We start from the raw sequence: 72089 nt of genomic DNA, 5'->3' as shown, positions 1-72089 counted from the left end.
TAAGAGTTAGTAAGAAATGGATCAAAAAATGATATCTTGATCAATTTGGGAAGGGAAGACCCTCAGGATTTCTGGCTAAAACAGAAACAATTGCTATTTGTACTCATTTTGAACCATAAAAACCCAAGCAATGACCAAATGAGACTTGAACTGGGACTTATTGTTGGTTAAGGATATATTTTTTAAACAATGTCTTAATGGGTTTCTACTTATTCAACAATTAAAAAAAAAGACAGAATATTCTTGGATAAATTCAAGTAACAGTGAAAAGGAAGGAAAACACATGAAATGTTTGCTGGAGAAAATGTTGCAGATGGTGTAGGGATAGTAGAAAAATAAAGTGATATCTTCAGTGAACCATCTCTGCTAGTCAAAAGAAGTTCAGCTTTACTGAGGCAAATAGGCAACAAGTAAATTTTGTTGACCATATAGAAGACATAAACTGCTCCATGCAGATTTACTAAAATTTGCTTAGCACTTTGGCAGCTAGGTGGCACAGTAGACAGAGTAATGGGGCTAGAATCAGGAAGACTCCACTTATAAGTTTAAATCTGACATCAGACACTTAAAAACTTCATGACTGTGGACAAATCATTTGAGCTTGTTGTTCATGTATAAAATGAACTGGAGAAAGAAGTAGCAAACCATTCCACTATCTTTACCAAGAAAACCCTAAATGGGATCACAGAGTTGGACAGGACTGAAACAACTGAAAAACTATAATAGTTTAAGAATGACAAATAATTTTTCATATATTATTTATTTTGATCATCACAAAAATCTCTGAAGTAGTTACTGTTATCATTCCTGTTTGAAATATTTTTTTTTTATTTTTTCCAAGTATGTGCAAAGACAGCTTCCAACATTCATAATTTGTTACAGATTTTTCTCCCTTTCTTTTCCTCCCTCCTCTCCTAGATAGTAAACAATTTGATATAGATTAAACATATGCAATTCTTCCAAACATATTTCTATGTTCATTGTGATGCATAAGAAAAATCAGATCAAAAGGGGAAAAAGCATAAGAAAGGAAAAAAAAAAAACAAGCAATCAACAGTAACAAGTCAAAGTACTATGCACTCATCCTTCTTCTGTCTGAATAGTTCTTTCTCTGCATGCAGATGGCACTTTCCATTATAAATCCATTGAAATTGCCTATTATACCTATTTTATAGATAAGGAAGCTCATAGTGAGGATGAATGTCATGGCCAAGCTTAAATAGCTGGGAAGCTTTTCAGTCAGTTTTTAAATTCAGGTTTTCCTGACTCTCCTGACACTACATCATACTGTATCCCATAAAGGAAGAAAATCTGATAGCAATTTGAAGGGTTATTTGGAGGAGATAAAAAGTAAAGATAGGAAGAGTTAATAGAAATCTTCAGAGCAAGGTAAACTGAAAGTAACCTATTCTACAGTGAAGGTACTAGGACAGATAATATGGAAATATGTTTTAGTGTGTTATAACTGATTACATGTATGGTGAGTAAATTGTAAGTGGAAGAAACTTAGATGCTAATGAAACCAATTGATAAATTTTGTTAATGAGAAATCTGAAACTAAATACATCAGGTCATAGAGATTCATGTCAAGAACTCCTAGGAAGCTAAAAACTTCAGTATTTGGGATGTTCCTTGTTTCCTAAGATTAATCAAGAGTGCATTTAAACTTGAAATTATGAGAAAACATGTGGTCCTGACACAATTACTGGGACATTGTCAACTTTAAATAAGATAGTCCCTAGAAACAAACAACATGCTTCAGAGAATTAGATCACAGAAAATAGAAACCAGGGTTGGTTACAGAACAATGTTTTTCATAGTAACATATGATTTTAAGATATATAAGCAAAATATCTTCTCTCATTAAATGCCTTTATTACATCATCAGCAACCCTGCCTCCTTATTTTCAATCACCACTAGCCCATTTATTGTGTTGGCCACAATACCCATACATGCCAATGACAGAATTTGAATGCAGGCTTTTTTTTTTTTTTTTTGACTCAAAACTCAGAACTCAAATCACTGCACCACTTACCATCCCAAGGGATGAAGAATAGGAAGGAAACAGTCAAAAATTACCAGGAGATTTTGATGATGGGAAATAGAGTAAATGGTGGTTCTGTCATTGACAGAAATAGTGACCTTAGAAGTATGATATGTCTAAGAGGAACGATGATAAATTTGGTTTTGGAATTTTAATTAAAAGTAGTCAGCAAAGGAGAGAAGTTTTGAATTCCTATCTTAATAATAATAATAACAATAATGATAATATATTGATGACAATATTTGTAGAAGATTTTGAGTTTTATGTTACCTTGTATATTAATTCATTTAATTTTCACAAAAGTTCTGTGAGGTAAGAAATATTATTGTTATTTTCATTTTATAGATAAAAAAATATTCAGACTGAGAGCAGTAAGGTTACTTATCCAAGAAATGTAGCCAGTAAGATTGTGAGATGGGATTTGAACTCATCTTCCCTATTCCAAGATCAATAGTTTATCTAATGTGTTATCTAGATTATAATTTCTTTTCCAAGCTTTGTATCATCCAGCACTTAGCAGGTAAACACAGTATCTACTTGGTGAATGAATGATCTGCCAACAGTTGTTTGAAGTGGAAGCTCAAAAGTGAGAACTAAGCTAGAAATGTTGATTAGAAAGTGGCATATTTGAATAAAGTAGATATCTTCATGGCACAATTCATAGAATGCTGAACTTGTATTCTGAAAGATCTGATTATCTCAAAATTTTCTAAGTGTGTAACTCTGGGAAAGCCATTTAATCTCTTTCAGCTAAATTTTGTTTTCTATAAATGGAGATTAAATATTACTAGAATTATTGAGGGGTTCAAATGAGAGAACATATAAGTCAATATGTGTCTATTACAGAAAGCTCTTTGTAAATATGTAAGTAAAGATTTTTTATTATAGTATTGATTTATGAATCATATTGGGATAGAAACATCAGAGCAACAGGTGAAAACCATGGGAGAAATTTTAAAAAATCAGAAAAAAGAAGTGAACAAATCATGTGTTGATTTACATTCAGTTTCCTTAATTCTTTTTCTGGATAAAGATGGTATTTTTTTGTCCAAAGTCTATTGGGATCTATATTGGATCACTGAAACACTAAGAAGAACCAAGTCATTCCTAGTTGATGATTGTACATTCTTGCTGTTATTGTGTATTCCTGCATGGTTCTGCTTGTTTCATTCTGCATCAGTTCATGTAAATCTTTCCAGGCCTTTGTAAAGTCAGCTTTTTCATTGATTTTTACTGCCTTTATGTACTACAACTTGTCCAACCATTTCCCAATTGATGGGCATCCATTACTTTTGCAATTCTTTACTATGACAACAAGAGCTGCTATAAACATTTTCTCACAAGATGGAGACAGTGTTGTAAAAATTGAGTGAAGGTCAGCTGGACCCCAGGGCCAGCTTTCTATTTCCAGGGATCAAATGATTTGTAAGGAAGGGACCTTTTCTTTGTGAGACTAAGCTGGGACCATCTTGTCATTGAAACATGAAACTCCCATATAAAGTAATTTAGTAATTCTAAAAATGTTGTTGGATTGAAAGTTTTTCCTCATTTATGACTCAGATGTGAGGTCATTTGTCCTGGCTAATCAGGGCAAAGATCCAGCCTATAGGGAGGATTAGCCTAGGCCCCTATAAGTCCTGTTTCTTTATTGGGCCTTGCCTCACCTTATCTCACTGCTTGTGGGGAGAGAGATGCCCTTTATCACAAAATCATAATACAATTCTTTTCTGCTTTTATTTTGAGAAATCTCCTTAATTTATTTGATTTATTTGAACCAGTGGGGTTTGTACCACACAGTTCTTTTCCCTGCTTTACGATTTTCTTGGTATAAAACCCAGAAATGGTACTGCTGAGTCAAAAGGTATGCATAGCTTAATAGCCCTTTGAGCATAGTTCCACATTGCTCTCCAAAATGGTTGGATTATTTCACAACTCCACCAACAATGCCCCAGTGCTCCAGTTTTCCCACATTCCCTCCAACATTTATCATTATTTTTTCCTGTCATCTTAGCCAGTCTGAGAAGTGTGAGGTGATACTCAGAGTTGTTTTAATTAAAAGTTTTTTTTAATACACATATTAAACACTTTTTTAAACTTTTGATTGCTATACAATGCTAACTATTATAATTACTGATCTGTCTTCTCTTTTGTTACAGCATGAATGGATGGAAGTGAAGTGGAAAATCAAACAGAAGTGAAATACTTTGTTCTTTTAGGACTCTCAGATGATCCTGAGTTAAAGCCTATCCTCTTTGTAGTATTCTTCTTCATCTACATGGCCACCATGATGGGCAATCTGGGCATGATAATACTGATCACAATAGATTCTAGACTTCACACCCCAATGTACTTCTTGCTCAGTAGCCTTTCCTTTGTGGATGCCTGCTACTCCTCTGCTGTCACTCCCAAGATGCTGGTGAACCTCTTGGCTGACAACAAGGTTATCTCTAAAAATGGCTGTGCTGCTCAGTTTTACTTTTTTGGATCATTTTTAGGTACTGAGTGTTTCCTCTTGGCTGTGATGGCATATGATCGCTATGTGGCCATCTGCTATCCACTTTTATATTCAGTCATCATGTCTGAAAAGGTTTGCTTTATGTTGGTAGCCACCACATTCCTTGCTGGCTTTGGGAATGCAGCTGTCCATACAGGGATGACTTTCAAGCTGTCTTTCTGTGCCTCTAATAAGATCAACCATTTCTACTGTGATACACCACCCCTCCTAAAACTCTCTTGTTCGGACACTCATATCAATGGAATTGTCATTATGGCTTTCTCAAGTTTCAATGTCATCAGTTGCGTGCTCATGGTACTCATCTCTTATCTCTTCATTCTTGTCACCATCTTGAGGATGCGATCTGCCGAGGGCAGGAGCAAAGCTTTTTCCACCTGTGCCTCCCACCTCACAGCTGTCACCATTTTCTTTGGGACTATTCTCTTCATGTACTTACGTCCCACCTCCAGTTATTCAATGCAACAAGACAAAGTAGTGTCTGTGTTTTACACAGTGATCATCCCAATGTTAAATCCTCTTATATACAGCTTAAAGAATAAGGATGTGAAAGATGCCTTGAAGAAGATCTTGAAAAGACACAGGACTTAAGTCATCTTCACCAATCTTTCAGTAATATACAAGAGGCTGCTATTCCCAATGAGTCCTCGTTTTCTTTATTTCTGTTTCATTCTTAGTAGATGAGGATAATTGTCCAGGTAGCAGGGCCCAATTTAGTTCTTACCATCCCTAGCACTGAGTAGCCTAAAGGAGTTATCTATCTAATTGTCTTACTTAAGAAGTAGGATTATCTTGCTTGTTGTAATCATTTTCTAACCCCTCCATAATTTACCCTCTCAATCAATCGATATGATCATACTACTTTCTCTTTCTATCCAAGTTCAGTATAAAAAAGATTAACAAAGAGAAGGTAATATAATCATATTGATTGATTTTAGAAACAAATTCTACGAGGAAGCAGGACTAAGCCAGAGTAAAACCATAAGAGTCACAACTATAGGTAACTCCTTTTGGTTGGTGTATGAAATACAAGCTATTTTTGTGAGGGCCTCCAGCAATCTTCCTCTTCATGATATTTGCTCTATGCCACTTAACAAGTTTTATTCTTTTTAGACTAGAAGCTTGATGCTTCTATGATATAATATCATGTATCAGGAAATTGGTGATCTCCTTCCTCTATAATTCTGTCTTTCAAAAATTTCTTCTTTAAGAAAAATTTCCTTAATCAATTCATCCAACTTTCCCCTTCTCCCCCAGAATAATACCATTCAGACAGAAGGATGTACACACTTACACACACACACACACACACACACACACAGTCAAAAATTAACTCCAACTAAGGTTATAATATAGAATAATTCATTTTACCATTATTCTTACAGTATGGATATCTAAGTACCATCATAAGAAAATTAAATTGATTCAGTATGTTTTCTTGGTTCTACTAATAATCAATTGATTTTGTCCTATAACTGCCCAAGTTATAGTTCTTTATCTCTGCACTTGGTTCAAAAATTCAGCTGACCTGAAATGAATTAAGTTTAAAAATCCAGTTCTCCTACTAACCATTGTTCTATTCTAGCCTCAGGAAAATCTGTTTTCCTTGAGGAATTCAGGGGAACACAAGGAATCTAGTCCAGTATCTATTCTTTCAGGTAGATGCAAACAATGAACATTTCTTGACCATAGGAGTTCATTTATTCCTCTGATTTTGTTTAAAAAAAACTTATCCCTCATGACTTCAGCTTCAAAAAGAAACTCCATGACATTTGTATGTTATTTTTTAAGACATACAAGATGATCTAGTGCATTTCCACAAGATATACTGGACTTCTTTGCCCATTTTTGACTAATTAAAAATGATTTTTTTCTCCTTTTTAGAAGCAAGGGAGTCTGCTATCTTTGGTCAATTACAAATAGCCTCAGGCTAAAGATAGGTCCTATAAATCAATCAAGCCATCCTCTAGGATGTAGATGGTTGTTGGCTCCACAAGAAAAGTGGTAATGTAACCACTCATTTTAGTCCTTGTCTTGTCTATTCTATAACCCATTGTATTTTTCCTCACCTACCCTTTTCTGTTCTGTGTTCTATGCTTATAAAAAGGAGCTGTGCCTCCTTATCAGGGTCTTTTGGTCGGCTTTGCTAATAGGGTCAAGTTCTGCTAATAAATAAAAGCTTGGAATTCTGTATCTGTTTGCCTTTATTAAACTATATCAAGAAAATGAGCACTTTTAAGATGAAAATAAAGCATTTTATAATGTCTTATTTTAGATTCTATTAAGTATTCAATGGAGGATTTATAATATTTTAACATAAGAAGAAACTTTGATTTTAGTCAGATGAAAAGAACATTAGATTTGAATTCTAGGGGTATGGGTTTTGATTTTTAACCATGTTATTTATTTTTAGTGTATCTTTAGTAAAATCACATCATTTCTCTGGATTGGCTTCTCTATCTGTAAAATGACAGAATTGGTCCTGATAATCTCTCTGACATGGCATATAGTTCTCAGGGGTATTATCTTATGTCATCTTCTCCATCCTCAAATTCAGCGCAACAATCTCAATATAAGTAATACGGAAGTAATGGTCCAGCCTATGCTGGAACACCTCTATCAATGAACAAAATAACCCATTATTATTCTGATCAAAGGATTCACCATTTATTGTGATTTCATTGAACTTCTTACCTATGTGTGGGAAGGGCTTATAGGAAATAAGAGTAAAAAGTCACTCTTACTAACTTGTTTTCTTGTGGCCTAGTATGTCTTTCACAGGGATTGCCCTCACTCTTCTATTTTCCAGATCATCTTCATGAGTTCATGCATAAGGACCTCTTATTATCATTCTTGATGACAGTTTTCTTCACCCAAAGAATTAGATATAAGGGCAAGGTAATTTTCTCCAAGCTAGAGACTTGGACTTCTTAAACTTATTCTATTTGTGAACCCTTTTGCCCCCCCCTCCCTAAATTTTATGTGACACTAGATATATTAAAATAGGTATAAAATAACTTACTTATAAAAAATCATAATTTACAACCTCCATGTTCAGTTATGAAACCCTATATGGGGTTGCAAACCATATTTTAAGAAAGTAGAACTTAAATAATAATCATTAGTATTCAATTAATACCTGAATCACAATGAAGGGATTTAAAGACATTATATTTAATCTACATATAGTATATATGAAACATATAAGTTAGAGTATTTGCATATATTATATTATACAAATGTTGCAAATATGCATACTATATAGCTATGTGCATTAGAACCCCAGAAGAAGCTGGAGAGACATGTACTGTAAGTATTATTATATTAGATATTTATCATTACATGCCTGATTTTGAAGGATTTATGAAGTGGGTCTCTACTTTATTGTCACACCTTAGCAAAGGTTAAGAAACCAGGTGACCAGAATCATATATTCATTTCATGAGATCACTGATTCAATTTAAAAAGATCTAAAGACCATTTGGTTCTTATCCTATGGAAAAGCTTGGAATCAAGAAGAGATCAATGTGACACTATTTCTATAGGGAAGGATTTAGTGGTGCCCTCAAAGCACTAGTGCATTCTACCTTCCCTTCTTCCTTAATTTCCCTAACCAACTAATAAAGTCACTGGAGAGACTACAACTCAGCATTAGCTATACATTTTAATTACCATTGATTAACACTTCAGATCACTGAAGCCAAGATTCTTCAGAGACCATGTCTCAAAGGACTAACAGCATCCTTATTAAGGTCCTTTTATTGTAGAAGGACCAGTAAGAGTGAATCCTACTCTTTAATCAATTCAGTGACCAGATCTCAGTGAACAGATCAACCTGTTATTCATACATTACATCTGGGACCCCCTGAACAGAAGATTCAGGTGCTGCCAAAGGAGATCCATGTGTTTATTTCATATTCCACAGATTTAGAGGTAATTGAAGGCTTTCTGGGCTCAATAGATCTTTTTTATGGACACACTAGGCAGGGGCAAATATTATTTGATTTTAATGCTACCAGAGCAAAAAGTTTCTCCATAGGAAACAGGAACGATTGTCTTGTCCAAGATGTATAAAGTAGAAATAAGAAGAAACCTTAAGTTAGCTTCATGAACTCAAATTGCTTAGGTAAAGCCTTAAAACATAAATGGAACTTAGACAAAAACTTTAGAGCATAGAACACACTAAATAATGTTAGAGCTGGAACCTTAAAACACACAACATAGAATGTTAGATTTGAAAGAGACATTAGGACATGGGCTATAGTGAATCAGAGAACTTAAAATAAAGGATGGTCAGAACTAGATGAAAGCTTAGAATTTATCTTCTCTCATTAAGCCTCTCCTATTATATTGTCCTTCCAATTGCCACTACCCCAATTGAAGACTTGGTTTCATATTCTACTTTTCTTCATCTCATAGCCCTTAATATAATCCTCCATTCTTTATTCCTCTATTTTTATATTTGATAAAGAGATGGCCTGTGCTTGCAAAGATCAATACATGTACTTTTATAATACTCCCTTCCATCTTTTAAAGCAGACCATATAACTATAATCTCTTTCCCTTTCATCTCTCATTGACTATTTTCCTGCTAGCTACAAGCACACACACACACACACACACACACACACACACACACACACACACACACACACACACATTTCTTGATCATCATTAAAACAAAACAAAATATTCTCCTTAGGTCCTACTAACTTAATGGCTATTCTCTTTTGTATTTCCTCCTTTTTTCAACCAAGCTCCTTTGAAGAAGTTGTCTAAACTTGGTGCATCCACACTCCTATCCTTCCACTTTCTTGTAAATCTTCTACAATCTGAATTTTGGCTTTTTCATTTAACTGAAAAACTAAAGCCAAATCTGATGATTTTTTTTTTTTTTTGCAATGCTTATCCTCTTCAACTTTCCTGTAGTAGTGTATGCTGCTGGACACTCTTTCCTTCTGGAAGCTTTTGTAACATTTTTTGTAACATTAGTTTCCCTTAATTCTTTTCCTATCTGACTGATATCCAGTCTTTTTTGTTGGTTTTTCATCCATGACATGAGTCTTCACTGCTCTGAGATCCCATGACTCTGTCTTTATTCTTCCTTCTTCATTTTCCCTTGCTTTATATTCTATTTCTTCATCTTCATTTCATATGGGCTCATCATCATTAGTGACATCCAGCTCTATATACACAATTCTATTCTCTCTCCTAATATCCAGTTTTGCATCAGCCAAAATTAATTGGAAATTTTGAAGTATATTTTTTATAAACATCTTTAATATTCCTTTCCCCAAAATTGCCTTTTCCAAAACTTTTTTTGTAGCCAAGGGCATCACTCTTCTTCCAGTGACTAGTTTCAAATCTTGGTATCATCCTTAACTCTCATTCTCCCTCACTTTATGCAGCTACTCACCAAATCCTTTAAATGTTATTTTTAAAAGATATTTTCTAAATACTCCCTTTTCTCTATCCACAAAATCACTTAGTTCAAATCTTCATTACTTTTCACTTGATTATTTTCTTTTATTGTTTTCCATGACACAAATATCTACTCTTTCCAATTATTTTTTCCAAAGATGCTAAACTGATTCTTCTAAAACACAATATTATATGTTACTCCTCTACTCAACAAACTCAGTAATTCCCTGTTACCTGAAGGACATTTATCATTTGAAGTCCTTTGCAATCTGGTTTCAACAGCCTTTCTATCCACATAACACTTTACTCCCCCTATATAATCTGTGTTTCAGGCAAACTGACCTAGATAATATTCCTTCTCCTATCACCATGGCTTTGCACTAGTTAATATTTCTCCTTCCCGCATGCATGGATATATTTTCTCTTCATCTTCATCTCTTGAAATTTCGAGCATCCATCAAGACCCATTTTTTTTTCTTTTTCTTTTTTTGCTGCAGTAATTGGGGTCAAGTGACTTGCCCAGGGTCACACAGCTAGGAAGTGTTAAATTCTGAGGCCAGTTTTGAACTTGGGAAGACCCATTTTTAATATCACCTTCTACATGTGATCTTGCCTGAGTTTTACTTCTATTTTATTCCCTACTAAGCTATTAATGTCTTTCACTCAAATCACTTTGTATTTCCTTGAATATATCTCTCTGTCTCTGTCTCTGCCTCTCTCTGTCTCTCCTCTTCCTTCTTTCTTAATTTTTTCCCTCTCTCACTTTCTTTTCTTTCTTTCTCTTTTTTCTCTTCCTCTTTTCTAAGCTTCCCATCTTTCTCTTCTTCCCTTTCTCATATATAACATAATTATACAAATACATGCACATATTCTAATTCTGACATGTGAAATTTGCTAATAACGATATTATGGACAAATAATTTAATATCTCTGAGCCTATAATATACATTGCCTGAATGTAGACTGTCTTACTTTTGTCTTTGAATCTTGAGTTCACAGCTCAATAACTGACACTTAAATGATTGATGTAGAAACAAGTTGTCTTTATGCTAAATCCAGTCCAGCATCCTACAAACTAGACCTCTTTCATAGCTGTGAACAAGGGCTTGAATCCTGGTGTGCTAATTCAAAGACCATTTCTCAATCCTCAATCTACACCACTCTGCCAAAAAATAACCAGTCAAAACAATGAGTCAGTGGAAAGAAATTGAATTAATTAATTAGTGTTATGTGAATCAAATAGCTTTTGAACACGTTTTTTGCTTCTATGTTCTCAGCTGGTCATTAGGGCATCATATGGATGTAGGATATATGTGAAAAAAAAACATAACTCTGAGAAGATGATGAAGAATATATAAAATTTGAAAGAGAGAGGTGGCATCTACACTGGTAATGTTAAGGGATATGGCTAGCTGTATCTGGATAAGTAGAATTCACCATTAATATGAGAAATGGTTCTCTTCATTGGACTAGTCACTGTTGGGAGGATTCATTCATTCAACAAATATTTATTAAATATAGATGGTGTGCATAGCACACTTCGCTATGTGTTAAGGATATAAAGTATTTCCTTATTTTCAGAGGCTTTCCATTTTTTCCATTTTTTTTTTTTTTAGAAAATCACACAATCGCCACAAAAGACATTACATTTATATAGAACTTCAGTATTTGTATTTGCAAAGTCTTTTACTTATATTTTGTTTACTGAACCTAATAAGGATTTTTTGAGATAAATGCTATTATTATCATTATTTAAAAGATAAAGAATTGAGACTAAGAGTTGAAAGAACTCACTCAAGAGCCACCAACAATACAGTTGTTGAACAAGACTTCTCTATTCATAAACATCAACAATTCTTTTCCTCCCTTACTTTTATTATTATTATTATTTTTACAAGATCTGGTATGCAAGGTCTTCTACAGTTTAGATCCAACTTTGTTTCCTCTCCACCTTCACAGACATTATTGTCTCTCATTTGGGTATTATAAATTTAAAACTGCAGGGACATTATAGCACATCCAATATAATCCCTTCATATACAGCTCATTTTTCATATGAGTCTCAGAATGGCTGGATGACTTGCCCAACTACATATTGCTTAGGTAGCAGAGGCCAGATTCAAATCCATGTTCTCGGACTCCAAATCTTGTGCTCTTTCCATTGATTAACCCACTCCACCAAAATATTTACTCATTGTATTTCTATCCATGAGATCTTCTTTTTCTGTCTTCAGTTGTTGAATTTGTATCCATCTTTTAAAAGTTGAATTTAACTGTGACTTTCTCCAGGAAGACCTTTTTCATCCCCTCTTTGATTGCTAAAAATCTTTGTAACTTGCTATCACCTAGCATTTTGTTATGTGTCCTTTTAATTGGATTTTTACAATATGGACCTGTGACTTCAGGATGTAGGGAACTTCTTAGGAAGAAACTCCCTACATTAATATAGACTTGATGGAGAATAGCTTCTAGGGAAAACAGCAGTAAGGAAGTTCCCCACACACACCTTAGATTTCTTCTGTTCTTACAATCTGTCATTGATTCTAAAGTCTTTTGGCTTTAGAATCAGTGTTCCCAAGGTCCTCCTGACTTTAGAGTATTATAGTTCTAACAGTCTGTCCATCAATGATTGTAAAAATCTTCTGGCCTAGATATATAATAATATAATATAATATTTCTTCCCTTGGACTTTAGGAAAGATATATTAGGGATCCTGTGGCCCTCTGATCTTAGAGTGCTATTGTTCTAACAATGTCTAACAATGATTCTAAAGTCTTCTGATCTTAGAATAGTCCTAGATCTGTGGGTCAGTGATAACCAGATTCTAATTCTTTGCTACAGCAAAAAAGAACTGCTACAAACATTTTTGCACATGTGTGTCCTTGACTTTCCTTTAAGATTTCCTTGGGATATAGACCAACAATGACATTGCTGGGTCAAAGGATATGCAATGTTTTATAGTTCTTTGGACATAGTTCCAAATAGCTCTCCAGAATGGTTGGATTATTTCACAATTCCACCAGTTCTACAGTAGTGTCCCAGTTTTCCCCTATCCTTTCCAACATTTATCATTATCTTTTCTTTCAGCTAATGTAAGAGGTGTGAAATGGTACTTCAGAGTTGTTTTAATTTGCATTTCTCTAATCAATAGTGATTTAGAGCATTTTTTTCAAATATCTATAGATGACTTTAATTTCATCATGTGAAAACTATCTGTTCATATCCTGTGACAATTTATCAATTGGGGAATGATTTTTATTCTTATAAATTTGACAGGTTTTAAATATATTTCAGAAATGATACCTTTACTAGAAACACTGGCTATAAATATTTTTCCCAGTTTTAATTTCTCTTTCAATCTTGTTCCTGTTGACTTTGTGCAAAATCTTTTTAATTTAATGTAATTAAAGTCGTCCATTTTGACTTTTATAATGTTCTCTAGTTTTTCTTTGATCATAAATTCCTCCCTTCTCCAAAATCTGGTAACTAAATTATCCCTTGTTTGACTTTGTTTATGGTATCATCCTTTATGCCCAAATCATGTATCCATTTTGACCTTATTTTGGTATGGGGTGTGAGATATAGTTCTATACTGAGTTTCTGACATATTATTTTCCAAGAAAAATTCCAAGCAATTTTTGTCAAATAGTGAGTGAGTGAGTTCTTATTACAAAAGCTGGAATTTGTGGGTTTATCAAATACTAGATTGCTATAAACGTTCATTATTGAATTCTATGTATCTAATCTATTCTGTTGATCCACCATTCCATTTCTTACCCAATACTAAATGGTTTTGATGATTGCTGCTCTATATTAAAGTTTTAGGTTTGGTACTGCTCCGCCACCATCCTTTGTATTTTTTTTCCATTAATTCCCTTTATATTTTTGAACTTTTCTTCTTCCAGATGTGTTTTGTTGTTATTTTTTCTAGCTCTGCAAAATAATTTTTTGGCAATTTGTTTGGTATGGCACTGAAAAAGTAGATAAAGTTAGGTAGAATTATTATGTTTATTATATTTGCTCAGCCTACCCTTGAGCAGATGATATTTTCCCAGTTGTTTAGATCTGACTTTAGTTGTGTGAGATTTGCTTTGTAATTCTGTTCATGATAGTTCTTGGTTTTGTCTTGGCAGTAGATCCCCAAGACTTTATTTTGTCTACAGTAATTTTAAGTGGAATTTCTCTTTCTGTCTCTTGCTGAAATGCAGATGATTTGTCTAGGTTTATTTTATATCTTGCAACTTTGCTAAAGCTGTGAATTGTTTCTAGTAGATTTCTGGATGATTGTGTAAGGTTATTATCAGATCATCTACAAAGAGTGATAGTTTTATTTCCTTAATGCCTATTCTAATTCCTTTAATTTATTTTTCTTTTCTTATTGCTAAAGCCAACATTTCTAGTACAATTTTGAATATTAAGGGAGATAATGGGCATCCTTTTTATCACCCCTGATTTTATTGGGAATAAGTCTGGTTTCTTTCCACTATGAATAATGCTTGCTGTAAGTTTTAGATAGATATTGTTTATTATTTTAACAAAGCTCCCTTTATCCTTATGCTCTAATGTTTTTAATAGAAATGGATGTCTGATTCCAAATAGATCAAATTAATATTAATTCCACTTAATACTATCTGAAACTGCTTTAAGAGCAATATATTTAGATTAAACCTTTAAAAAATACACATAAAAGCAAGTCATAAAATGTTGAAATTTTTATATATAATAGTGTCAACCATAGGAGTTATCTAATAATTTGCTTTTCTCTTTTGAGATTGGAATAAATGGATGCAATTATTATTTGTCCAGGGTGATTTAGAAGCCATATCTTGATTGGATGAGAAGGGATAGATTAGTTAATCTACAACCACAGGTTTCAATTGAAAAGAGATATTTGAGCTTTCGAGGCAAACCCCATATGTTTTATAGACAAGAGACTTATGCCACTAGAGCTGAAGATATTTGTCCTAAAATCACACCAATAGAAAATGATAGAATCAGAATTCAAACTCAAGTCCTGAAATTCTCAATTCAATAGTCATTTAATTCTCCATGCCATTTATTCTTCTCTGCTTGAATTATTTACATGTCTCATTTCTTTCTTTATTCAGTAGAAGACATCCCTCTTCTGAGGCAATGGTTTGGAGTAATCACAGCACAGTAACACACTTCATCCTCCTGGGATTCACTGACCATCCAGAGCTGCAAACCATCCTCTTTGGGGTCTTCTTCTTGATCTATGTAATCAGTGTAGTGGGAAACCTGGGGATGATTTTGTTGATTGGACTTGATTCACAGCTTCACACCCCAATGTATTTTTTTCTGGGGAACTTGTCCTTTGTTGATTTTTGTTACACCTCTGTCATTACACCCAACATGCTCATCAACTTCTGGGTGGAGAAGCCAGTCATTTCATGGAGTGGTTGTGCTACTCAATTTTTCTTTTTTGGTTCCTTTGCTGGCATTGAGGGGTTTCTTCTAGCTGTGATGGCATATGATCGCTATGTGGCAATCTGCATTCCACTACTATATACTACCACCATGTCCCATAGGTTCAATATCATACTGGTATCAGTCACTTATCTGGCAGGTTTTGTTAATGCAGCAATACACACAACCTTAACCTTTAAGTTGTCCTTCTGCCACTCTAATATCATCAATCATTTTTTCTGTGATACTCCACCCCTCTTGAAACTCTCCTGCTCGACACCCATGTGAATGAACTGGTCATTTTTGCTTTTGCCAGTTTTAATGAATTGAGCTGCCTCTTAACTATCCTTGTTTCTTACCTATATGTCATTGTTGCCATTATGAGGATACGTACAGCTGAAGGAAGATACAAAGCCTTCTCTACATGTGCCTCTCATCTATTGGCCGTCACCATCTTCTTTGGGACAATTCTTTTCATGTACCTGCGACCCAGCTCTAGCTATTCAATGGATCAAGATAAAGTGGTATCTGTGTTCTACACAGTAGTGATCCCCATGTTGAACCCCCTGATCTATAGTCTGAGGAACAAAGAAGTGAAAGCTTCCTTTAGGAAAGTCATCATTCAAAAAACTTCATTTTAATGTGACTTTAGAATAATTGTATCTTATAGTTGGAAAGGATGAAATATTGGAACCTAGAACTAAGACTTAAAATGCCAGAGTTGGAAAGGACATTTAACACACAATATCAAAGCTAAAATGGACATTAGAAATGAGAATTTAGAATGTGAGGGACAGCTAGGTTTTATAGTGGATTAAGTGTTGCACCTGAAGTCAGAAAGATCCAAACTTAAATCTTGCCTTAGAGCCTAACAAGCCTTGTGTTGGTGAACATGATTGCATAGCCTTTGTCAGGTTCAATTTCCTTATTTGTAAAATGGAGATAATAACCATGTCAGAATTATTATAAAAATAAATGAGAAAACATAGATAAAATGCTTTGCAAAACTGAAAGTACTATATAAATGGTAAGATTTTTAAATTATAGAACCAGAGGATTAGAGAACATAGAATATCAAATTTTAGATTTCCAAAATACTGTAGGATCTGCAGTAAACATTTTATATTGGAGGAAACTTTAGATTAAAAAGGAAGGAACTGAGCTTTGGAAAGAGTCATAGAACACAAATGGCAGAACAATGAGATAGAATTGAATGGGACTCAGTGGAAAAGAGATGGTTGGATTAGAAATCTCCTATCATTTTAACTGTGACATTTTATTTTTTGGTAATCTAATAAAGGGCTTCTTAAACATTTTCCCATTTGCAACCTCTTTTCACCTGAGAAATTTTTATATGATCCCAAGTCACATAATATAGATATACAAATCAAATATTTACTGATAATAAATCATAATTTATTGACCACCACATTCAGTTATGATTCTCTATATGGGGTCCCGACCACAGTTTAAGAAGCTTTGATCTAGTATATCAATGTTTCAAAGTCATTAATGATACACTGACTAGAACTCAAGACTAAAACTATGGGAGAACTGAGTTCTAATTCATTTTTCAGCAATGTAACATTGAACCCATCATATTTTCTTTATGAATTTCCAGAAAATCATTGTTATAATTCATATTTAGCTTGTTCTATCCTTTGCTAATTTTAATTTTTAAAAAGTATCTGATTTCCTTCAATATTTTATAGATTTATGAACATATCAATATGAATATTCTTGTCAGATAAAACTGTTTCAGGTGACTAAAGAATTTTCTAGAGTTCCTCTAGCTAAAAACTTCATATTTTATAGACAGAAAAGTATGTCTGAAAATAATGTTTAACATTTAAATATTATCTCGTGAACTCTTTACAAAAATCCTGTAAGGTGGTTAATGTTAGTACTCCCATTTTGGAGAAGAAGGAACTGAAGTCAAGGGAAGTTAAATAACATGCATAGTTAGTAAATGTTTGAGGCAGGATTTGAAATTAGGTCTTCCTAACCTTAAGTCCGGCAATATACTATGCACTTAATTGCTTGAATTTAATAAAACTTGAACAACAGATATAATACATACAGTCCATCATTAGTCCAATATTTGAAATATTTCCTGCTTGGAAGGGAATTGCAGAATTCATTCTAGAGGAAAAATCTTGGAGAACAGAAGATCAACTCCATGACACAATGAGGAATAAGAAAAGGACCTTAGTGGGCTACTTTAATTCCTTTATAGAAGTCAAATGACTTTACAATTGTATATATACTTAACCGCTTATTTGCTTATTTGTTCAATATAGGTCAACACAGATTATTCCCCACTCTACTTAAAATACATGATAAAATGCTACTTCTAAAACTTTTATTAGAAAAGAATATATTTTGATTTGTTCACTCTTTAGGATCAAGGCCTACATATTTCCCTCGGTTTGATTTAAATCTGTTTGAAGGACTTTGTCTCTCCCTTTTGTGACTATATAAAATCCTCTAGCTAGTTAGAATTAAACTTGTGTCTGATGGCAGAGAGGACATAGAGGGATTGATGAGAAGGAATTGATTTCAATATGGCAGCAGGATAGGTTGAGAGAGGACTTTGATTTTGTCCTGGACATTTTCTCCTTTCCACCTCCCTCACCCTTCCTTAGCATTCTAGCATTATCCCTAGAACAAGAGCAACTGGCAACAGTTAAGAACACACTGGGGACCAGCACTAAATGAAGACTCAAGATTCAATAAAGAGTCCTTCTGAAAAAATTAGTCAATATTTAAAGCAATTATGCTAAAGACTCTAGCAATAAGACTCCTGGATAGTATAAGTTCCTCATTTTCCATACATGTTTTCTAATCTTGGGCTCATTTCTGTTGGAATCCTAGTGTTAACTCAACTTGAAACAAGGTGATAACTCAAGGGAAATGTTAGAATCCTAGTGTTAACTCAATGAAATTGATACAATGCTTATCTTCACACCTTTAGAGAACTCACATAAGCAAGAAGTATTTAAGTACTCATTGGAGTTCACACGTTTGGGAGATTTCAGGATTTAGTATGAGATATCTGAATTCACACCTCCCATGAAGCTCTTAGGGCCAGAGAGTACTCTGGGAGAAACCCATAATCTCACTTGCTAAATATTCATTGATTCACAAAATGTATAATATTCTTCATTAAAAACTATAAACAAAATGAAGAAGGAAGAGTACCTCCACAAAGGATATTTACCTTTCAGTTTTTCTTCTTATTTTCCTCTCTGATGATACACCAAAGATATTTCAAATAGGATGACCATGTCATTAATCAGTGGTCATTTTTATTTACATAACACAATGAAAAGAAATTTAAGAATTTGAGCTCAAATCCAAGTTTGGCTCTCTACTATCATTCTGACTTTAAGCAAGCCATTTGATTTATCTGGACCTCAGTTTCCACCGGTATAAAATGAGAGACAACAATGCTTGTCTCTAGGGTCCTTATAATTCTAAATATGTAACATCATTATAATCATAAGTCTGGCAAATTTTGATCTGGCTCCCTGGAAATGGGATCTAAGTTACTAAAGATCCTGGAAATTTCTCCATATTTTTGGAAGAAAGCAAGCCACATGAGATTAGGATTGAAAGGAATGAATTTCTTCCTCTAGCAGGAGTTTTAAGGATTTCTATAAAAGAGGAGAGAGGAAGCTTAGAGAACAGGGAGAAAATTTTCCTTTTCTATATTCCACCTAAACAATGGTGACCAGTGCAGAAAAAATGTGTATGTCCCTTCCTCAAAGCCAAATTACCAAAGACTAAGAAATGAAAACCAAAGAAGCAACTGGCAAGATACAAGACAATATATATTTTTTTTCATTTCAAATGGTCATGAGGTGGTTGAAGAGCTTGGAAAAAAGCAGACACAGAAGAACTATCTGATCTTTCTATGGCTCCAGTCCAACTTTTTTTTTTTTTTTTTTTTTTGCATGGCAATAGGATTAAGTGATTTGCATAGGGTCACACAGCTATGAAGTATCAGATGCCTAAGGTCAAATTTGAACTCAGATCCTCCTGACAACAGGGCTGGTACTCCATTCACTATGCCACCTAGCTATATTCAGGCTAATTTTCAACAGAAAATTTTTAATATCAAATGCAGTATTGCCTATTACCTATCACTCCCTCTGAACATTTCTAGTAATGTTAAAATTCTAGTGATGCTTTTGTTTTTCTATTCTTGCAGATATTTACTCTCAATTAGGTTGAGATAAGTACCTATTCTGGCACTAGCTTGAGCCAGATCAGCTGCCAGATTTTCTGTTATCTTTGCATCCTTTATTAGAATTTATGGTGAAATGGATAATGAAGGGTAAAAAAAAAAAAAACAAAAACAAAAACAAAAACAAACAAACCATAAGAAAACAGAATGAAGTGCATAAAACAGCTGGGTCTCATGACCATAAACACATGCGTAAAATGCATTGCATAATGCACAATGCATAAAAAAAGAACATCCATTACAACAAAACTAAAGCAAATGGTGGTTAATTATGAAAAACAAGCTTGGCCCTGGAGAAGAATTGAATGGATTCATCACTATTTCTTCATTGTATAATAGGAAAACTATGAAAAGGGAATTTTGCATGTGTGGCTAGATTGAGTTAATTTTGGTTATTTTGTTCAACCATTTTTGTCCCCCACTTTTATGCTTCTTGAATAAAAGCAAAAGAAAATACATTTAATCAAAATTAAAATTTTTAAAAATTTTATCTTTGTATCAGTATGTTAATTTAAATTAAAAGAGTTGATAGATGTTCAAAAATTAAATTGAAAACTGTTAAAATGAGTTTACACAATTAAAAAAAAAACCCTAAAATTTATCCTCTATGTATAAGGAAGTACAATATAAAAAGAATGGAAATTGGTAAAAAAAAAATAATAATTTCCAACTAAAATAAATTAAATTACTTTTTGTATCTCCTCAGCAAGTCTAAGTCTACCTATCTCTGGCAATCAGTAAATAGTAATTTATTGCTTGCTATATAATTGGCATAATGCCAAACATTGAGAATACACAGAAAGATCAAGACTGAAAGGAGGATTTAAAATTAGGGAACAATCCAGTCCTCATTAATTTTTTAAAGCTATCTATGAGATGTTGCATGTTTTAATGGGTTAATTCCTAAAGGATGCAATTCAAGGACACTTCAGGGAATATGCACAAGAAAGCCACAATGATATAAATGTCTATTTTTTTTTCTTTATCATAGCATCCTAGAATCTAAGCTATGAAAGGAATCTTAGTAATGTTTTACATATTCCAACCCAAAATAGTTAAACCTTGTAGAACCTCTCAAAGATGGTGTTCTAGTTCTTTGTCCTTATTCCATATTAACCACGGAAAGCTGAATGTTCAGAAACTATTCCACTTTCAAAGGTAGGAAATTCTCTATTTGCTAAGATGCCAAAATCAAAGCATTCACATTGGAGTTAAATACCCATGTTGCATCACACTGAGGGGGAAAAAAGTACGAAAGCTGAGAAATCTATGAATGCTTAAAAGAAATGCATTTATAATACCTACTATATTCTGTAATGGGCTGAAACCGAGTTGATGCACTGAGGTCTGAGCACTTAAGGCTAATTACAATGGGATGATAGTCTATTAGCATTTGCTTGGAAAATGGCCCACCCCACCATTCTGTGCTAGCTCGATCTGTTGGTGTGTAGGGAGATTTGGAGGAGGGATTGGAGGGTGAAGTAGGACAAGCGAGTGTGATTCCAGGAGAGTCCTGTGTTCACTCTCTCTCTCCTCCCTTCAACAAAGAATAAAGATCAAGGTCTTTTGCTTATCCTGACTCTGGCTGATTTTAAAGTATCCAGGGTGCAAACTCGGTCTTCACAATATTCCATGAAAATCATTAACAAGTGAGAATAACTAGCAGACCTATCTTTGTACAAAGGGTAACAGATTCATTTACATTTTATTAATTTCCTACTCATTGAATCATGACTTTTTATTGATTTGAGATTGTATGTAACTATATTCTTCAGTATACCTCTAAATTATAATTAAATGAAAACACTCTAGCCTAATCTCAAGACTTCGGTCAGCTGCAGATTCCTTATTTGCCACAATCTCCATGCAGCCTAGTTTTAATAAATGGATCAATTTAAATCAAAAGAACACAGCTAGGGAAAAAAGGAATCATAGAGTGGAAAAGGCCTTTTACTATTACTATATCACAATTTCAAAGAACCTTGAAAAATAAATCATAAAATTCCAGAAATGTAAGAAAATAAACTTTATAAGTATCATTTCGAAGATTGGCATGAAACAACAAAGTGATTCAATGGTTCAGAAATAATGGAAATTATTTCAGTTACTTGCATTTAATAAAAATTAGACTTTAATTCAGATCATGCTATTCCAGAAAAACAGATTGACAAATCTATATTATAACATTCATTTAAAATATATCTACTTGCATTCCTTAAAAAAAAAGTCTGCACAAAGAAGAAAAGAAAGAAGCAGGAAGAAAGGGGAAAAAAAGGAGGAAGATGGGAAAGGAAAGGAGAAAAGAGACAAATACAGCAATACAAAAATAGCAAAAAAAAAAAAAAAGCTAAATAGCTATACAAAATATTGGTGATGGTTGGTAAAAAATCCTAAAATGATAAGTATTAATTTTCATATCAATAAAATCCCTTCTTATATGCCTACTAATGGGTACATCATTTAATCAATAGTATATGAGAAAATGCCTCCTGCAAACTACACGGAAGTAACTGAATTCATCCTCTTGGGACTAACTGAGGATCCAGAACTACAGAAGATTCTTTTCCTTGTGTTCCTAGTGATCTACATCATCACCCTGGTAGGGAATCTGGGCATGATCATTCTGATCCATAAGAGTCCACGACTCCACACTCCCATGTATTTTTTCCTCAGTCATCTCTCCTTCGTTGATTTATGTTATTCTTCCAACATCACCCCTCAGATGCTAGTTCATTTCCTCTCAGGGAGAAAATCTATCTCTTATGCAGGATGTTTTATCCAGTGTCTTTCCTTCATTGCCTTGGTGATCACAGAATTTTATATCCTTGCTTCAATGGCCATTGATCGCTACGTGGCCATCAGCAGCCCTCTGCATTACAGCACCAAAATGAGCCAGAACGTCTGTCTATCCTTGGTCATTGTTCCCTATGTCTATGGTTTCCTGAATGGCCTTTCCCAGGCTCTATTGACCTTTCACTTATCCTTCTGTGGACCCAATGAAATTAACCACTTTTATTGTGCTGACCCTCCTCTCCTGTTACTGTCCTGCTCTGATGTCTATGTCAAAAAAATGGCCATGTTCATAGTAGCTGGCTTTACTTTCTCAAGCACTCTCTTAATAATTCTCTGTTCTTATATTTTCATTTTTGCTGCCATTTTGAGAATCCTATCTGCTGAAGGCAGGCGCAAGGCTTTTTCCACATGTACATCTCATCTAATGGCAGTCACTCTCTATTATGGGACCCTCTTTTGTATGTACTTAAGACCTCCTTCTGAGCAGTCTGTGGAGGAATCTAAAACGATTGCTGTCTTTTATACCTTTGTTTGTCCCATGTTAAATCCCTTGATCTATAGCCTCAGAAACAAGGATGTCATTGAGGCCATGAATAAAATGTTCCAGAGAAAACTCTTTGTAAAAATGAAAGGATGCATTACATAGACACAATGGATAACAGTATCATACATTGCCAAGAACCTGAAATAAACAATACTGGAGTCTTATCTTTCCCTTAAATAAATCAGGAAAATGTGGTCTAAATTCTGAAAATCTCTTCTCAAAGGTTACAAAATAAAGAGCTCTAGTAAGTAGCTGAATCAACTTTCTTATTTATTTTGGTTGACTCCAGATTAAATAGCCCTTCCATTTTATTGTGATTACCATCTTGTCCTTAAAATTCAGATAGAGTCAACAAAGAGAAATTTGCCCTACTCCTGGTACATGACATAAAAGAAAGGCACATATTAAATCCACAGAAACAAAGCTTATTGTTGGTGTTGTAGATAGTGCTGACAGTTATGATAATGTGACTATGATGGCAATGGCAATGATGTTGATGCTGATATTTCCTTATGTAATTCTCTACATAAGAAGTTCCATGAAACGGTGAGTATAGTGCTACCTTTAAGATGGGAAAGAGTGAGTTCAAGCTCTATCTCTAAGATATGTTACCTGTCATCTTGGCAGCTTCATTTAACAAGATAGTGATCCTTGCAGCTATTTAATCTTACATTTGGCAGACTATGTCAATCTGCCTTGGAATAAGTTCCCTTAGATGAGAATTCTTTGTATTAATGAAATCACAGGTTCAATTTTTATTCCTTCATCCTAGATATCTTTATATATTTCATTAAAAATGCCTACTTGTTCATATTTTGGAATGGGATTTCAAAGCAATTATGTGTATATTCTATATATCGCCATCTATATATATATGTACACCCCATATACATATATATATATGTTATATATATATACAAATACATATACTCACTTCCTTACTACAACCCTGAGATATAGATATTATATTAATTCCAAATTACAAAGTGGATTGACTATTCCAGGATCAAACAGGCTGGTAGGTGTGTGTAACAGGATTTGAACTTTGAGCAATTTCCTGAAACCAGGCTTATCACTTTAGTCACTATGGCACCTATCTGCTTTTTTTTTTTTTTTGGCGGGGGGAGGAGAGGCCTAATCACATTAAAAATCACATAAAAATCACATTAAAACTTTGAAAGTCTTTGACTTTCAAAAATAACCTAATCTATCAGTTTCTTCATCTACAAAATAGTGATACTAATAGCTGTTGAATATTTCAGTCAGTTCTTCCAAAACAAAACTGTTTTTACATTTAAAATGCCTTTTGAAGATTTTCTCCATCATATTCTTAAAAATCAAACATTTTCATAGCATTTCATAATTTCTGAGGAATAGATTATCACATCAAAATTTTCACAATCAGCTTTTATAAGCTCTTCATTAGAACTGGCTCCAGTATATCACTGAATACCACCTACCTTAAAAGACTATAGTAAAGTTCCAATGATATTGCGACAAAAAGAGCCATCTACACCCAGAGAGAGGACTGTAGGAACTGAATGTGGATCATAATACAACATTCTCATTCTTTGATGTTGTTTGCTTGCATTTTGTTTTCTTATTTATTTTCTTTCCTTTTTAATCTGATTTTTCATGTGCAATAAGAAATTATGCTTATACAACACAAATACTATGGTGAGAATGAAATAGATAATATGCCTGTTTTACACTTAAACCTAAAATCTCTATATGCATACAGCTAGAGATAATAAATGGCATATATGTGGAAGAGAGACAACAGTATTTTTATTCATTGTGGACAAAAAGTTTCCCACATTGGCATAATATAAATGTCAACTATAATTTCCATTTATAATTTCACTAAGAAATTTTTATTCCATGAAGTACTTCAAATGCACTTGTTTTCTCATTGTCTCATGCTTGATTGCCTATGAGAAAAAAGGACTGGAAAGTTTCATGCTTGCAGGTTTGAGTAATAAAGTGACCCATGATACTTTGACTAGTTGTGTCCTTGGTATCATACTCTTGATCATCACAAAGAGAGATAGACAGAGAGAGACAGAGAGAGGGAAAGTGATTTGCCCCAGGTAATACATGTAGGAAGTATCATAGCAGGCTTCAACACCATGACAACTGATTCAAGACTTTCTTCCATCCTAACTTCCCTCCTTCAGATACCCTCCTCATTTTGTCAATATCCTTCTTAATTTTTTTCTTTCTCAATTTTTAAAAATAATTCTCATTTTATTAAATAAATAAATACAAAAGAAAATAAAACAAAACAAAAGAGAACATTGTCATGTGCCCAGCAGAACATTAGGGAGGATTCAAAATATATAATAACAAATTAGCAGTTCAAAAAAGTGTGTGTGTGTGTGTGTGTGTGTGTGTGTGTATTAGTACAATAAATTATATTTTTGAGTATCCATCTTTTCTTCACTTTCTTGTAAATTATTCTTGTTCTCTGCTGCATACTTTATTTTTCCCCCTTTTAGTCTCCAATCCTTCCCTAAACAGACTATAGTTAAGAAAATATATTTATGTATACACACACATATATATATACACATATATACGTACATATAGAAACACACACACACACACACACATACACTCACACACTACTACACTAGACACTTCCTGCAATAGCCATATTTAACTATATTCTGACTCCACAGAATTGCATTATTATCTAGATCACTCATCTCTATTCTCCCCAAAGAGAAGAGTTTTAGAGTTTTGTCAAATTCTATGTAAACTAAATCTTCACATTCTACTAGTCAACTCATTTAGTAATCTTGTACAAAAAATGAGATAATAAGGGTAAATCTGTCATGACCTGTTATATTTCCAAGTAGAATGTAAGCTCTTTAAGAGAAAGGCTGCTTTATTTTGTTATGATCTTAGAATACCCAGCTTAGTCCAGTACCTTGAGTACAATCATAACCATAAGATTTTTTTTTTGCATTGAATTGACATGACAATTGTTTTCAAGTACTTTAAAAGATTCTGGTAGCATGCTTTCAGCAGATGAATCATTCTACTTTTTATCAGAAGGTAGAACTTGGAACAATAAGTACTTATAGTAAAAAGGGAAATTTAGGTTTGAGGTTAAAGACAACTTCCTTATGATTAAAGCACTTCAAAATTCAAATAGAAAAGCAGCAAGATATGCAGTGGATAAAAAGGTGAGTCTGGAATTAGCACAATCTTGTTCATTCAGTTATTTCAGGCATGTGTGACTCTTCATGACTCCATTTAGGGATTTTCTTGGTGCAAATACCAGAATGGTTTGCCAATGGTTTGAGGAAATTGAAACAATCATGATTAAGTGACTTGTCCGGTGTTATAGCTAGTAAGTTTCTGAAGTCATATTTGAATTTAGGTCTTTATGATTCAAGGTCTGTGCTCTATCAATTGCTACACCTCAATAAATTTTAAAGTGCTATATAAATTCTATCTCTTATATTATTTTTATTATTATTATTAGTAGTAGTAGTAGTGGTTGTGGTGGTGGTGGTTGGTTGTAGAGGGGAAGAGAAGAAAGTACAAAAGGAGATCCATAAACAAATTAGTTCCCTTTCACTGGAGGTCTTCATAGAAAGGATGATGAGCATTTGGTATATTCCAAGATTTTGGAGGACAGAAAATGTTTTCATTTTTATCTTTGTTTTTCCAGAACCTCATATCACATCATAGAACCTTGCACAAAGAAAGCCCTGGATTAAATGCTTTTTAGATTAGTTAGAATATTTAGGTAAGGGGATTATTGTCCAAGTATCGATGGGATAGTAAGCTTTTAGCATCCTCTCCTAAACCAAACATTCTTGGTTGTGTGATTCTCTGTGATTGTAAAGAGAGTCATTGAGACATTGAACTGAAGAAACCTCAAGAGACAATTTCATCCCTGCAATTTCAACAAACAATTATATAGAGATGGTTGCTTGACTTAGGAAAGGGAAAGTGTCACAAAGACATTTAAGAGTCTTGGGTCTTGATTTTTTGCTTCACCATTATTTACTACATTATTCTTCCTTTATTTCCAGGACTGATTAAGTCCAGGTCTTTGAATGAACCAATCTACACCATTCAGTCCTCTTATTTTAAGCACTGAACTCAAGTCCTAAGTGCAGAACATTGTATTATTACATGCTGGAAATAATAGTTGAATTTAACTTTATTTCATTATAATACTCTGGACTATAGTATATATATATATATATATATATATATCCATAATGAAATTTGTGATTGAATAAATAATCTGATACCCTGAAATATTTTTTTTACTAAAATCTATAGTAGACATTATGGAAATTCTATGAATTCTAAAATAATGCATTATGTTCTCATAATTAATAAAGGTCCCCATACTTGACTATGTAGATGTATCTCAAAGTAAGTACAAAATTTTACACTTATAACCCTACAAAAAGTATCTATGTGCTTTGTATCACTAATTAATATTTACACAGAACTTTAAACATTATTAAATCATTTCACATAAGCATTCTCATTTGATCTTTCCAATAACCACATCATATTAGTGTTATTGGTAACTCCATATTACAGATAAATAAATTGAGAATGAGAGAGGTCAATTGACTTGGCCAGATTCATACTTCTGGAAATACTCAAATGGACTTGAACTCAAATTCATATACATTTTATTCACCAAGCTACTTATTAGTCTTGCATCACCAAAAATCTTTATAAAGTGATCCAATCACCAATTGACTTTCAATAGTTAAAGAGCAATAAATGCACATGTAAATCTATATAGGTTCACACCTCTGAGGCAAAGCAAGGGAACACTGAGCCACATGGGAGCATGGGAAGTGAAGAGAATCCAACTCAAAAACTTCTCTAATTGATATGGTTCCTTAGGGATGTAGTCATGGTTTCCTGGGGATGTATTTGAGTCATTCTTCAGGGAAAAAGCCCAAGAAATATATTATGATACAAACCCTTCTACTTTATTACTTTGCATCAAAGAATCTTAGAAGGGAAAGATACCTAGGAGATCATCTAGTCTGAGCTCTCACCCAATGCAAGGAGATACATGGAAAGACGTTCATGATTCTGAAGTAAACTATGTAGTACTGTTCTGAAACCTCACTAGGTTGACAGGTAGGCAATTTTTTTTTTTGGTTTGTTTTCTGGAAGCTGAGAATAAATCTCCTATTTTGGTTTTCATTGTACATGTCTCATTTATTGAATATTATATTTTCAAAATTGTGCTTGGGCAGAATTTATACGATCAACAATTATTTCTTCATTCCATTCCTGGTCACTAATTAAGTTCAGATACACAAACATCCATTTGAAAGACCTATCCAGTTTTATCAAAAGCTTCTATATAACTGTGCTTCTATAATTTGATAAGTAATCATCAAATGCAATCAAGTAACATACATAAGAAAAATGCATTGCTGAAAGAATCTTAAGAACAACAGAAGTACAAAAATGTTTATTGGTATAGTCAAGTTCATCTCCTTAAACATTGAAGACTACTTGCTATTCTGATCATTTCCATTTTCCCTTTCATTATGATGTTTCTAGAATATTTAAGCTAAAAGGATTTTGGGCAAAGAACAGAGGATGTCAAAAGAGGCAAGAACTTTTCAAGGCATCTCTTAAAACATCAAGATTTTATGTTGTTATTTTTTCATCCTGTTCAATTTATCTTGAGCACCTTTGGGGTTTTCTTGGCAAATATATGGAAGTGGCCTACCATTTCCTTCTCTAAATAATTTGACAGATGAGGAAACATAGAGAAGAAGTATTAAATGATTTACCCAAAGTCAGATAATGTCTAAGACAAGATGTGAATTCATGAAGATGAGTCTTCTCAATTCTAATTCTGTGCTCCATCCACTAAACCATTTGGCTGCCCTGAATTTATAAATGACATGATATAAAAAAAGACAATAATTAAAGGTGGCCTTTGTCTTGAAAGAAGAGAAAATAAATTCATGATTTGGTATAGTTAAAATGTGAGTAATTTAGTGAAAACCGTCTGGTAGTTATAAATCTTGATTAATAGTGATAATATTATCATAAGATTATAAGTTTCAGGGTAGCTAGTTGGAACATTGGATAGAGCACCAGCCCTGAAGTCAGGAGAATGTGAGTTAAAAACTGACCACAGACACCTAATACTTCCCAGGTGTGTGACTCTAGGAAAGTCACTTAACTCTAATTGCTTTAGCAAAAAATAAACAAACAAACAAAAAACTATGAGTTTCAATTGAAAAATTGTAATGTGACTAATGGTGATGATACTAGTTAACATTTGTATATTATTTTAAGATTTGCAAAACATATTGCATATATACATATATGCATATATTCATCACATGACATATAAGCATTATGCTACATATAATTATCCTTTTAATCCTCATAACAACTCTTTAATTCAATTGTTTTTTATTATCCCAATTTTAAAGACAAGGAAATTGAAACATAGAAAGGATAAATAACATGGTCAGGGCCACAAAGTTAATAAATATGTGAGATAGTATAAAAATCCATGCATTAGGCTGTTTAGCTGCTTAGTTAAATTTCATTTAGATTTCATACAATTATGCCTCCTGTAAAATCAAATTTTCTACTTCCATGTAGGCTTAAAATCTGATTGACCCTAATGGAATTCAGAATAGTATGGTAAATGTAGATTGTGAATACATATACATGTATACATATACATATATAAATATATATGTATATGTATATAAGTATATAGATATAGTTCTACCAGGGGAAAGTCTTTTGTGTGTATATCTCTGTGTGTGTGTGTCATTGAGAGAGAGAAAGAGGAGGAGGGAAAGAGCAAGAGGGGGAGGCAGGGAGGAAGGGAGAACAAGAGACAGAGACAGGATGAGACACAGAGGCAGAAAAACAGAAAGAGAGAGAAACACAGAGACAGAAAGAGATGGAAGAAAGAGGAATAAAAGAATAAACTGAGAAGTTAAAAAGCTGGATGTGATTCTTGATGTTTGGTAAAGCATCCTAAAGTGACATAAATGTTTGCTTTCATATTCATTAAATCCCTTCTAATATTTCTAATGTGCACATCTTTCAAAGGATAGGACATGAGAAAATGTCTCCTGCAAACTACACGGAAGTAACTGAATTCATCCTCTTGGGACTAACTGAGGATCCAGAACTACAGAAGATTCTTTTCCTTGTGTTCCTAGTGATCTACATCATTACCCTGGTAGGGAATCTGGGCATGATCATGCTGATTCATAAGAGTCCACAACTCCATACTCCCATGTATTTTTTCCTCAGTCATCTCTCTTTCGTTGATTTATGTTACTCTTCCAACATCACCCCTCAGATGCTAGTCCATTTCCTCTCCAAGAGAAAAGCCATCTCTTATGCAGGATGTTTTATCCAGTGTCTTTCCTTCATTGCCTTGGTGATCACAGAATTTTATATCCTTGCTTCGATGGCCATTGATCGCTATGTGGCCATCAGCAGCCCTCTGCATTACAGCACCAAAATGAGCCAGAACGTCTGTCTCTCCTTGGTCATTGTTCCCTATGTCTATGGCTTCCTGAATGGCCTTTCCCAGTCCATATTGACCTTTCACTTATCCTTCTGTGGACCCAATGAAATTAACCACTTCTACTGTGCTGATCCTCCTCTCCTATTATTGTCCTGCTCTGATGTCTATGTCAAAAAAATGGCCATGTTCATAGTAGCTGGCTTTACTCTTTCAAGCTCTCTCTTTATAATTCTCTGTTCTTATGTTTTCATTTTTGCTGCCATTTTGAGAATCCGATCTGCTGAAGGCAGGCGCAAGGCTTTTTCCACATGTACATCTCATCTAATAGCAGTCACTCTCTTCTATGGGACACTCTTTTGTATGTACTTAAGACCCCCTTCTGAGCAGTCTGTGGAGGAATCCAAAACGATTGCTGTCTTTTATACCTTCATTTGTCCCATGTTAAATCCCTTGATTTACAGCCTTAGAAACAAGGATGTCATTGAAGCTATGAATAAAATGTTCCAGAGAAAACTCTTGGTGAAAATGGCAGGTTGTGTTACATAGATATATTGGATCAAAGAATCATAAATTGTCAGGAAGCTTAAATAAACAAAGAATATTTGAGCTTTATCTTTCCCTTTAATAAATCAGGAATCTTTGCTCTAAATTCTGAAAATCTCTTCTCAATGGTGACAAAATATAGAGCAACAGTAAGTAGTAGAATCAACTTTCTTATTCATTTTGGCTGATTCCAGAGTAAATATCCTTTCCATTATATTTCAATTGCCATCTTATCTTTAAAATCCAGATTGAAGCAATAGTGAAAAGCCTGCTCTACTGCCTGGTACATAACACAATAGAAAGTACATATTAAATCTACAGAAACAAAACTTATCATTGGTGTTGTTGATGGTTATAATAATTATGATGGTATGATTATGATGGCAATGGGAATGATGGTGATGCTAATATTTTTTCTGATAATTCTCTACCTAAGAACTTCCATGAAACAGTGGGTATTGTGATGCCTTTAAAATGGGAAGGAGTGAGTTAAATCTATCTCTGAGATTTAATAGCTGTGTCATCATGGTTGCTTCATTTAACAAGATAGTGAACACTGAAGCTATTTAATCTTACATTTGACACACTATGTCAATTTGCCTTGGTATGTTTCCTTGTATGAGAATTCCTTATGTAAATGAAATCAAAGTCCCTGTGTTCTAGATATCTTTTTACATTTTATTAAAGTTTTCTACGTGTTCATATTTGAAAATGGGATTTCAAAGAAATATACATATATATATACAAACACACAAATATATATACATATATATACAAACACAAATATATATATATATATATACACACACATACATACATATATTTATTTTCTTAGAAAATACCTGAGATATGGGTATTTTAAATTTCCAATTATAAATAAGGAAGGCGGACAGAGATTAAGTAAGTCCTTGTCTAGGATAAACAGCTGATACATGTGTGTAATAGGATTTGAAGTTTGGAAAACTCTCCTGAAACCAGGTTAGCCACTATAGGATCAATCTCCTTTGTTATTTTTTAGTGGAATGCTAATCCCATTAGAACTCACAGTGTTTGACATTTTAAAATATTTTAATTTCTCAATTTCTCATCTACAAAATAGTTATACTAATAAAAATGGTGTAATATTTGTAACATTTGTAAATATTTAACAATGAGTTCTTCAAAACCAAAAATGTTCTTACATTGTATCTGCCTTATGAACATTTTTCTATCATATTCTTAAGTCTCTATGGTAGAGAGCTGAAACTCTGTATCATTGATTTAAACAAGATGCTAACTCAGTGGAATTGATAAGACAATGGTTATCTAGTTTAGCATGGTGATTAATAGTTCTCTTGTTCAGAATGATTGAATTAATCTTACAACAAATAATGGTTCCATAGTGATATAATGATTGGCTTATACTCAACCAGAAAGAGGGGAGCAGCATCATATGGGCTGAGGGTGCAGTTGTGAATGGATTCTGATGTGATGACATGAAAGGAAAAAAAAAACATTAAGGGTAGGAAAAGGTCTATATTGAAAGAAAAAGAAAGAAGAGGTATAATGAAATAATTATTTCACATGAAAATGTACACAAGACCTATTAAAATCTAGTGAAAGAAGATAGGGGAATGAGCATTGTCTGAAGCTTGATATCATCAGTTTTGGGTCTAGGAGGGAATACCTTAATCATTCAGTTTGGTTTAGAGATTAATAGAGATTAAATACTTATGACACAATAATAAAAGTCTATAGCAATCTAGTATTTGATAAATCCTCAAACTCTAGTTATGGGGCATGAACTTACCATTTTACAAAAATTGCTGGGAAAACTGGAAAATAATATGTCAGAAAATCAGCATAGGTCTACATCTCACACACCATACAAAAATAAGGTCGAAATGGATTCTTTGATTTGGGTATAAAGGATGATACCATAAACAAATTAAGAGAACAAGGAATAATTGAACTATCAGATTTTTGGAGAAGGAAGTTATTTATGACCAAAAAAGAACTAGAAAATATTATGAAAAGCAAAATGGACAACTTTGATTACATTAAATTAAAAAAGTTTTCCCACAAACAAAACCAACAGATGTAATATGAAAAGGAAGTAGAAATCTGGGGAAAAAATTCTTTACCCTCAATATTTCTGATAAAGGTCTCGTGTCTAAAATATATAAAGAACTGTGTCAGATTTATAAGAATAAAGGTCATTCCCCATTTGATAAATGGTCAGAGGGCTATCAAGAGGCAATTACATTTTTATTTTATTTTATTTATTTTTATTAAATCTTTTTATTTTTCAAAACATATGAAAGGACAATTTTTCAATATTATCCCTTGCAAAATTCCATGTTCCAATTCTCCTCCCCCTTCTCCTACACCCTCCCCTAAATGACAAGTAGTCCAATATATGTTAAACATGGTAGAAATCTAAGTTAAATTTAATACACATATACACATTTATATAATTATGCTGCACAAGAAAAAAAGAGAAGGAAAATAAAATGCAAACAAACAACAATAAGAAGAGTGAAAATGCTATGTTGTAAACTACACTCAGTTCCCACTCTGGGTGTAGATGGCTCTCAATCACTGAACAATTGGAACTGTTTTGAATCATCTCATTGTTGAAGAGAGTCAAGTCCATTAGAATTAATCATTGTATAGTCTTATTATTGCCATGTGTAATGATTTCCTGGTTCTGCTCATTTCACTTAGCATCAGTTCATGTAAGTCTCTCCAAGCTTCTCTGAAATCATTCCAACAGATACAATATTAAAATGGAAGTACAAATCTAGGGAAAAATTTTTACACTCAGTATTGCTGATAAACATTTCATTTTGAAAATATATAAGGAACTGTGTCAAATTTATAAGAATAAATTCATTCCCCAATTGATGAATGGTCAAAGGGATATGAACAGACAATTTTCAGATGATGAAATTAAAGCCATGTATAGTTAGATGAAAAATGCTCTAAATCACAATTGATTAGAAAAATGCAAATTGAAACAACTCTGAGATACCACCTCATACCTCTTATATTGGCTAAGATGACAGGAAAGCGTAATGATAAATATTGGCAGAGATGTGGGAAACCTGGGACATTAATGAATTGTTGATGGAATTGTGAAATAATCCAACCATTCTGGAGAGCATTTTAGAACTATGCCCAAAGGGCTATAAAACTGTGCATATCCTTTGACCCCGGCATTACTATTACTGGATCTGTATACCAAAGAAATCTTAAAAGAGGGAAAAGAATCCATATGTGCAAAAATGTTTGCAGCAGCTCTCTTGTAGTAGAAAAGAACTGGAAAAGGAGTTGATCAATCAGAAAATGGCTATACAAGTTATGGTATATGAAGATAATGAAATATTGTTCTAGGAAAAATTATGATCAAGCTGATTTTAGAAAGGCCTTAAAAGATTGTTTTGCTGAGCAAAACAAGCAGAACCAGGAATACATTGTACACAATAACAGCAAGAATATGTGATGATCAACTATGAAAGTTTTGGTTCTTCTCAGTGGTTCAGTGATCCACAGCAATTCCAAAAAAAATTGGACAGAAAATGCTATCTGCATCCACAAAAAGAACTATGGAGACTCACTGTAAATCCAAACATGCTGTGTTCACACTTTTTTTCTGTTTTTCATTTTATCTCTCCCCTGGTTTTTCCCTTTTGCTTTGATTTTTCTCTCCCAATGTGATTCATACAACATGTATTAAAAATAAATTTAAAAAGAAAGTAGAACTTGGAGCAAGAGATACTAGGAGCAAAGAGAAAAAATTAGATCTGAGATTACAGGTGACTCCCTTTTGATTAGAGCATTTCAAAATTCGAATAGAAAAAGAGCTAGTTATGAAGCAGATAAGGAGGAGGAAGTGGAATTAGGAATATCTTGTTCATTCAGTTATTTCAATCATGCCTGATGCTTTATGACTCCATTTGTGATTTTCTTAGTGAAAGAAGTTGAAGCAAACACAATTAAGTGATCTGCCCAATGTCACACAGTTTATTAGTGTGGGAAGTCATTTGAATTTGCAATTTTATAATTAAGACGGCCCTATGCCCAATGTTTCACCTCAATAAATTTTGAAAAATTATATAAATGCTATCTCTTATATTATTAGTAGTATTACCAGTTAGTTTCCTTCACTGGAGGTGCTCACAAAAAGGCTTGATGAGCACTTGGTATTCTCTAAGATTCTGGAGAACAGAGAATATTTTCATTCTGTGTTTATTGTCTCAGCAAGCCAAATCATATCATAAGAAAGCCCTGGATTAAATGGTTTTTTTAGATTAGATTAGAACATTTGGTTAAGGGGATTATTTTTCATGTATAGGTTGGGTAATAAATTTTTGGCATCCTCTTCTAACCCAAATATTCTTGGTTCTACGATTCTCTGAATGCTGATCTTTCCCTCCTTGTTAGAGTCATTGTGACTTTGAATTGAAGAAACCTCAAGAGACCATTCAATTCCTCATGGTTCATTAAACAATTTTATGGAGGTGGTTATCTGACTGAAGAATAGAAATTAAGAGATAGCTCTTAGAGTTCAGTGTTTTTGTTTTTCACTTTAGCATTATTTCCCACATAATTCTTCCTTTTTTAGTAGGCTTGGTTAAGTTTAGGACTTTGAATGAATGAACCATCATACATCATTTAGTCTTCTTATAAGCAATGAACTCAAGTCCCAAGTGTAGAATCTTTGTATTATCCCATGCTGGAAATATTAGTTGAATTTAAATTTATTTTATTACAGTGATATGGACTATAGTATACACATAATATATTCATAATGAAGTTTGTGGTGGGAAAGATAATCTGATGCCCTGAGATAATGTTTATTTACTAAAATCTACAGGAGACATTATGGGACTATTATGAATTCTAAAATAGTTCATTAGTTCTAATAACTTGTAAATGTTCCCATAGTTGACTACATAGAAGTATCACAAAGTACAAAATTTTAAACTTAGACCTCTAAACAAAATATTTATGTGTTTTGTGTCAATAAATAATACCTACATAGAATTTTAAATTTTGTAAAACCATATCACATATGCATTCTCTTTTGAGCTTCCCAACAACCATGTCATGTATATGTTTTAGCATCCCCTTTCTACAGATGAATAAACTGAGGATGAAAGAGGTCAGACGATTTGGACAGATTCATACTTCCAGGAACATTAAAAACTCAAGTTTTCCTAACTCTAAAACTATACACTATATTCACGAGGACACCTCTTGGTCTTGCATCACCAAAAAATTCTTTATAAAAAGATTCAATGACAAATAGACTTTCAATAGTTAAAGAAGTCAATCTACATGCAAATCCACAGGACCACACCTATGAGGCAAAGCAAGGGAACACTGAGTCACATGGGAGCACAGGAACTGAGGAAAATCCCGCTCAAAAACTTCTCTAATTGATATGCTTTCTTAGGGATGTTGTAATGGCTTCCTGGGGATGTATTTGAGTCATCCTTCAGGGAAAAAGCACAAGAAATATATCATGATACAAACCCTTCTACCTTTACATCAAAGAGTCTTGGAAGGAAAAAGTACCTAGTACATCATCAGCTCTAAGCTCTCACCCAATTCAAGGAGGTACATGGAAAGATAATCATGCAGGCCATGCCCTTCTTCTGAAATAAACTATGTAGTACTGTTCTGAAACTTTGCCACTTTGACAGGTAGGCGATTTTTTGTTTGTTTGTTTTTTTGTTTTTGTTTTTTGAAAGCTGAGAATAAGTCTCTTTTCTGGTTTTTATTGTATGCATCTCATTTATTGAATATCATACATTCAAAGTTGTGCTTGGGCAGAATTAATAAGATTAATATGTATCACTTCATCCCATTTCTGGCTACTAGTTAAGCTCAGATACATAATCATCCAATTTATAGACCTATCAAGTTTTAGCAAAAATTGCTATATAAGTTTGTCTCTACACTTCTTTGATAAGTAAACCATCAAATGCAATCAACAAACATACATAAGACAAAATGCATTACTGAAAGAATCCTTAGAACAACAAAAGCACAAAAGTGTAAGTTCTGTAGTCAAATTCATTCCCTTAAACAACCAAAACTATTTGCTATTATGATAATTTTCATTTTCTCTTTTATTATGATGTTTCTAGAATATTTAAGATGAAAGAGAATTTAGAGCAGGCAATAGAGAATGTCAAAAGTAGCAAGGTCTTTTCTCTTAGAATATCAAGATGTTTATTGTTGTTCAGTTATTTTTCCATCCTGTCCAACTTATCGTGAGCACATTTGGGGTTCTCTTGGTAAAGATACAAGAGTGATTTATCATTTTCTTCTCTAACTCATTTGACAGATGAGGAAACTGAGGCAAGCAGGATTATGTGACTTGCTAAAATCAGATAGATTGTGTCTGAGGCCAGATTTGAATTCATAAAGATGTCTTCTCAACTCTAATTCTGTGGTCTATCCACTGAACAACCTAGATGCCCAGAATTTGTAAATGACATGACATAACAAAAGATAGTAGTTAAAGATGACTTTTGTCTTAAAAGAAGGGAAATTAAATTCATGATTTGGTACATTCAAACATGAGTAAGTTAGTGGAACCTCTCTAGTAATTAAAAACATTGATTCATAATGATAATACTAGTTAACATTTGTATATTAAGATTTGCAAAACATTATATATTTGTATGAAATCATCCTATAACACATAAACATTCTGCTACTATACAATCATTTATTATTCCCCACAACTGTTGAAGACAATTTTTTTAATTATCCCAATTTTAAAGATGAGAAACTTGAAACCAAGAAAGGATAAATAAGATAGTCAGGATCAGAGAGCTAATAAACATGTGAAGAGAATAAAAACCTATCCATTAGATTGTCTAGCAGGTTACTTAGCTTTCATTTAGATTTTATATGAATATGTCTCCTTTAAAAAAAAATTGTGCTCTCAATTACGCTTAAAAATTTAATGACCATAATGGAATTCAGAGTATTGTGATTTATGCAGATTGTGAATTTATATATTCATGCATATGTGTGTATATAATCTTATAAATGGAAAATCTTTTGTGTGTGAGAGGGAAATAGAGAGAAGGAGAGAAAGAGAGAGAGAGAGTGAGAGATAGAAAAAGAGCAAAAGACAGAGAGAGAAAGAGACAAACAGACAGAAACAGAAGGAGAGAGGGAGAAAGAGAAAAAGAAAGAAGTAATGAAGAAGAAGGAGGAGGAGGAGCAGGAGGAAGAGGAGAAAGAGGAGAAGGAAAAGAAGGCGAAAGAGGATGAGAAGAAAGAGGAGGGGAAAAAGGAGAAAGAAAGGGAGAGAGGGAGGAAGGAAGGGAGGGAGACAGAGAAACCGACACAGACCAAGAGAGACAGAGACAGAGATAGAAGAGGAATGAAAGAAAAAAGAGACAAGTTAAAAAGCTGAATGTGATTCTTGATGATCAGTAGAGCATTCTAAAGTGATATAAGCATTTGCTTTCATATTCATTAAATCCCATCTCACATTTGTAATGTGTACATTTCTCATTTGATAGGATATGAGAAAATGTCTCCTCCAAATTATACCGAAGTAACTGAATTCATCCTGCTGGGTCTAACTGAGGATCCAGAACTGCAGAAGATCCTTTTCATTGTCTTTCTACTTATCTACACCATCACTTTGGTGGGAAATCTGGGCATGATCATGCTGATTCATAAGAGTCCACGACTCCATACTCCCATGTACTTTTTCCTCAGTCATCTCTCCTTCGTTGATTTATGTTACTCTTCCAACATCACCCCTCAGATGCTAGTCCATTTCCTATCAGAGAGAAAAGTCATCTCCTATGCAGGATGTTTTATCCAATGTCTTTCCTTCATTGCCCTGGTTATTACAGAGTTATATATCCTTTCTTCTATGGCCATTGATCGCTATGTGGCCATCAGCAGCCCTCTTCATTACAGCATCAAAATGAGCCAAAATGTTTGCCTCTGCTTGGTCATTGTTCCCTATGTCTATGGCTTCCTGAATGGCCTTTCCCAGTCCATATTGACCTTTCACTTGTCCTTCTGTGGACCCAATGAAATTAACCACTTCTACTGTGCTGACCCTCCTCTCCTGTTACTGTCCTGCTCTGACGTCTATGTCAAAAAAATGGCCATGTTCATAGTAGCTGGCTTTACTCTCTTAAGCTCTCTCCTCACCATTCTCTGTTCTTATGTTTTTATCTTTGCTGCCATTTTGAGAATCCGATCTGCTGAAGGCAGACGCAAGGCTTTTTCTACCTGTGGATCCCACCTGACTTCTGTTGTTCTATTCTATGGAACTCTCTTTTGCATGTATTTAAGACCTCCTTCTGAGCAGTCTGTGGAAGAATCCAAAGTGATTGCTGTCTTTTATACCTTTGTGAGTCCCATGCTAAATCCCTTGATCTATAGCCTCAGAAACAAGGATGTCAATGAGGCCATGAAAAAAGTATTTCAGAAAAAACGTTCATGAAAATGCCTGGATAAATTTCATAGGATTTACATAAGAAAATTACCTTACTCTTTTTATTTTGCAAATAAGATATCTGATTCAGTAAGATTCCTGTCTCCCCTAAAAAAAGTAAAGAAACAAGCATTTATTAATGCCAGGTACGATATTTTACAAATATTATCTCATTTAATCTCACCGACTCATGAAACAGTATTATTATTATATCGATGTTAGAGGCAGAAAAGGCAGAAAAGAAAATTTTTAGAATGCTATATCTATGGAATTGTACACATTGACAGTTTACCTTTTTCAAACTTCATTTATTTAACTAGACATAAAAAATGAGCCACATATTTGGATATGTCAATGTGGAAATCTGTTTGATTTGATAAAAGTTATAAGTGTTTTGTTTATCTGTTTTTCCCTTTTATCCTCCATTTGATGGGAGAAAGAAAAATAATTGCTTGATAATTAAAAAAAAGAATAAAAATGAAACAAATAAAAGCAAAATGGTAATTTGCCTGAAACATTTTTGTCATTTACAGCTGTAGCTTCATGAAGTGCATATTTAGTTTTTTTAAATTTTCTTTATATTCTTTATCATTTCTTTATATTTATAATTTCTTTAAATTATTTCAGAATTTTGAAAAACAAACAAAATGAAAGTTTTATTTATTCACTTTAAATCTTTTGATTTTTCTTTTATAGTAAATTTTTTTCATTGTTTTATGCAAAGAATGTTTCCATTGAGAGAACTATGAGTATTAAATCTAAAGAAGAGAAAATTTGGTAAAGAAAATTTGAAGAGGAAAGGTTTGATTATTGACTTTAAATATCTGAATTGTTTGTCTATGATTCAGGGATTAGATGTGCTCTGTTTGTTCTTTGGGGTCAGAAGGAGGAATAATAGATAGAAATGAACTTTAGGCTTCTTGTTAGGGGTTAGGAAATTCATCAGCAATTAGAGTTATTCTGTAATGAAAAAGACTTCCTTGGGATATAGTAGATACCCATATTTGGAGCTCTCCAAGATTGGTTGAGCATTTCCTGGCTATATTGTAGAAGAGATTCTCTACATTGGTTGGACTAATGACAATGTAGATAATATCTGTGCAGAGTTTTAAAGCTCTCAATTCAGATATCAAGAAGGAACAGTCTGGATTATACAAGTTCTGGCAGCTACTAAAATAAAGGATCAGTGGACCTGGATTACTAAGGAGGCAAAGAACCTAGGGTTAAACCTAGAATGAATTATCCAAGGACATTCAGCATCATCTTTTAGTGAAGGCTATGAAACTTTAATGAAGTAAGAGACTTTGAAACATTTCTATTGAAAAAAATGGAAATAACAGAATGTGTTACAAATACAGGACTCAAGAGAATAGAAAGGTAAACAGGGGAAAAATAGATATTATTTAAAGATTAAACTATTCAAATCCCTAGATAGGAAAACAACAGCTATAACTCTTGAGAACTGTATCTGGACACTGGGGCAGAAAGAGGAGGGCACACATCACATGGACTGAGGGTGCAGTTGTGAATGGATTCTAATGGAATAACATCAAAGAAAAAGACATTAAGGTAGAAAAAAGTCTGTACTGGAAAAAATAGGAAGAAAAAGTATAATGAGATAATTATTGACATGGAGAGTTGCCCAAGACCAATTACAATCTAGAGAAAGAAGGAAGGGAAGTGAGCATTTTCTCAATCTTGATTTGGCTCTAGCAGGGAATAAGTTAATTGTTTAGTTGGGTATAGAAATTTATCTAAACCTATAAAAAGTAGGAGGAAAAAGAGGAAAAGAAAAAGAAGGGACAGGATAGAAATAAGGGCAGAAAGGGTGAAGGGTTGATTGAAGATAAGCTCATGGGTCAAAAATTCACCATTAAGAAAAGGGGGAGGGGTGATAGAAGATGGGGTAGGGTGGGTTAAAAACACTATATGACTAAGGACAGGGTGGAAAGGGAGAACATATGTAAGTAGGGGGCGAAAATAGAATGGAGTGAAATAGAAAGCAGTTAATCATAACTGTGAATGTGAATGGAATGAACTCTCTTAAAAATTAGAAGAGAATAGCAAAATGGATTAAAAAAATAACCTTACAATATGCTGTTTGCAAGAAACACATTTGACAGAGAAACACATGAAGAGTAAAGGCAAAAGGCTGGAAAAAAAATTATTATGCTTCAGGTTAAGTAAAAAAAAAAGTGCTGAAGCAGCAATTCTGATCTTAGATAAAGCAAAAGTAAAAACAGATCTTATTTAAAGAGATAAGGAAAGAATATCTTGAAAAGGGGTGATATAAACAATGAAGTAGTACCACTACTAAATGTCTCTGCACCAAGTGGTAGAGCAGGCAAATTCTTAGAGAAGATTTTAATTCAGTTACTGAAATAAATAGACAGAAAAACAATTCTAGTGGGGGACCTCAATTTTCCATTCTCAAAATCAGACAAATCTAACCACAAAATAAACAAGACAGAAACTGGGGAGATTAATATAATCCTAGAACATCTAGATATGACCTGTGGAAAAAATAAATAGGGACAGAAAAGAAGACATCTTTTACTAAGCAATTCATGACACATACACATTTTGTAAAAATTTCTATTAATAAAGTTTTTTTTTTTTACAAAATATATTTATGCATGGGTAATTCTTCAACACTGATGCTTGCAAAATATTTTGTTCCAAATTTCCCCCTCCTTTCCTCTACCTCCTGCCCCAGATGGCAGGTAGTATAATGCATTAAATATGTTAAAATATATGTTAAATCCAATATATGTATACATATTGATATAGTTATCTTGCTGTACAAGAAAAAAATCAGATCAAGAAGAAAGGAAAAAAAAAAACTGTGAAAGAAAACAAAATGCAAACAAACAACAGATAGAGTGAGAATGCTATGTTGTGGTCCACACTCAGTTTATACTGTTCTGTCTCTGGGCACATATACAAAAATTGACCATGCATTTGGGAATAAAAACCTCACAATGAAATGCAAAAAAGCAGAAATAGTAAATTCTTCCTTTTTAAACTACAATGCAATAAAAATTATATTCACTAAGGACCAGGAAAAGATAGACTAAAAAACAATTGGAAATTAAATAATTTAATTCAAAAGAATGAGTGGGTCAAACAACAAATCACACAATCAATAATTTCAGCCAAGACAAAGACATTAATGAAACGACATATCAAAATGTCATGGGTTTCAGTCAAAGCAGTTCTGAGGGGAAATTTTATTTCTCTAAAAAGCTACATAAATAAAATAGAAGAAAAAGATCAAGGAATTATGCATGCAACTAAAAAAGCTAGGAAAAAAAACAAATTCAACCTCTCCTATTACACAGCTTTTGAAATATGAACTCATTATTTGACAAAAATGGCTGGAAAACTGGAAAATAATGTTAGAAAATCATCATAGACCTACATCTCACACCCCATACCAAAATAAAGTCAAAATAGATACATGATTTGGACATAAAGGATGACACTATAAACAAATTAAGAGAACAAGGAATAATTTAGCTATCAGATGTTTGGAGAAGGGGGAAATTAATAACCAAAGAAAAACTGGAAAACATTATGAAAAGCAAAATGGACAACTTTGATTACATTAAATTAAAAAGTTTTACCACAAACAAAATCAACAGATGTAATATTGTTTTTATTTTAAAATTTATTTTATTTTATTTTTTAAACTTTTTATTCTTCAGAACAATTAGTCCTTGCAAAATCCTGTGTTCTAATAACCTCCCCTTCCCCCACACCCTCCTCTAGATAGCAAGTAGGCCAATATATATTAAACATGGCAGAAATATATGATAAATGCAATATATGAATGCATATTTATACAATTTTCATTCCACACAAGAAAAAAAGTGAAGGAAAATAAAATGCAAGCAGACAGCAACAAGAAGAGTGAAAATGCTATGCTGTCAATGATACTCAGTTCCCATAGTTCTCTCTCTGGGTGTAGATGGCTCTCTTCATCATTGAACAATTGGAATTGATTTGAATCATCTCATTAGCTTTTCATTTTTACATATGGATAAATTGGGGATGAAAGAGGTCAGATGACTTGGCCAGGTACATACTTCCAGCAATCTTCAAATGGATTAGAACTCAATTTATCCTGACTCCAAATCTATACACTTTATTTACTAGGACACCTATTGGTCTTGCATCACCAAAAAATTCTTTATAAAATGATCAATGACCAAGTGACTTTCAACAGTTAAAGAGCAGTCAATACACATGCAAATCCATAGGATCTCATCTATGAGGCAAAGCTATGGAACCCTGAGTCACATGGGAGCATGGGCACTGAGGAGAATCCAGCTCAAAAACTTCTCTAATTGATATGGTTCCTTAGGGATGTTGTAATGGCTTTCTGGGAATGTATTTGAGTCATCCTTCAGGGAAAAAGCACAAGAAATATATTATGATACAAATTTTTCTACCTTTGCATCAAAAAATCTTGGAAGGGAAAAGTACCTAGGACATCTGGTCTTAGTTCTCACCCACTACAAGATCATGATTCAGGCCATGATCTTCTTCTGAAATAAAATTATGTAGTACTATTCTGAACCCTCACCATTTTGACAGGTAGGCAATTTTTTTGTTTTGTTTTCTGGACGTTGATAATAAGTCTCTTATTTTGGTTTTTATTGTACATGTCTCATTTACTGAATGTCGTATACTCAAAGTTGAGTCGTATACTCAAATTTGTAATATCAATATGTGTCACTTCATCCCATTCCTGGCTACTAGTTAAGTTTAGATACACAACCATGCACTTTAGAGACCTATCCAGTTTTAGCAAAAGTTGCTATATAACTCAGCCTCTATACTTTGAAAAATAAACCATCAAATGCAGTCAACAAACATCCATAAGAAAAAAAAATGCATTGCTGAAAGAATCCTTAGAACAAAAAAAGCACAGAAATGTATGTTCTATAGTCAAATTCATTTCCTTAAACAACCAAAACTATTTGCTATTACGATAATTTTCATTTTCTCTTTCATTATGATGTTTCTAGAATATTTAAGCTGAAAGAGAATTTAGAGCAAGCAATAGAGAGTATCAAAAGTAGCAAGGTCTTTTCTCTTAAAATATCAAAATGTTTTATTGTTCAGTTATTTTTCCATTCTGTCCAATTTATCATGAGCACATTTGGGGTTCCCTTGGCAAAAACACAGGAGTGGTTTGTCATTTTCTTCTCGAACTCATTTGACAGATGAGGAAACTGAGGCAAGCAGGATTGAGTGACTTGCATAAAATCAGATAGATTATGTCTGAGGCCAGATTTGATTTCATGAAGACGAGTCTTCTCAAGTCTAATTCTGTGCTCTATCCACTAAACAACCTAGCTGCCCTGAACTTATAAAGGACATGATGTAACAAAAGACAGTAATCACAGGTGAACTGTTGCCTTGAAAGAAGGGAAATTGAGTTCATGATTTGTTATATTCAAACATGAGTAAATTAGTAAAAACACTCTGGTAATTACAAACATTGATTAATAATAATAATATTAATTAACATTTGTATATTAAGATTTGTAAAACATATTACATATTTGTATGCAATCATCTTATAACACATTAAAAACTCTTCTAATATATAATCATTTATTAATCCCCACAACAACTCTTGAAGACATTTTTTTTTTATTATCGCAATTTTAAAGATGAGAATATTGAAACTGAGAAAGGGTAAATAGCATGGTCAGGATCATATGTGAATAGAATTTCCTTTCCATTAGGCTGTGTAGAAGGTTAGTTAGCTTTCATTTAGATTTTATATAATTATTTCTCCTGTAAAATCAAAATTTCTACTTCCATATAGGCTTAAAACTTTATTGATCATAATGGAATTCAGAGTAATATGATAGTATTCATGAGTAGTAAGATCACAATGATAGATTGGGAATACATAGATACATGTATTTGTTTTATGTCTCTCTGTGTATAATCTTATAAGTGGAAAATCTTGTGTGTGAAAGAGGGAGGGAAAGAGAGAAAGAGAGAGAGAGAGAGAGAGAGAGAGAGAGAGAGAGAGAGAGAGAGAGAGAGAGAGAGAGAGAGAGAGAGAGAGAAGAAGGAGAGGGAAAGGCAGCGAGAGATGGACAGAAAGAACCTGGAGAGGCACACACACACAAAGAGAGAAAGAGAAAAAGAAAGAAGAAAGAAGAAGAATCAGAAGTAGCAGAAGCAGAAGCATAATAAGAAGGAGAAGAAGGAGGGAGATGAAGGAAGGGAAGAAAGGAGAAAGAAAGGGAAGGAAGGAAAAAGGAAGGGAGAGAGAGACAGACATAAAGACAGGGAAACAGACACAGACCAAGAGAGACAGAGACAGAGATAGAAGAGGAATGAAAGAAAAAAGAGACAAGTTAAAAAGCTGAATGTGATTCTTGATGATCAGTAGAGCATCCTAAAGTGATATAAGCATTTGCTTTCATATTCATTAAGTTCCTTCTCACATCTGTAATGTGTCCATCTCTCATTTGACAGGACATGAGAAAATGTCTCCTCCAAACTATACTGAAGTAACTGAATTCATCCTGCTGGGTCTAACTGCGGATCCAGAACTGCAGAAGATCCTTTTCATTATCTTTCTACTTATCTACACCATCACTCTGGTGGGGAATGTGGGCATGATCATGCTGATTCATAAGAGCCCACAACTCCATACTCCCATGTACTTTTTCCTCAGTCATCTCTCCTTCGTTGATTTATGTTACTCTTCCAACATCACCCCTCAGATGCTAGTCCATTTCCTCTCTGAGAGAAAAGCCATCTCTTATGCAGGATGTTTTATCCAGTGTCTTTCCTTCATTGCCTTGGTGATCACAGAATTTTATATCCTTGCTTCAATGGCCATTGATCGCTACGTGGCCATCAGCAGTCCTCTGCATTACAGCACCAAAATGAACCAGAATGTTTGCCTCTGCTTAGTCATTGTTCCCTATGTCTATGGCTTCCTGAATGGCCTTTCCCAGTCCATATTGACCTTTCACTTGTCCTTCTGTGGACCCAATGAAATTAACCACTTCTACTGTGCTGACCCACCTCTCCTGTTACTGTCCTGCTCTGATGTCTATGTCAAAAAAATGGCCATGTTCATAGTAGCTGGCTTTACTCTCTTAAGCTCTCTCCTCACCATTCTCTGTTCTTATGTTTTTATCTTTGTTGCCATTTTGAGAATCCGATCTGCTGAAGGCAGACGCAAGGCTTTTTCTACCTGTGGATCCCACCTGACTTCTGTTGTTCTTTTCTATGGAACTCTCTTTTGCATGTATTTAAGACCTCCTTCTGAGCAGTCTGTGGAAGAATCCAAAGTGATTGCTGTCTTTTATACCTTTGTGAGTCCCATGCTAAATCCCTTGATCTATAGCCTCAGAAACAAGGATGTCATTGAGGCCATGAAAAAAGTATTCCAGAAAAAAAACTTTTCATAAAAATGGCTGGATGAATTTCATAGGATTTACATAAGGAAATTAACCTTACCCTTTGCATTTTGAAAATAAAGCATCTGATTCAGTGAGGTGCCTTTCTCCCCCCAAAAGGAAAGAAACAAGCATTTATTAATTTCCTCTCATGTGTCAGGCACTCTTCTTTTATTATTTTACAAATATTATCTCATTTTAGTCTCAAAGATTCATGAAACAGTATTATTATGTCAATGTTATAGTTGGGGAATCTGAGGCAGAAAAGGACATTTTTAGAATGTTATATCTATGGGGTTATACACATTGACATTTTGCCTTTTTTGAAACTTCATTTATTTAACTAGATATAAAGAATGAGTCCCATTTTGGGATGTGGCCACTGTGGAAATCTGTTTTATTTGATAATTCACATTAGTTACAAATGGTTTTTTTTTTTGTCTTTTGTCTTTTATTCTCTATTTGATGGGTGAAAGAAAAAAAAATAATTGCTTGATCTTTGAAAAAAAAAGAATAAAAACAAAATAAAATAAAAGGAAGATGGTAACTTGCCTGAAACATTTTGGTCATTTATAACTGTATCTTCATGAAGTGCATATTTAGTTACTTTTAAAATTTCTTTAAATTATTTCAGAATTTTGAAAAATAAAACAAAAATGAAACTTTTATTTATTCACATTAACTCTCATGATACCACTTTTATAGTAGGTTTTTTTCATAGTTTTATGCAAATAATATTTCAATTGAAGGAACTATGAGTATCTTTAACTGAGAAATGTTTATAAACAAGGCTGTACAACATAATAAACTGGAGCTCTTTTCACAACCCATGAGTCTCCGACCTCATTCATCTTGTTTCTGAGACCAAAGGCCTCTTGCAATTAATGTCCTTAGACATTAGAATGGCCAACTTCAAGTGATGCCTGAAAACAGGAACTTGAAAAGAAAGGTGCTAGAGTGATAATTTTGCAGTCAAACATTTCCCACAAGCTATGAGGTCAAGACAACCTCCAAGTCCAGAGAGAGAGCCCATTGATCTGTGCTGTTTCTGGACCAGGCAGAGAGTGGTGAAGATATGAACCGCTTTCCTTTAAAGATGTAACTCAGAGTAAGGCCTCATTTTACACATAAGGATTCATAGGAACTTTTGTTATGTTTTTATTATAAATCCTCCACTATCCCTATAATCATTAGCTATCTCAGTTATACAAATATATGAGGAAGTGCCTGTGTCTATAACTATGATTAACACTGATAATATTTAAATATATCTTAACAAGAGGCAATGTATAGTTCAAGGAATAGTCATTTCACCTGAAATTACAGTTAAAAATATAATAATAATTGTGCATTAGCTCCATAGATGGGTCCAAATTCAGAGGCCATTGTACAAACATATTTTACAAAGGCTATCACACTCACTTGGCCAATATTGACCCTTACTTTGAATAAACAACAGTTTGAAGGATTACTAGACACTGGAGCAGACAGGGCTGTGGTGGCTGCTTTTTGGTGGTCCCCTTGATAGCCTGTGATTTCAGCTAACCATAGAGTGGCAGGGATAGGAGGCAGTAAGGAGTCTTTGATGTCTGCTGAACCAGTAAATTGGCAAAAAGACGGAAAGATAGGAACCATTTTTCCTTGAATAATAGATGGCTTGCATGTTAACTTATGGGGCAGGGATATATTACACCAATTAGGAATGAAAATCACCACAGATTTTTAGGAGAAGTCATTGCTGCTGCAGCTTCCACTGTTCCAAAAAATGACTTGGACTACTGATACACTGGTATGGGTGGAGCAATGGCCCCGGACTAAAGAAAAAACAGCCATTCTCCATCAATTAGTACAAGAACAATTAGAATTAGGACATATTGAGGTAACAACCCATGGAACTTCCCTGTATTTGTTATAAAGAAAAAAATCTGATAAATGGAGAATGGGAACAAATTTGAGACAAGTAAATTCAGTCCTAGAAGATATAAGTTCTTTACAGGCAGGTTTGCCATCCCCAAACATGATCCTCAAGAAATGACCCTTGTGGATAATAGATATTAAGGATTGCTTTTACTCTATCTCCCTTCACCCTGAGGACAGGAATAGATTTGCTTTCTCAGTATCAACATATAATTTTCAAGGACCTGTGAAGAGATTTTAGTGGAAGGTATTGCCACATGGTATGAAAAACAGCCATATCATATGCCAATTCTTATTAGCAAGATAAGGAAACACTACTCTGATGCCATCATCCTACATTATAAGAATGATATTTTGGCTAGTCCTCCACAGCCTGAGGATTTGGAGGAGATGTTACAAATGACAGACAAAGAACAAAATAGTTAGATTTAATAATATCATCAGAAACAATTCAGAGATACCCCCTTTTAGCTATTTGGATTTTTCTGTTCAACTGGAAAGTGTATATAAAAAAATCACCTGAATTCTGGACTGACCACGTACACACATTAAATCAGGTCCAAAAATTGATTGCAGACATTCAATGTCTTAGACACAAAGCTTGTATACCAATGTTTCCTTTGTCCAAAATGCTTGAGGTTGCTCCTCAGTTAGATTCCAGTAGGACACAGACTCCTGAAGCCCTTGATAGCATCAAGTAGATAATACAAATAACAGCAAAAACAAGCACTGCCTATCTTCTAGATGTTATTATTATCTCATTTGACAGATGAGGAACCCAAGACTTTGATACTCACAGAGGAGTATCTGAAATAATATTTCAGCTCAGATGCCCTTCAATCCAACTCTAGTATTCTTTCTCCTATGATAATAACTAGGATTTACATAGGACTTTAATTTTATCCTCAAGATCACCCTGGGAGATAGGAGTTATTATTAACATATTTTTTATGGTTTTGTTGTTAAATTATTTCAGTCATGACTGACTCTCCATGACCCCATTTGGGTTTTCTTGGCAAAGATTCTGGAGCAGTTGGCTATTTTCTTTTCCAGTTCATTTTACAGATGAGGAAACGGAGACAAACTGAATTAAATGATTTTTCCCTAGAAAGTATCTAAGGTCAAATTTGAACTCAGTAAGATAAGTTTTCCTAAATCCATTGAGCCATCTAGCTGCCCTATAAAAGTGACTTGCTCAGGATCCCATTGCTACTAGGCTATGAATTTTAAGCTGGATTTGAACTCAAATCTTCTTGCTTTCAAGTTAATACTCTATACTCCATGGGTAGAGGTGAAAAGAAAATCAAAACACAGAACACCAAATGTCAGTTAAATTTAGTTCAATTAAATTCAGCTTAATTTGTTAAAACAAAAATAACTGCAGATATCTAAAGCCATCATAAATACCAAGAATTTCTCTCCCCTAAATAAACAAATTTATATATATGGAGAAAGAGAGAAAGAGACAGAGACAGAGAGAGAGAGAGAGAGAGAGAAAGATAAAGCATATTCACGTATATCAAATACAAGATAAAGGGTTATAGAGCTAAGGGAAGAGCCCTAAAGAAAATCTGAGGGGAAAAAAAAATTGTAGTTGGATGGATTAGGAAGACTTCACAGAGGAGATTCCATTTCACCTGAGCTCTCAGGGAAGATAAATTAGAAGGACATTTTGCAAATGAAGAACTTTTTGCATAAAGCACAGAGTGGTAGAAAATGACACATCATATCTATGGATAGCTAGTATATAGTTTTGCCAATATTTATGCTATTATATAGTAAGGAGGAAGATATAAAATAAAGTAGGTCATCCCAGAATATTGCTATTACTTTATATACAATAGATGTCATGGAGACCTTTCCAGGTTTTTTTATTTTTATTTTTATTTTTCTGAGAGCATCCTGATCATCACTTCCCAGAGAACAACAATATTTTATCAGAGAAACTTGCTTTGAATTATTTATAATTACTATTGCTAATTATATTTCTCCCCATTTTTTCTCCCTTTCCTTTTACCCAATCCCTCCTCAAAAGTGTTTTATTATTGATAGTGATCAGTTCTTCCCTCAATATACTCTCTTTTTATCACCCTCCCTTTCTTTTCCATATCCCATTCCTCTGGTTATTTTCTGCTTTTGTGTATGTATATCATTTCTTATTACAGCCAATTTGGATGAAAGTAAGAGTTACTCACTGCTCTTCTCCCTCTCTTCCCATAAAAGCTTTTCCTTGACTCTTTTTTTATGGCAGACCATTTGTACCATTCAACTTCTTCCTTTCCCTTTCTCCCAGTAAATCCCTTTCTCATCCCTAAATTCCATCATTAAAAAAAAGATATTATTCTTTCATAATCCCATTCCCTCTGTCTATATACATTCCTTCTAACTGCCATTAGAATGTGAATCTTCTAATGAGTTATACATATCATCCTCCCATATAGAAATATAAACAGATCAACCTTCTTAAGTTCCTTATATCACTTTCCTGATTATTTCCTTATGCTTCTTCAGAAACCTGTATTTGAAAATCAAAATTTCCATTCAACTCTGGTCTTTTAATCGTATATGCTTCAAAATCTCCAGTTTTGTTGAATGACCAACTTTTACTTTAAAGGATTATACCCAATTTTCCTGGGTAGGTGATTCTTGGTCACAATCCTAGCTTCATTGCTCTCCTGAACATCATATGCCAAACCCTTCAGTCCTTTAAGATAGAAACTATAAGATTTTGTGTTATCCTAATTATAGCTCCATTATACTTGATTTTTTTTCTTTCTGGATGCTTATAATATTTTTTTTCTTAACCTGGAAGTTCCAGAATTTGGCTATCATATTCCTGGAGTTTTTATTTTTGTATGTAAGGAGGTATATGGTGGATTCTTTCAATTTCTAGTTTACCTCTGGTTCTAGAGTATCAGGCAGTTTCCTAGATAATTTCATGCTTTTGTTTTTGATAATGCCTTTCAGGTAGACCAATAATTATTAAAATATCTCTCCTGCATCTATTTTCCAGGGCAGTTGTTTTTCTAATGATATATTTCGCATCTTCCCCTAATTTTTCACTTTTTTTTGGTTTTGCTTAATTGTATTATTTCTTATAAAGTCATTAGCTTCCATTTGCTCAATTCTATTTTTTAAGAAATTATTTTCCTTAGTGATCTTTTGTACCTTCTTTCCTTATTGGCCAATTTTGCTTTTTGAGGTAATTTTTTCATTAGCTTTTTGCATTTCCTTTTGCACCTCTCTCAATTCTTTCTCTAATTTTTCTTTTATTTCTCTTACTTGATTTTTAAAGTCTTTTTGAGCTCTTCCTTGGCCTATATCCAATTCTTATTTCTCTCTGAGGCTTTAGATGTAAGAGCTTTAACTTTGTTATCATCTTCTCAGTACATTTCGATCCTCCTTGGCATCATAATAACTTTCAAAGGTCAGAAACATTTTTTTTTGTTTTCTGTTAATTTTCTCTAGCCTATTGCCCAGCATTTAACTTTTTGTTAAAATAGGACCCTGTTTCAAGTGTGGAAGATGCATTGTACTGAGCTTCAACGTTTTTTGGCAGCTGTTTTCAGAGATCTTTCTAGGAATCTGACAATAAGCACTTTTATCTGCCCTGGAGCTTTTAGGGTCACTGTAGCTGTAAGGTCTAGTGTGTTGGCCAAGGCTGGGGCTCTGCTGACCCAGGTTGCATTGGGACTGCACATCAGTTGCTACAGATCCTGTCCACTGACCTTTTGAGTTGTCTCTGGTATCCCCAGGCTGAGAGATCCAGAAGCCTTCAGTACTGTGTGATTTAGAAGTCCTGCCTCATTGACTGTTGAGCCTGCTCTGGAGCTGGGACAAGGGCTAAGCCTCTGCTAGAATTGCATGCTGGATCCCACTCTAGTTCCACAGACCTTTTCTGCTGTTATATGTCTTTGAGCTGAAAGGTCTAGAAGCTGCTACAACTGCCACTGATTCAGAGGACGGACCTGGTCTGGATTGGGGTGGGATCCAGGGCTGCACACTGGACCTTTTCTGCTGAGCTTCTAAATTGCCTTCAACTTCGAAATATTCTATTCCATCTTTTGGGGGTGTTCTGAAGCTCTAAAAATCTGTTTAGCTTCATTATTTAAAAGAATTTGTAACACTTTAGGGGAGAGGCTGGGCAAGTTCCTGCTTTTACTCCAACATCTTGGCTCTGACTCTCCTAGAAAAGTTCTAAAGAAGTATCCCAGACTCTCTCTAGATTATCCTTTATAGAGCAATTATACCCTGAATCCACAGTTACAAAACAAGAATTATCGTAGAGAAATGATACCCTAAGTAAACCCCATGTCATCTTCTCTCTTGGATGACAAACCAAAGCAAGGTTGACCAAGACCAAAATAGGCATCCCAGACTACTCTAGTCACAACACTGTTCAATGGAACATCAACATCCTTCCTGTCTTTTCACCATAATGTCTCATTGTAAAGTCTAGTTTCCTATTTTAAGGTAAAAATGGAAAAGTTGCTAAAATATTACTGTCATTATTATTTTAATAAACCTTTCCTCTTTTCTTTGAACAACTTCCCATCTAGGAATTAATTCTGTTTGTATTATATATATATATATATGTATGTATATATATATAAACATATGTATATATGTATGTATATATATATAAACATATGTATATATATGCACATATATGTCATATATGTGATATATACATATGTGGAGATATAGACATGTAGATGTATATATGTATGTATATTTGTTTATTTGTAAATTTATTTATTCACATATATTCAGACAAGGCATTTCCCTTGTGGGAAATAAAAGTTTCTTGATATTTGGAATTGTCTCATTTTGTATCTGTATTATCATAGCCATTATTAATACATAGTAGTTTTTAAATAAATGTTTTTTGATGGAAAGATTGGTTTGAAACCTCTAAATGCTATGCATACAAATCCACAATTTTCTGAAAGCACCAAAAAGGTCTTGAGAAAATATTCACTTGTCCATCTGTTTGTTCACTCTGAAAACAAGAACAACAGGAAAAGTTACACTTCTCAGTAAAGGATTGATTCCCCTGATGACTCAACGAGCCTCCTCTAATTACATCATCAAGAAACTAATAAGAAATTCTTTAGAGAACATTTCTCCAAGGGAAAGGTATGGGTATAAAGCTTCTTCCCTCACTTCCTCTTCCCAGTGGTCCCAGAGCAATCTCCACTTTCACAGGTAGGCTCAGTCATTATTCTTCTTTAGGAAATCATGGCTAATTAGACTTATTTCAGTTTCTTGGGGAGTCTTTGTTAGGAGTCATGGGACTCTTCATTTCAGTTATTTCTAGATTCAAACCAAATCATAAGAAAAAATTAGGCTTATTTTTTACACTATTGACAAAATTATTTTATTGAATAGGTCTTTCACATTCACTTGGCCTCAAAGATAAAATTTTTTCAAAGACAAATGTCATTGTAAAATTGGACTCTCCTCTGGCAAAATAGAAAAGCAGGAATTTGGATCACAAGAATTTTAGCAGAAATATAAGTGGAGCTTCAAGGACAGTTCATCCTTTTACTAGTATTCTAATTTCTAAGTTCTCTTCCAATTCGAATTTCCTAAATCTTAAGATCATTTTTTGGCTTTGGTATTTTATGTTCATAGACTCCTTTTAATTTAAATTTCCAATTTAACTTTAGATCTAATCTCTGAAATCTTCCTAAATTCTCTTTCAGCTTAAATATTAAAACAGATGATCGTCAATCATTATGATTGTACGTATTTATCAAGTTTAGATTAAATCAGTAATTTTTAAAAAGTAACCAAAGCTAGTACAATTCAAGTTTTTAATCATATCTTAACCAGTTTACATATACAACTTTTGATTATGACAAATGGGAGAAAGTTAGCAACTGCCACAAATTAATGCTAAGTGATGGTGGTACCTTTCTATTTTCCATAGTCATGCCTGGGTGGGGAGAGAATAATGGTGGTGATATCTGGAATGATCTGCTCTGTGTCTCTGGTCACACTTGTTGGAATTAATCATAGGGAATCTTATTTCATAAGTTGCTTTCTTCTATATTTTTCAACAACTGTTTTTAGCATTCTTGATTACTCTTGAGATGTCAATCAGAGGGGAGTGCTCAATTTGGTGAAGGTTCACCCCTGCCATGAAGAACAAGATAACTAAAGTTAAGTTGCTGGTTTTCAGGAATAATTACTCACATATCTTTTCTTTTTAATTGATGTTGAGTAGTAGATTTTTAAAAAATGTAATCTCATATGATATTTATGGATATTCTACTAGGAAATGAATTTTGATTTTTGTCTCCATTGCCAGATGGAAGATTGACAGGAGTGTTAAGCCCCTGCCAAGTCAACAAATTAGTTCAATTAAAGATAGCTAGATGGCTCAGGGCAAAAAAAAAAAAAATCCTTTACCTTGAATAAAAAAAGACTTGAGTCCAAAACTAGACTCAAATATTTAGAAAATTTGCTCAACTGTAGAATGGGGATAATAATGGGTTCTTCCTGCCCACAGCTGTTGTATCAAATGAGATAGTCTTTATAAATTTATATCTAAGTGCTTAATATTATTAATTTGTTGCAGAAATTTTAATGACACATTTACAGAATTCATCCTGCTCCATCTGCCTTTTGCTGCCAAATATATTCGGCCTCTTACACATTTAATTTCAGGGGCAGCTACATAGAGTAGTGGATAGAACACTGGTACTGGAGACAGGAAGACTCATCTTGAGTTTAAATTTAGCCTGAGATGCTTATTAACTATGTGATTCTGGGGTCACTTGACACTGTTTGTACCAGTTGCTCATATGTAAAATGAGCTGGAGAAAGAAATGACAAATTCAAACATTGTACTGGATTTTATAGAAACAAAAAAGAATGTCTTATCCCATCAGCTTCTATTGTTCAGATCTTTAATTGTTTGCCTATTTATAATATTTATTTGGTATCCTTTTTTAAAATGAAGAAATATAATAAAAATGAAAGTTGGAGTGAAAAAATGAAGCAATCACTTACAAAATACATTAATTATTTTGGAGATAAGAATATGTACATAAAATAAGATAAAAATAAACCCAGTGTAATTTCTAGGCAGTGAGTTCCAATAAAAAGAAGAGGGTGGAAAGAGAATAAGGATAGGCTTTCTTTAGAATTCACCACTTGAAATGATCTTGAAGGAACTAGAACTGCAAAAAGTCGACATAAGAAGGCAATATATTCTTAGCTTGGAGAAAAACTGTGGAAAGGGAGAGAAAAAGGACACAGGAATGGTGTGAAAAGGCAAAAGCAAGTGGCACAATTTGACTGGAATGATGAGAATAAATTTAGAGTTTTTGGAAGGATGAGACATTTGGGGTTATGTGAACCCCAAATTCAGGGTCCCACAACTACTAAATATTAAGTGTGTGAGGCTGGATTCAAAGTCAGATCCTTCTGATTCTAGGGCTGTGTTCTATCCATTGCACCATCTAGCTGTCCTCATTTAGATAATTTTTAAAACTTAAGGTGAATCTAAATTGTGGAGTCTAGTAAATGTCAGTTTAAGGAATTTTTGTTTTATTCTAGTGATGAGAGAGAGAAACTGAAGATTTTTGAGGAAGGGAATGATGTAGTTGCAACTGGGATTTGGAAATATCTCTTTGACATCATGTGGATTAGAGTTGAGAAATTCTAGATGTGGGCATCCTAAGTACAAAACATGTAATAGTTCAGGTAAGAGGCAAAGAGGGCCTATAAGTCTGAGGGCTTTTAGAATGGAGAGGGGAAGAATACTAGAGGGATGTGGAAGTCAGAAAAACAAAATCTAACAACTGAATGGAGGAGTGAAGAGAGTAAGATAAAGAAAAAAACTTATCGTGAGAATAAAATGTGACAAGACAGCAACTAATTGAATGTGAGGAAAGAGAGAGAGGAAATAAAAATAAAAGTATTCAGTCCTAATTTCTTTTACAAAGACTTTTTAATTTGATATAATCAAAATTTTCTATTTTGTGATCAATAATGATCTCTAGTTCATCTTTGGTTATAAATTTCTTCCTCCTCCACAAATCTGAGAGGTAAACTATCCTAAGTTCCTCTAATTTATTTATGATCTCATTCTTTTTTTTTTTTTTTGTTCTCTCTCTCTCTCTTTTTTTTAATAACTTTTTATTGATAGAACTCATGCCAGGGTAATTTTTTACAACATTATCCCTTGCAGTCACTTCTGCTCCAATTTTTCCCCTCCCTCCCTCCACCCCCTTCCCCAGATGGCAAGCAATCCTTTACATGTTGAATAGGTTACAGTATATCCTGGATACAATATACGTGTGCAGAACCGAACAGTTTTCTTGTTGAACAGGGAGAATTGAATTTAGGAGGTATAAATAACCCGGGAAAAAAAACAAAAATGCAAGCAGTTTATATTCATCTCCCAGTGTTCTTTCTTTGGGTATAGCTGCTTCTGCCCTATGATCTCATTCTTTATGCCTAAATCATGGACCCATTTTGATCTTATTTTGGTATACAGTGTTAAGTGTGGATCCATGCCTAATTTCTGCCATACTAATTTCCAGTTTTTCCAACAGTTTTTGTCAAATAATGAATTCTTATCCAAAAAGTTAGGCTCTTTGGGTTTGTCAAACACTAGACTGCTATAGTTGGCTATTTTGTCTTGTGAACCTAATCTTTTCCACTGATCAACTAATCTATTTCTTAGCCAATACCAAATAGTTTTGGTGTCAGTCTTAATTTCTGAAAGCATAGTTGTATAGTAGATACAGAGGTACTAGAAATTAAAAAAAAAGGAGTTTTGAAGAAGAAGATCATGGGTTCTGTTCTGAATATGTTGAGCCTATGAACTACCTATTAGGAGATGTCTAACAGGAAAAGCACTAGAGGTCAGGAAAGTGATAAGGGATATATATATATATATATATATATATATATATATATATATATATATATATATATAGTATATATCTATCTCAGTATTTATACTCTAGGATTGAAGAGAGGACCAATAGCAATTGTCATTCCTTCTCAAGGAGAATTAACTGACTTTAGCCTTTGATTGGCATTTTTTGTGGTTATTTCAGTGAATTGAGAGCTATCCTACCCTCAACTGGGTTTTTCCTAACAGTGGAGTAATTTGACATTTCATTCTCTTGTACATTTTTACAGATGATAAAACTAAGGCAAACAGGGTTAAATGACTTGCCCAAAGTCAAACAGCTAGTGTGTCTGAGGCCAGATGTGAACTGAAGATGATGAGTTTTGCTGTCTCCAGGGTCTGGCATTATGCACTGTGCTACCTACCTGCCCTTAATTAGCAGTGCTAATCGGTTAAATAAAAATCATCTACCTGGAAGAGTTGCATGGTTTAATGAATAGAAATTTTCCCTCAGAATTAGCAGAGCAGGGTCCTAGCCTTTCAGTCACACCACAGTCAGCTGACTAGGGCTTCTTAAATTTTTTCCATTCATGATGCTTTTTTGCTTAAGAAAATTTTATATGATCTCAAGCATAGAAAATAGATATACAAAGCAAAAAGTTACTGAAACTAAATCATAATTTCATGACTCCTACATTCAGTTATGAGACCCAATATATCATTATATCATTGTAACTTACAGTTTAAGAAGCTGAATCTTTGACAAACAGTTTCAGAAAAAAGTGCAAATTTACTCTGGTAGGAATTTCCTCTTCAGGAAATTTTCTAAACAAAAAAAAAAAAAAAAAACACATCACAATTCCATTCCCTATTCTAAAACAGGAAGTCACTGGAAGACAGGCTATATCTAAGTTTAATTCAGAACTTCTGAGTTAACTTCTGTCTGGTGTGTCCCAATACTTTATAACCCATAGTAGACTTCCCAATATTCCAGGGTCTCTATCTCCTTTTTCAAAGGGAAATACCTTCAGTTTTCCAGAGCCTTCTGTTCTCAGATTATCCCACTTTGTCTAAAAAAAAAAAACTAATTTGAATATGTCATTCATGCTGCTTAGTCTACATTATATTTTGTAAAAACTGCCTCAGGTGTATAAATTCCCAGTCATAATTCTGAAAGCATCATTAGTACATTAAGGCAGATACACAGCTCTATTTTAATCTAACAAATCTAATGGTTTTCTGTTATTTTATCATCAACAGCAGGATCAAAAAACAATCCTTCATTGCCTGTATGAATGGATCAATCTGGTCTCAGAAGTCTGTAGAGCTGATAGACATCTAAGGCTTTTCCATCACATCAATATGACAGAATTTCAAAATGGCAGCCAAGTCACTGAATTCATCCTTCTCGGCCTCACTGCTTGGCCAGAGTTGCAACCCATCCTTTTTGTGGTGTTTCTGTTTATCTACCTCATTACCTTGATAGGGAATCTTGGAATGATTACATTGATCAGAATTACCTCTCGCCTGCATACCCCCATGTACTTCTTCCTTAGCAACCTTGCCTTTGTAGATGTGTGTTATTCCACTAATGTCACACCTCTCATGCTAGTTCATTTTTTATCTGAGAAGAAAACCATTTCCTATGTTGCTTGCTTGACCCAATGTCACTTCTTCATTTCTCTGGTTGTTACTGAACACTTCATGCTGGCTGTGATGGCCTATGACCGCTACATGGCCATCTGCAGCCCACTACTTTATAGCAGCAAGATGTCCACGAGGACTTGCTTCCAGTTGGTCAGCATTCCTTATGTTTATGGCTTTCTTGATGGTGTGGTGCATGTCACTTTGACATCTCATCTGAATTTCTGTGGCCCTAATTCCATCAACCATTTCTATTGTACAGACCCTCCTTTGCTGGTACTGAGCTGTTCTAATACTTATGTCAAACAGACAGCCTTGCTCATCTCTGCAGGCATGAACCTCTCATGCTCCCTCTCAGTCATTCTTGTCTCCTACATTTTCATATTTGCTGCCATATTACGTATTCGTTCCACTGAGGGACAGCGCAAAGCCTTCTCCACATGTGGTTCCCATTTGACAGCAGTCATTATGTTTTATGGCACTCTCTTCTGTGCGTATGTGAGGCCTGCCACCAAGAAGTCAGTAGAACAGGGCAAAATCTTTGGAGTATTTTGTATCTTCCTCTGTCCTCTGTTGAACCCATTTATATATAGCTTGAGGAACAAGGATGTTAAAGATGCTCTTAGAAGGATCTTTGGAAAAATCATCCACAAAAGGAAAAGCAATACAATGGCCACCATATCTTAATCAATGAACAAAAAGAAAGAAAAGAAGCTCCTGTGAGAAAGTGACAAAATGCATGGCAGTGTACTGAAGAGGATCTCAATAAAATTGAATTCAATCTTATGGTTCTATATGGCAAGAATGAGGCAGTGGAAAAAGAAGTGGTTATATAACCAAAGAACGTGGGTTTAAAAGCCTCTTTTAGCATTATTTGTGTGAGATGGATTACTTCATCTTATCTCCCAGAGCCTGAATGTTTTCATATTTAAAATGGGCTAAGTGGACTGGATGTCTCCAAAGGGTACTTTGATATTTGAATGTGTGATCCTCTAAAAATCAGTACTGATGATGATGTTTTATTTATTTGTTTGTTTATTTATTTATTTTTATTATAGCTTTTTATTGACAGAATATATGCATGGATAATTTTTCAACATTGTCCCTTGCACTCCCTTCTGTATTTTTTTTTTAATAAAATGTGTCATTATGTTAAAATATGAGGGAAAAAATCCTCTGAAGATGGTAATTCTCTGTTGTGAAGTTTTGTTTTGTTTTGTTTTTTAATAATTAATACTGAGAAAGTCTTTAATAATATTTGCAAAATACCATTTGGAATGTAGGGAATAAGTAGAAATCTTTCATCATCTAACTTAAGAATCCTTATCTGAAAGCTGGTTTTCTAGCAAGTACTGATAAGAAGCACTTCCTTCACTCAAGCTCCCAGTAGTTCCTCTCTTTTTGAGACAATGTGAGTCATAGAAAGAGTGTCTGACTTGAAATAAGAAGAGACCTGCGTTAAAATCTAAGATTTGACATTTACTAGCTATGTAACCTTGGGGAAATAACTATCTCTTTGAAACCTAATTTTCTCATCTGTTAAATGTATGGAATAAAATATCAATTGTTCTAACCACCTGAGTGTTTTGCGTACTTTAAGGCACAGAGCCACTGTTTATGTATTCATGTGAATCTTTACCATCACAAAAGTGTCTGTCTTTGTAGACTTCACAGTACATTCACATTATTCCCTGCACTCTGCTGAGAATCAGACATTATATTGAAAAAATTAATTCTAGTTTGTATATAAATGTGGCTACTGAATCATCATTATTGGGGAATTTTAGTTGCTCTTCCAATTCTAATCCATTAATATCACTCTATCTTCATGTTTTAACTCATATTGCTTCCTATGCCTGGAACAGAAGATTCTTTCCACCTCTTATTTCAACTCTCTTGTCTTTTCTTTTATAAAAATAATCCACATGACTTCAATGTCAGGTTTAGAGTTAGAGTTTGGTCAACAAGACCCAGGAGTTAATCATTTCAACTTTATTACTTCTAGTCTAGTAGCTCTGTGGTCCTGATTGATGAGTGCTTGAAGATAATTATACATAATCACCTATTACTGGTTGACACTAATTAGATTTGATATTCCTCATGAGTTAGGTTCTAGTAAACTATTCTATTGGTATCTCCTTTCTCTGTTTATATCTCTTATAACAATAATCAAAACTGACCCTCAAGCTCAGCTTAGAAGAACAGATAAATAAGGTCTATCATTGTCTTGTTGTAAATAAAACATAATAAAACAGAAAACAAAACTAAGTCCCATATTTTCTGACTTTATCCTCACAACACTACCACTTATGCAGCAGGTAGATCTGTGGAGATCAGAGAAAGATAAGCATTCCAATTCAACAGTTATTCACTCCTACCTCAAAAGTTAGAAAATCCCCTCCCCCTATGTTTTTATTTCTGTTCTATATAATCACTGGTGATAAAGGAATACATTTTCCCCAACCTCCTCTTCTTCTCACATCATCCTCACTTTTTTTGACTTTCCATATCATCTCTGCCTATCTCTTTCAGTAATTCTTTTCATACTCCATCAATCTACGTGTCCTTACAAAGAGCTGACCTCCCTTAGATGACACTTCATTCCTGGTTATCATTTCAGACCTAGGTATACCTTTATATCATGATTCCTGGGAGATTCACCCATTACCACTGTAACCCAGCTGTCCCTTCTTCTTTGAACATTAATTATTATTAATACTTTTTCATCCCTGTACAGTCACATCAGCATTTAATCTCCAACTTAGTTTTCTTTTTTGACTTTTAGATCTTCTCACATCTTGGCCTCTTCTTAAATTTTCAGTCTCCTAGTATTATACACTTCTCTACATAGCCCATATTCTACTTATATTTAGCTACATGTCATTGCTAACCACTGAAATTCCATCTCTCTGCTTTACAGATTTGATTGTCATCAAATATATTTACATCTAAGTTCTTTAGTGTTCTCATAATGAGATTGCTTATTGATTGATTCATAGTCTGATAGTATATAATCATGATTTGAAATCAGATTTTTTTTTCAATTTCAGTGTATTATTTCTACTAAACCATAACAGTAGCTGGTAGTCACTAGGCTACAGAAATATTTTAAATATAAATATATTTTGGAATTCAGAAGGTTGATGGGAGAGGAAATGTCATTTTAACTATGTTCATATCAAACCATTTAAAAATTAAGGGATGTAAAGGGATCTAGTTTTGTAAACATATTCCTTATATCACAGACAATAAACTTTGTGGATTATTCCTGGAACACCTACTCTAAAGATGGATTTTGAAGGAAGTTTGGCTCATTTTCTATTTATTTTAGGCACCTGCCTGTTGTCAAGATATGTTATCCTTGAGAAATAACTTCATATCCATGAATCTTAGTTTCCTCATCTATAACATGGGGGAATTAAGATTTTATGTTCTTTTTCCATAGTATAATGTGAAAAAAAAGTCTGAAATCACACATTACTGGGTACTACATAATAATAAAGGTTTTCTTAAAAATGAGAAAAGAAGGCAGCTAAATGGCATAGAGCCTAGTGCATCAGCCCTGAAGTCAGGGGGACTTGAGTTCAAATCTGCCTTCAAATACTTAACACTTCCTAGCTGTGTGACCCTCAGCAAGTCACTTAACTACAATTGCCTAAGCAAAAAGAGAGAGAGAGAGAGAGAGAGAGAGAGAGAGAGAGAGAGAGAGAGAGAGAGAGAGAGAGAGAGAGAGACAGAGAAACTAGAATTCTAGTTCTAGAATTAAAAGAAAATTTTATAGGAATTACAGCCAGAACCCTAGAAAAGAAAATGTTGCAACTAGAAATAGAAGACCTAGATAGAAAAAAGTTAAAATTCTGCTATTTAATATTTAGCTTCAAATTTTATACTCAATGAAAAAAAAAACTTTTAATTGTTCCTTCTGGGTATATTTGAGAAAAAAATCCCCACAAGTCACAATCTAATGGGACTAATTTTTCTATTAACTGTTTCTTTATTACTAATGGTAGATTCTTGGAAAATCTTTATCCAAAGTGATAGGGAAGGCAATAACATGCAGGTTTTATAAATCCCCAAGACATGCACTTTGCTTTGTCTCACTATTTTCCCATGTAGAAATGATTGAGGTAAAGGTGAGTGAATGCTGATTTTCTGGGGAAAATGGTATTTGAATGAAAATAGAAGTATAGATTATGATCTCTGTGTATATTATTGAATATTATGTGGATAGAGATGTTAGAATATTGAAGAAAAATAGGATCTTAGAATATAAAATAAAGATCTTGGAAAAGGACTAATAATAGAGAATATCAGAGATGAAAGGAATCCCAGAACATAACATTTTGGATTTAAAATGTAAAGACACTTTAGGTCAGGAAAGACGTTACAAGTGAATTCAATAAAACTTCCCAGGTATTTAAGTAGATTTTACTAAGAGCCTACCATCTGGAAAAGCTTCAATAACAGTATATCAATATGCCTTCCTTCTCACGGCCTGACACTAATTCTTCTAATTGTGCTACTGAATTCTTCTGTTCTATATTCTCTATTTTATTTTTCAGGTTATTCACTGCTTTATTAGAATTTCCCATTTACTATCAATTTTTCTTTCCTCCAATTTTTATCTAAAAATGATTTCTGAATTTATCTTACATTTTTCTAGTATTTTTGTTAGCTTTTTCAAACCTCTTTGGGTTTTGTGATTGCAACATTTTCTTTTCTAGGGTTTTGGCTGTAATTCCTATAGAATTTTCTTTTGATTCTAGAAAATTTCCCTTCTTATTTTTTAACCTTTAACAATACCTATTTGTATCAAGACCTCCTTTTTGTTTACTCACTTCCTTAATTTTTCTGTTCATTTTTCTGATGAGTTGTGAAGATGACTTTTTTATTTCTCTGGCTACTCTTTTGCTGGAGCATTTCTTACGGGTTTAAGATGATATTAGGTTGTTCTGCTGTACACATTCATATTGCCTTTAATTACTTCTCCCACCATTGTGCTGAAACTGTTCTTTAAGGGATTACTAACAATTTTTGAATTGATAAAACCCAAAGGCATTTTCTCAATATTCATCTTCCTTGAGTTCTTCCAGCTGTTGATTCTGTTAACTATGTCCTCTTATGAGTACTCTCTTAGCTTTTGACTTCCAGATTACTCTTAGTTTCTTTTCGACTTATTTACTTTCCAAATTTTTCATAATCATCCCCTTCTTGCTACTAAGTCAGACTCTATCCTAGTGGAGATGCTTATCAGTTCTTACTCACAATAGCATCTTAATTGGCCTCCATGATTCAGATGTCTTTTCCTTGCAACCAATCTTCTACAGAATAGGAAAAAATGACATTTTTGGTATACGTGTTCCTTTAATAATTAACTGACAAGAAACCCCCAAATAGAATTTATATATATACACAGAAGAATGCAAAAAGGTAATTTTACATGAAATATTAATGTCCATTTTATACCACTCACTTTTTTAAATAGTCTTTATTATAGATCTTTGGTAATTGAACTGTTTCATTATTTTTTATCAGATCCTGGACTTAGAGTCAGAATCCATAAGCATTTATTAATCAACAACCATATGCTAGGAATGTACTAAGCACTAGAGATACAAGGGTGTTAAAAGAGAGTCCCTGATTTCAAGGAACTCTCAGTATAATGGGAAAAGATAACATATCTTTTAAAGAAGTGAAGATGGGGTGGCACCCCAATACAGGAAGCATGATGAAGTCCCACAGCCAGGTTAAAAAATATTCTTTTTATTAAAAAAAGTTTTTTTTTTCCATCTGCTTGCCAAAAATTCAGTTCTAATCAGATTTCAGAGAACAATAACATTCTATAATAGTCTTATACCATAACTTATTCAGCCATTCTTCCAACTAATCAGCATTCACTCAATTTCCAATTCTGTGCTACTACAAGATGGTGGCTACAAATATTTTTGCACATGTTTGTCCTTTTCATTTTTTTATGATCTCTTTGGGATATAGGCCAGTAGAAACATTGCTGGTTCAAATGATATATACAGTTTGTTAGTCCTTTGGACATAGTTCCAAATTTGTCTCCAGAGTGGTTGGATCAATTCACAGCTCCACCAACAATATATCAGTGTCTCAATTTTTCCACATCCGCTCCAGCATTCATCATCATCTTAACCAATGTGAGAGTTGTGTAATGGTACCTCAGAGTTGTCTTAATTTGCAATTCTCTGATCAATAATGTATTAGAGTATTTTTTCATGACTATAAATCATTTAATTTTTCATTTGAAGATTGTCTACCCATATCCTTTGAACATTTATTAATTAGAGAATGCCTTATATTCTTACAAATTTGGATCAATTCTCTATATATTTTTGAAATGAAACCTTTAACAGAGACTGTGGATACAAAATTCCACCCCCTCCAGTTTATTGCTTCCCTTCCAATCTTGTCGGCATTAGTTTTGCTTGTTAAAAAATTAATACTTTAGATAGTAGAACAATGAAAACTTTAACAGACATATTAGCTATAAAACATGTCTTCCAAATTTCTGCTTGCCTTCTAATCTTGGCTGCATTTCCTTCTGTTGGTGCAAAATGTTTTTATCTTAATATAATCAAAATAATACATTTTGCATCTTTAAATATTCTCTTTTTTTCTCTTTGATCATTGGTTCTTCCTTTGTCCATAGATCTGACAAGTAAAGTATTCATTACTCTCTTAATTTGTTATATCATCCTTTAGATCTGTATCATGCTCCAATTTTGAGCTCAATTTGGCAAAAAAGCCTAAGATATTGGTCTATATCCACTTTCTGCAATACTATTTTCCAGTATTTTTTCATGGAAGTTTTTTTTGTCAACTAATGAGTTCTTGTTCCAAATGGATAGTTTTACCTTGATCATCTTTCAGTGTCAAACATTCAATAGGTTTATAATGGAATTCATCATCTTCCTAAGTTTCCCTCTGTTCCAATCTTCCCTAATTCTCTTTTTAGCACCAATATCTTCCTTGTCAAATCTAGTTTCCTATTTTAATGTTAAAAATGGAAAAATTGCCAAAATATTAGTCATTATTATTTTAATAAACCGTTCCTCTTTTCTTTGAACAACTTCCCATTTTGCATTTAACCACCTAGGAATTAATTCTGCTTGTATTATACATATATACACATATACACACACATGTCATATATGTGATATATACATATGTGGAGATATATACATGTAGATGTATATATGTATGTATATTTGTTTATTTGTGAATTTATTTATTCACATATATTCAGACAAGGCATTTCCCTTGTGGGAAATAAAAGATTCTTGATATTTGGAATTGTCTCATTTTGTATCTGTATTATAGCCATTATTAATACATAGTAGTTTTTAAATAAATGTTTTTTGATGGAAAGATTGGTTTGAAACCTCTAAATGCTATGCATATAAATCCACAATTTTCTGAAAGCACCAAAAAGGTCTTGGGAAAATATTCACTTTTCCATCTGTTCACTCTGAAAACAAAAACAACAACAAGAAAAGTTACAGTTCTCAGAAAAGAATTGATTCCCCTGATGACTCAAAGAGCCTCCTCTAATTATATCATCAAGAAACTAATAAGAAATTCTTTAGAGAACATTTCTCCAAGGGAAAGATATGGGTATAAAACTTCTTTCCTCACTTCCTCTTCCCAGTGGTCCCAGAGCAAGCTCCACTTTCACAGGTAGGCTCAGTCATTATTCTTCTTTAGAAAATCAGGGCTAATTAGGCTTATTTCAGCTTCTTGGGGAGTCTTTGTTAGGAGTCATGGGACCCTTCAATTCAGTTATTTCTAGATTCAAACAAAATCATAAGAAAAAATTATTATTTATTTTTTATAGTATTGACAAAATTATTTTATTGAATAGGTCTTTCACATTCACTGGGCCTCAAAGATAAAAATCTTTCAAAGACAAATGTCATTGTAAAATTGGACCCCCCTCTGGCAAGATAGAAAAACAGGAATTTGGATAACAAGAATTTTAGCAGAAATATAAGTGGAGTTTCAAGGACAGTTCATCCTTTTACTAGTATTCTAATTTTTAAGTTCTCTTCCAATTCGAATTTCCTATATCTTAAGATCATTTTTTGGCTTCGGAATTTTATGTTCATAGACCCCCTTTAATTTAAATTTCCAATTTAACTTTAGATCTAATCTCTGGAATCTTCCTAACATCTTTTTCAGCTTAAATATTAAAACAGATGATCATCAATCATTATGACTATATTTATTAATCAAGTTTAGATTAAATCAGTGATTTTTAAAAAGTAACCAAAGCTAGTACAATTCAATTTTTTAATCATATCTTAACCAGTTTACATATACAACTTTTGATTATGGAAAATGGGAGAAAGTTAGCAACTTCCACAAATTAATGCCAAGTGATGGTGGTACCTTTCTATTTTCCATAATCATGCCTAGGTGGGGAGAGGATAATGGTGGTGATATCTGGAATGATCTGCTCTGGGTCTCTGGTAACACTTGTTGGAATTAATTATGGGGAATCTTATTTCATAATTGCTTTCTTCTATATTTTTCTTTCTTTTTTTTAAATAATTTTTTATTGATAGAACACATGCCAGGGTAATTTTTTACAGCATTATCCCTTGCATTCATTTCTGTTCTGATTTTTCCCCTCCCTCCCTCCACCCCTTCCCCCAAATGGCAAGAGTCCTTTACATGTTGAATGGGTTGCAGTATATCCTAGATACAATATATGTGTGTAGAACCAGTTTTCTTGTTGCACAGGGAGAATTGAATTCAGAAGATACAAATAACCCGGGAGGAAAAACATAAATGCAAGCAGTTTATATTCATTTCCAGTGTTCTTTCTCTGGGTGTAGCTGCTTCTGTCCATCTTTGATCAGTTAAGGTTCTCTTTATCAAAGAGGTCCACTTCCATCAGAATACATCCTCAAACAGTATCATTGTTGAGGTATATAATGATCTCCTGGTTCTGCTCATTTCACTCAGCATCAGTTCATGTAAGTCTCGCCAGTCCTCTCTGTATTCATCCTGCTGGTCGTTCCTTACAGAACAATAATATTCCATAACGTTCATATACCACAATTTACTCAACCATTCTCCAATTGATGTACATCCTTTCATTTTCCAGCTTCTAGCCACTACGAACAGGGCTGCCACAAACATTTTGGCACATACAGGTCCCTTTCCTTTCTTTAGTATCTCTTTGGGGTATAAGCCCAGTAGAAACACTGCTGGATCAAAGGGTATGCACAGCTTGATAACTTTTTGAGCATAGTTCCAAATTGCTCTCCAGAATGGCTGGATGTGTTCACAATTCCACCAACAATGTATCAGTGTCCCTGTTTTCCCACATCCCCTCCAACATTCCCCATTATCTTTCCCTGTCATTCTAGCCAATCTGACAGGTGTGTAGTGGTATCTCAGAGTTGTCTTAATTTGCATTTCTCTGATTAATAATGATTTGGAGCATATTTTCATATGTCTACAAATAGTTTCAATTTCTTCGTCTGAGAATTGTCTGTTCATATCCTTTGACCATTTATCAATTGGAGAATGGTTTGATTTCTTATAGATTAGGGTCAGTTCTCTATATATTTTGGAAATGAGGCCTTTATCAGAACCTTTGATTGTAAAAATGTTTTCCCAGTTTATTGTTTCCCTTCTAATCTTGTTTGCATTTGTTTTGTTTGTACAAAACTTTTCAATTTGATATAATCAAAATTTTCTATGTTGTGGTCAATAGTGATCTCTAGTTCTTCTTTGGTCATAAATTCCTCCCTCTTCCACAGGTCTGACAGGTAAACTATCCTATGCTCTTCCAATTTATTTATCATGTCATTCTTTATGCTTAGGTCATGAACCCATTTTGACCTTATCTTGGTGTACGGTGTTAAGTGTGGGTCAATGCCTAGTTTCTGCCATACTGATTTCCAATTTTCCCAGCAATTTTTGTCAAATAATGCATTCTTATCCCAGAAACTGGTGTCTTTGGGTTTGTCAAACACTATATTATTAAAGTTATTGGCTGTTTTGTCCTTTGAACCTAACTTATTCCATTGATCAACTAGTCTATTTCTTAGCCAATACCAGATGGTTTTAGTAACTGCTGCTTTATAATATAATTTTAGATCTGGTACAGCTAGGCCACCTTCATTTGGTTTTCTTTTCATTAATTCCCTTGAAATTCTTGACCTTTTGTTTTTCCATATGAACTTTGTTGTTATTTTTTCTAATTCATCAAAGTAGTTTTTTGGGAGTCTGATTGGTATAGCGCTAAATAAGTAGATTAATTTAGGTAGTATTGTTATCTTTATTATATTTGCTCGCCCAATCCAAGAGCATTTAATATTTTTCCAGTTGGTTAGATCAGACTTAATTTGTGTGGAAAGTGTTTTGTAGTTTTGCTCATAAAGTTTCTGATTTTCCCTTGGCAGATAGATTCCTAAATATTTTATACAATCAGTAGTAAATTTAAATGGAATTTCTTTTTGTATCTCTAACTGTTGGGTTTTGTTAGTGATATATAAGAATGCTGATGACTTATGTGGGTTTATTTTATATCCTGCAACTTTGCTGAAGGTGTAGATTGTTTCTAATAACTTTTTGGTAGAATCTCTGGGGTTTTCTAAGTATACCATCATATCATCAGCAAAGAGTGATAATTTGGTTTCCTCATTGCCTATTCTTATTCCTTTAATCTCTTTCTCAACTCTTATTGCCAAAGCTAGCATTTCTAATACAATATTAAATAGTAACGGTGATAGTGGGCAACCTTGTTTTACTCCTGATCTTATTGGAAATGGTTGCAGTTTGTCCCCGTTACATATAATGCTTACTGCTGGTTTTAAATAGATGCTACTGATTATTTTAAGGAAAAGTCCATTTATTCCTATACTCTCAAGAGTTTTTAATAGGAATGGATGTTGGATTTTATCAAATGCTTTTTCTCCATCTATTGAGATGATCATATGGTTTTTGTTAATTTGATTATTAATATGGCCAATTATATTGATAGTTTTCCTAATATTGAACCAGCCCTGCATTCCTGGTATAAATCCTACTTGATCATGATGTATTATCCTGGGGATGATTTTCTGTAGTCTTTTTGCTAATATCTTATTTAAGATTTTAGCATCAATATTCATTAGGGAGATTGGTCTATAATTTTCTTTCTCTGTTTTCAACCTACCTGGTTTAGGTATCAGTACCATGTCTGTGTCATAAAAGGAGTTTGGTAGGACTCCTTCATTCCCTATTTTTTCAAATAGTTTATAAAGCATTGGGGCTAATTGTTCTTTGAATGTTTGGTAGAATTTCTTCTATATTTTTCAACAAGAGTTTCTACAACTGTTTTCATCATAATTGATTACTCTTGAGATGTCAATCAGAGGGGAGTGCTCAATTTGGTAAAGATTCACCTCTGCCATGAAGAACAAGATAATTAAGTTTAGTTTTTTCTTTCTTTCTTTCTTTTTTTCTTTCTTTTTTTCTTTCTTTCTTTCTTTCTTTCTTTCTTTCTTTCTTTTTTTCTTTCTTTCTTCATTTCTTCCTTCCTTCCTTCCTTCCTTCCTTCCTTCCTTCCTTCCTTCCTTCCTTCCTTCCTTCCTTCCCTCCCTCCCTCCCTCCTTCTCTTCTTTCTTTCTTTCTTTCTTTCTTTCTTTCTTTCTTTCTTTCTTTCTTTCTTTCTTTCTTTCTTCCTTCCTTCCTTCCTTCCTTCCTTCCTTCCTTCTTCCTTCCTTCCTTCCTTCCTTCTTTCTTTCTTTCTTTCTTTCTTTCTTTCTTTCTTTCTTTCTTTCTTTCTTTCTTTCTTTCTTTCTTTCTTTCTTTCTTTCTTTTTAAAATATTTTTTATGGAAAAAACCCATGCCAGGATAATTTTTTACAACATTATCCCTTGCACTCACTTCTGTTCTGATTTTTCCCCTCCCTCCCTCCACCCTCTCCTCCAGATGGCAAGCAGTTCCATACATTTTAAATAGGTTACAGTATATCCTAGATACAATATATGTGTGCAGAACCGAACAGTTCTCTTGTTGCACAGGAAGAGTTGGGTTCAGAAGGTATAAATAACCCGGGAAGAAAAACAAAAATGCAAACAGTTTATATTCATTTCCCAGTGTTCTTTCTTTGTGTATAGCTGCTTCTGTCCATCCTTGATCAATTGAAACTGAATTAGATCTCTTTATCGAAGAGATCCACTTCCATCCGAATATATCCTCAAACAGTATCGTTGCTGAGGTATATAATGATCTTCTGGTTCTGCTCCTTTCACTTAGCATCAGTTCATGTAAGTCCCTCCAGGCCTCTCTGTATTCATCCTGCCAGTCATTTTTTTTACAGAACAATAATATTCCATAACATTCATATACCACAATTTACTCAACCATTCTTCAATTGATGGCCTCCATTCATTTTCCAGTTTCTAGCCATTACAAACAGGGCTGCCACAAACATTTTGGCACATACAGGTCCCTTTCCCTTCTTTTGTATCTCTTTGGGGTGTAAGCCCAATAGAAACACTGTTGGATCAAAGGGTATGCACAGTTAACTAAGTTTAGTTGCTGGTTTTCAGGAATAATTACTCACATATCTGTTCTTTTTCATTGATGTTTAGTAGATTTTTTTTAAAAAATGTAATCTGATATAATATTTATGGATATTCTACTAGGAAATGAATTTTGATT

The 72089-nt window shown here is 33.7% G+C and overlaps 7 protein-coding genes across 7 annotated transcripts; all 7 read left to right on the top strand.

Moving 5' to 3' along the window:
- Positions 1 to 4206: 4206 nt before the first annotated feature.
- LOC127541589 (olfactory receptor 1020-like) lies at positions 4207 to 5148 on the top strand. Its single transcript, XM_051966813.1, has one exon. The coding sequence runs from the start codon at positions 4207 to 4209 to the stop codon at positions 5146 to 5148; it is 942 nt and encodes a 313-aa protein (XP_051822773.1).
- Positions 5149 to 15111: 9963 nt separating this feature from the next.
- LOC127540896 (olfactory receptor 1020-like) lies at positions 15112 to 16046 on the top strand. The gene is given in 2 exon segments (XM_051965845.1): positions 15112 to 15676; positions 15679 to 16046. Coding segments are annotated over 2 exon segments (933 nt in total).
- A 6081-nt stretch (positions 16047 to 22127) lies between these two features.
- On the top strand, positions 22128 to 23093 carry LOC127541588 (olfactory receptor 5M10-like). Its single transcript, XM_051966811.1, has one exon. It carries the CDS (start codon positions 22137 to 22139, stop codon positions 23091 to 23093), a length of 957 nt encoding a protein of 318 aa, XP_051822771.1. The 5' UTR covers positions 22128 to 22136.
- Positions 23094 to 30099: 7006 nt separating this feature from the next.
- Positions 30100 to 31056, top strand: LOC127541587 (olfactory receptor 5M10-like). The gene has a single exon (XM_051966810.1). It carries the CDS (start codon positions 30100 to 30102, stop codon positions 31054 to 31056), a length of 957 nt encoding a protein of 318 aa, XP_051822770.1.
- A 7540-nt stretch (positions 31057 to 38596) lies between these two features.
- LOC127540648 (olfactory receptor 5M10-like) lies at positions 38597 to 39529 on the top strand. Its single transcript, XM_051965426.1, has one exon. The coding sequence runs from the start codon at positions 38597 to 38599 to the stop codon at positions 39527 to 39529; it is 933 nt and encodes a 310-aa protein (XP_051821386.1).
- A 6509-nt stretch (positions 39530 to 46038) lies between these two features.
- Positions 46039 to 46974, top strand: LOC127540696 (olfactory receptor 5M10-like). Its single transcript, XM_051965514.1, has one exon. It carries the CDS (start codon positions 46039 to 46041, stop codon positions 46972 to 46974), a length of 936 nt encoding a protein of 311 aa, XP_051821474.1.
- Positions 46975 to 59116: 12142 nt separating this feature from the next.
- On the top strand, positions 59117 to 60085 carry LOC127541586 (olfactory receptor 1030-like). The gene has a single exon (XM_051966809.1). It carries the CDS (start codon positions 59117 to 59119, stop codon positions 60083 to 60085), a length of 969 nt encoding a protein of 322 aa, XP_051822769.1.
- The last annotated feature ends 12004 nt before the right edge of the window (positions 60086 to 72089 follow it).

Source organism: Antechinus flavipes, chromosome 6 (assembly GCF_016432865.1).
Source record: "Antechinus flavipes isolate AdamAnt ecotype Samford, QLD, Australia chromosome 6, AdamAnt_v2, whole genome shotgun sequence".
Taxonomy (NCBI): domain Eukaryota; kingdom Metazoa; phylum Chordata; class Mammalia; order Dasyuromorphia; family Dasyuridae; genus Antechinus; species Antechinus flavipes.
Note: the sequence above shows the minus strand (reverse complement) of the source record. Positions and strands in the feature narration are given on the sequence as shown.

Bases quoted from the DNA above. Each gene is read 5' to 3' on its own strand.
- LOC127541586 (XM_051966809.1), top strand. From the start codon at position 59,117: ATGACAGAATTTCAAAATGGCAGCCAAGTCACTGAATTCATCCTTCTC.
- LOC127541589 (XM_051966813.1), top strand. From the start codon at position 4,207: ATGGATGGAAGTGAAGTGGAAAATCAAACAGAAGTGAAATACTTTGTT.
- LOC127540648 (XM_051965426.1), top strand. From the start codon at position 38,597: ATGTCTCCTCCAAATTATACCGAAGTAACTGAATTCATCCTGCTGGGT.
- LOC127541587 (XM_051966810.1), top strand. From the start codon at position 30,100: ATGTCTCCTGCAAACTACACGGAAGTAACTGAATTCATCCTCTTGGGA.
- LOC127541588 (XM_051966811.1), top strand. From the start codon at position 22,137: ATGCCTCCTGCAAACTACACGGAAGTAACTGAATTCATCCTCTTGGGA.
- LOC127540696 (XM_051965514.1), top strand. From the start codon at position 46,039: ATGTCTCCTCCAAACTATACTGAAGTAACTGAATTCATCCTGCTGGGT.